At 46.4% G+C, this 65,612-nt stretch overlaps 4 protein-coding genes, 1 long non-coding RNA gene and 3 pseudogenes across 6 annotated transcripts in view; all 8 read right to left on the minus strand.

Annotated features, from left to right (window-relative positions):
• The window catches only part of Znf606 (zinc finger protein 606), an 18,081-nt gene extending 11,757 nt beyond the window's left edge, over window positions 1–6,324 (minus strand). The window contains exons 1-4 of one of the 2 annotated variants that reach the window (XM_048368732.1): window positions 5,970–6,324; window positions 4,768–4,836; window positions 3,463–3,519; window positions 2,893–2,981 (exon numbers count right to left, since the gene is read on the minus strand). In XM_048368732.1, coding sequence (XP_048224689.1) covers window positions 2,893–2,981; window positions 3,463–3,519; window positions 4,768–4,798 — 177 coding nt within the window. In that variant the 5' untranslated portion in view covers window positions 4,799–4,836; window positions 5,970–6,324. Of the gene's footprint in view, window positions 1–2,892; window positions 2,982–3,462; window positions 3,520–4,767; window positions 4,837–5,884 lie in introns of both variants that reach the window. The other variant, XM_048368733.1, reaches the window with a different exon arrangement.
• On the minus strand, window positions 548–2,535 carry LOC125367984. The gene is made up of 2 exons (XR_007214201.1): window positions 1,363–2,535; window positions 548–831 (listed from the first exon to the last, which is right to left on the minus strand). It is a non-coding gene; the product is annotated as an uncharacterized LOC125367984 (long non-coding RNA).
• Window positions 6,325–8,948: 2,624 nt separating the features above from the next.
• LOC125367976 lies at window positions 8,949–17,303 on the minus strand (annotated as a pseudogene).
• Window positions 17,304–21,597: 4,294 nt separating this feature from the next.
• Window positions 21,598–31,083, minus strand: LOC125367964 (vomeronasal type-2 receptor 26-like). The gene is made up of 6 exons (XM_048368730.1): window positions 30,881–31,083; window positions 30,316–30,607; window positions 27,542–28,339; window positions 25,483–25,722; window positions 24,154–24,277; window positions 21,598–22,496 (listed from the first exon to the last, which is right to left on the minus strand). Exons 1-6 carry the CDS (start codon window positions 31,081–31,083, stop codon window positions 21,598–21,600), a joined length of 2,556 nt encoding a protein of 851 aa, XP_048224687.1.
• A 2,431-nt stretch (window positions 31,084–33,514) lies between these two features.
• On the minus strand, window positions 33,515–39,079 carry LOC125368176 (annotated as a pseudogene).
• A 5,780-nt stretch (window positions 39,080–44,859) lies between these two features.
• Window positions 44,860–56,822, minus strand: LOC125367965 (extracellular calcium-sensing receptor-like). Its single transcript, XM_048368731.1, has 6 exons — window positions 56,614–56,822; window positions 54,098–54,389; window positions 50,202–50,999; window positions 48,817–49,038; window positions 47,210–47,333; window positions 44,860–45,758 (listed from the first exon to the last, which is right to left on the minus strand). Exons 1-6 carry the CDS (start codon window positions 56,820–56,822, stop codon window positions 44,860–44,862), a joined length of 2,544 nt encoding a protein of 847 aa, XP_048224688.1.
• LOC125367982 lies at window positions 52,563–53,037 on the minus strand (annotated as a pseudogene).
• A 1,754-nt stretch (window positions 56,823–58,576) lies between the features above and the next one.
• On the minus strand, window positions 58,577–64,268 carry LOC125368177 (vomeronasal type-2 receptor 26-like). The gene is given in 9 exon segments (XM_048369031.1): window positions 58,577–58,662; window positions 58,665–59,201; window positions 59,204–59,413; window positions 60,139–60,262; window positions 61,508–61,717; window positions 63,308–63,751; window positions 63,754–63,917; window positions 63,920–64,103; window positions 64,209–64,268. Coding segments are annotated over 9 exon segments (2,019 nt in total).
• Between the last annotated feature and the right edge of the window lie 1,344 nt (window positions 64,269–65,612).

The following is a 65,612-nucleotide window of genomic DNA, read 5'->3' on the forward strand; positions in this document are numbered from 1 at the left end:
TTTTGTCAGGCATGTTTGTAATGCAGAAATTCTTGGTGGGTATTTACAGGGATTTGAGAGCATTTCCGTATTTGGGGGCTGGGGTTGGGTGGGTTTTTTTTTTTTAATAGGAAGAAACTGATGACTACTATTATCCCATTTCCTGAAATAATAGAATCGAAGCTCCGTCTACCTGACACTTCACTGTCCTACATGCTTCTAAAAGTAGACTGTTCAGACAAGGGATGATAGCATTTGGTGTTTTTATTTACAGGATGGATGTTTTATTTCAACACATTTAATTTGGAGGGAACCATAAAGGATCACAGGTTCTTTTGTGTTCCAGAAGACCTCATTTAATTAAAAACTCAATTCAAGTCCAAGTTACCAAAGGGAAAATTCCAAAGTGAGTGCGGGGTGGGGCCATGTGTGTGTTCTCAGAAATCACAACTCTTCAGACATTACAGGGTGTTGTTAGTTTAATTCTGTTTTATTTTCTCAGCAGTCATTCTAGTGATTCTCAGAAACCCTCACATGAATTAACAGCAGAGTGCAGCACAGTGATTACTTAGGCTTCTTCATAACATTTTATTGTATCAAACTCCTATTCCCAGGAGACTGATTCCAAGGGCCCCTCTTTGAGGATAGCCCAGCTTCACTGCTGGTGAATCTGTGACAAAATCTAAATTTGATGCACACATCGTAACAGCAGTGAACCTCAGTCGCCCACGTTCTGATGCCACATAATCACCATCCTGCATACGCCGTTCAGGCCCTTCTGCTTCCCAGGGATAACAGGCCTGCCATGCGGGACAGCACACTTTCGATGCACTTCACCTGTCAGCTTTGAAACTGTAGGAGGCTTTATGAAAGGAGGCTTTATTCATTCCTTATTAAGTAGGAGGTAGGCATACAATTCAGATTTTTTTAAATGTTTATCACAAAAAAATGCTATAACACTGTCTCACATTGGCTTGCTTTGTTATTTTAACCTACAGGTAAAAGTAATGAAACTACTATCTTTTTGACCTTCCAGAGCAGGAAGCACATTTATTCAATAGAGTAAATGTAAATTCCATGTGTTAGAAAAAAATGGATTTAAAGTCAACCTGGAGGTATGACTCAAGCAGTACAGTGCCTGTCTAGCAAGTGTAATATCCTGAGTTTAAATCCCATACCACCAAAAATAAATAGACTTAAAATCTCCCATGTATAAATATGAAGGCAACTTTCAGAAACTGTAAGCAAGAAGTTAAAATGTAGGTGCCTATCATGAAAAGAAATGTCAATGCAACCTATGACATGAAGACACTGAAACCTTGAAAACATTACGCTAAATGAAAGAAGCAAAAACTAAAGACCATATGCTATGATTCCACTTACACAAAATGTCCAGGACAGGCATATCCATACATAGAATGGCTAGTGGTTGCCAGGAGCTGGGAGTAGAGGAAAAGGAGACTGACCATGAAATGGATCCAGGATTTCTTTTGGGGTAGTAAAAATATTCTACAATTAGGTATCTGTGAGGGATGCATCATTCTAATATGTTAAAAACCAATGAATTGTACAAGTTAAGAGAATAACTATAATTTTTGGATCATATTTCAATAAGGCTACTATTTTAAAAAAAAAAAAAACAATTTTTAATTGGCTATCTTAAAATCTCTCCATTCCATCTCTATTGCCCTACTTCTCCCAGGAGCCACCACTGTGCTCAGTCCCGAAGCCCCTGCTCCGACTACCTTATATCTCTCTAACCTTGGTTTCCACGCTGGTCAGACTTAAGCCTGAAAGGCTAGCCAGCACCACAGACTGCTCTCTCCATCATTATGACAGGTACCTTTCTAGCTATATTCTGAAGTACAATACCTTCTGCTTCCATCACTTCTAAGGCTCCTTAGCACTGCGATGGAGGCCCAGCTCTGGAACAGGCATTCAGGGACCAGCTGGGTTCCTACTGGCCTCTCCAACCTATGAGCTCAGTCTTCACATCTGGACACTAATCACAGAGTGCACTCTCTCCCCCCAAAACATACCCATGGAGCTACAGGAGTCAGACCCCTGATTACCTGTTGGCTTATCTGGCTGATGCCTTCTTCTACCTCTTAATGTTCTAGGCAGCCTCCCCTCCACAGCACCTCTGTGCCTCCACTGATCTCCATACAGACTTGATCTCACCTCCCAAAACATCACTTAGACTGAGCTCCAACATAGCAGAGGCCTCCCCTCGAAGTCTCAGGCGTCTAGTGTCTTGCAGAGCATGTGCAGCCCAAGGACAGCTGTGAGCTGTCATTAGCTGAGTGAACAGCCCTGGAAAGGTGTCTAGGAGATTGTCATACCCGGCCTTTTTTCTCACAACCAACATGGAGGTTGCTCGAATAAGATCGGCCTGAATAAAATATTTAATAAAAAAGTAAAAGTGGAAGGAAGAGAAAAGGGGGCTGTCAGCGAAGATGGCTGTCCTTTTTGTATGTGTGATAGTCCTAGTGCTTGAACTGAATTTTTTCACTTAAGACTGGTGCTTTACTACTTGAGCCATAGCTCCACTTCCAGCTTTTTGCTAACTAGAGATAAGGGTCTCAAGGACTTTCCTGCGTGGGCTAGCTTTTAACCTCGATCCTCAGATCTCAGCCTCCTGAGGAGCTATGATGGTCATCCTTCATCCCCTAAACAACACAGGGCCCAGTGGACTGCTGACAGGCTTGTAGACAATGAGGTTCTACATCGTGGGACACGGACTGTATTCTCTCTAATTGCATTCACTTCTAGCTCACTTACTCTCGACCTAGACTCTTTCTGCTCTAATCTGAGAAACCACACTAATTGGATGGCTAGGAAAAACCTAGGTACCCACTCTGGGCACACAGTGACCATTCATGAAAAAAAAAAAAAAAAGAAGCCCCACCTCACCTGGATCTGGGGTGCTGGGAGCCCAGCTGACCTCTTCCTATCCTCTGGGCTTTCCTCCAAGTGCCAGGCAGGATCCTGAGGACACAAAGCTGGGAAAGAAAAAAAGCAGTTATGGAGACAGCTCTTCCTGTCAGAAGCCCATCCATCCGAGGGCCAGAGGGCCAGTCCCTGCCCCAACTCCTCCCCTCATGGGTGAGAGAAGAGGCCCAATCCTCATTCTATAGATGGAGAAAATGGAGCTCAGGGCAGGTAAGGAATATACCTAAAACCTGAGTTCCCATGGACCCCTATGTACCATCTCTGAGAAGCAGGGTCTGTTCATAGCCTTCTAAGCCTGAGCCCTAAATGGCCACACTAATTTTCTATGCATTCTGTCCTAGCAATGTCCAACTTTATTCCCTAGAATTTTCGGATTCCTCCTTATTCCAACTCTGCACAGAAACAGAACTGGACTGCAAGTCCCCTGCTCTAAAGAGCCACCTGGTCTTCAGTTCTGATCACCAGCTCACTACAGAGAGAGGCCAGAATAAGGCAGCCAACATTACTGAAGAGTTGGGCCTGCTGACTCACCCCAGGAGGCCCACCGGTCAGCAGCTGCCATCCCCCAAGACTGGTCCAAAAGGGCACCTGCACAGAAGAATCAGGTTTCAACTGTGACACAATCCCAGTGACTAGAGGTCCCAAAATGGAAAGGAAGCATTCCCACCAAGAGGCCTGACAAAAGTTCCATACACAGAGCCCAAGGACATGTGAAAATTCCAACATAAACTGGACCTTTACAGGAAACACACAAGTGAATCCATGTTAAAAGATTTATTGATGTGATATAACCATGGGAAAACCCTTTAAATGGCTGAAGAAGTATCTGACAAAAAATGTTATCTACTTTTTAAAAAAAGTACATAGTTGGAGCTGGGTGCTGGTGGCTCAGGCTTGTAATCCTAGCTACTCAAGAGGATGAGATCTGAGGATCTCAGTTTGAAGCCAGCCTGGGCAGGAAAGTCTATTGAGACTCTTATGTCTAATTAACCGTCAAAAAGCTGGAAGTAGAGGTATGGTTCAAGTGGTAGAATGCTAGCCTTCAGGGAAAAAAACAAAAACAAAAGCTCAAGGACAAAGCTCGGGCCCTTAGTTCAAGTCCCAAGACCAGTACCGGAAAAAAAAAAATAAGGACTACTACCTGATGTCTTTGATGAATGAAACCTTAAAGATGAAATGTATCACTGACATCATAATTAGGCTTTTTTTTTGGGGGGGGGTGTGGTGTGGTTATGGGGCTTGAACTCAGGGTCTGGGTGATGTCCCTGAGCTCTTTTTGCTCAAGGTTAGAGCTCTACCTCTTTGAGGCAAAAGCACTACTTTCAGGTCTTTGGGTTTTTGTTTTTTGTTTTTTTTGAGTAGTTAATTGATTCTCAAGGGGACTTTTCTGCCCAGGCTGGCTTCGAATCCAGATCCTGAGATGTCAGACTTGAATGGCTAGGATTACAAGCATGAGCCACCAACACCCAGTTTAAGCATTTTTTTAAAGATAACAAATTGCACATGAGTGGTATGTAAGTGAAACAACAATAGTAAAGGTGGAAAAATATGAAAGGAGTAAAGGCAAGGCTTTGATTTTATGTACTGTGTAACTGTCTTCAAGAAACCCCACAAACAGCCATAATATGTCTTGAGTACTTTTCAGGAGAACACACACACACACACACACACACGCACAAAACCCACTACATAGTATTGTATGCCAATAACTTCCCCCCTTAATCACTACTAGTTCTCAGTGCCAAGAAGACAGACCCTATTTCATACCTCAGCCCCTCCTCAGCCCTTATCCATGGCCATAGCCAGTCCCTAGAAAAAAAGAGGATTTGAACTTACCCCAGGAAAGCCATGGGTTGATTGCAGCCATCCCTGAAGTTTGATCAACCAGGCACCTAGACTGCTAACCTACAGACAAAGTGGAAAAAGACAAAACTGGTCCTTTCTCACAGAAGATCTAGTGGGAACAAAAAGAGACCTTATCCACACAAGCAACAAAAGACTTCTAAGAAGCATAAGAAAACTGCATATTGGGCTGGGAATGTGGCTTAGTGGTAGAGCACTTGCCTAACATGCATGAAGTCCTGGGTTCAATTCCTCAGTACCACATAAAGAGAAAAAGCTGGAAGTGGCCCTGTGGCTCATGTTGGTACAGTGTTAGCCTTGAGCAAAAGAAGCTCAGGGACAGTGCCCAGGCCCTGAATTCAAGCCCCAGATCAAGCAAAAAAAAAAAAAAAACAAACAAAACCCCTGCATATATAATTTATGGCACAACAGAACTCTGTGAGAAATAAAGAATAACATCAATAACCTGAAAGGGGGTGTATGTGAATCGCCCAATCTACATGATAGTTAAAAGATTACCAAGGGAATGCCAGTCACCTGACAAAAAAATCATTGTAAAACTCTATCTGCAATCCACATGCAAGACTGGCATAGCGCTTGAGGAAGGGGTTATGGGGAGTACCTGCTGAATGGGTGCAAGGCTTTCTTTTGATGAAAATACTGTGGAAGTAGATTGTGGCACACACTTTATGAATATACAACAAACCCCACTGATTTGTATACACACTTTCAAAGGTATTTTGTTATACTTGTGTTCCTAAAATAATCCACCTTCAGGGCCTACCAGGCTCAACTCTTTAGTCCCCTCAGTGTGGCAGTCGGAGAGAGGAGTCTGGAGATCAGAGCCCCAGCTGCCCAGGTTCAAAGTCTTTCTGCGAGACCTGAGAGTTCTCTGAGGAAGAGTAGGCGTGTCAGCCACACAAATACAACGGTGCTCGGAGGGAGATGCACGCACTTCAGACACACAAGCACGGACCCTAGAGAAACAAATGAGCAGCGGGAAGAGGTGGTGCCATAAAACACCGAACCTCACAGCAGGCAAACTGTTCTTGACACCACTGCTCGTAATGTGACAGCGTCAGATCACATACACACACACTCACGTTCACACACACACGAGCGCGCGCGCGTACTTCAGGTTGAAAGGAAACTGAGGCGGCGCTCGGCTCCCAAAACGGAGCTGGGGATCTTCTCACCGACGGCCTCACCGCGGGGCTCCCGGGCACCTGGGCTTCCTCCGCAAGCCGCCTCGGAGGCACGCTGCCCAGCCGGTCCAGGCTGGGGCCCAGGCCGGGCGTTCGAGTCCGGCTTCGCCGCGCGCCGAGACGTTCCCGGCCGTGAGGAGGAACAAAGCCGAGCCAGAGGTGCAGGACTCACCCGGGAACGAGGAAGTCGAGGGCGACTGGGGCCGCGAACCAGGAACAGGCACAGCACCTGCCCCGGCGCCGCCTCTCCGCGCAAGTTCTCCAGAGCCGTGGGCTTCGCGGCAGCCACAGCCTAAGAGCCGGGCTCACCTCGACCGCGGACAATGGCGGCAGCTCCCCGGTTGTCGACAAGGACGCGACGCGGAGGCTTCTGGGAGTTGTGGTTCCGAAGGGTGCGCTTCCTGTTTGTGTCGGAAACGCCGCCATGGCCGACCCCCTATCTGCGCGGCCCTACGTCTGCCCTCCGCAGCGCGAGAGCTTCTGGGAGTAGTAGTTCCAGAGGCCGCACTTCCTGTTCCCGCTGGAAGCGCCGCCGCGGTCGAGCCCCTCCATCTGCGCTACCGCACACCCACTCTCTGCGGCGCCCGTCGGGGCTTCTGGTGTCAGAGCCGCAGCGAGGTAGGAAGTTATAATCGCTGCCCTCCATCTTCCGCCATCGCCGCTCACCGGAGCGGGCGGGGGGCAGGGTGGGCGGCCCGGAGCCTCAGTTTGCCAGTCTGCAAAATGGCGACTCACTGTAGCCGCTTTCGCTGTGGGAACTCCTGAAAGCGGACTCGATTCAACTCTCGCGCTGTACGGAGAGAGTTCACACACACACACACACACCTTTACTCGCTGTACGGAGAGAGTTGACACACACACACACACACCCCTTTACTCTCAGCTATAATATGTTCTCAGCTATATCAGTGACTGTCCCCCATCTCTTTTCTAGATGACAAAACTTCATGAAAACCTAAATTATTGACCTATTTTGCCATATTTCCCTGAATCGGCATTTATTGAGTGGCGATAGAACAAGGAACCAGGGCTAAAGTAACCTCTGCCTTGGTGGCTGTTATTGAAATCCACAGTTCAAGAGAACTAAGGGGAAATGAGAACGCTCCTCATACAGAGACACACACCCACCAACTCTATCCCACCCCACCCCTCAGCATCTAGCCCTAGTAGAAGGATCCTCTTGAAGGGTCCTCTAAAGCAGAACCTGTGGGTGGCCCAGGGTCCTAGGGAACTGGTCTGTGCTAGTCATGCACTGCCCAGCTTACTTCTTGAGCACTGGCTAAGCACCTACCAGTTGAGCCAAGAAGGTATCCAAGGCATGACAGACTGTGGCCTGTAAGGACCCACAGTATATAGAGTTCAGGACAACAGACAAGGAAAGAATGTAGTGAAAGTGGTATGTGGGCAAGAGTTGCAGAGGACCTTAAAACCAGCTCTGTCTGCAAAGGGAGAAGTGGCCCCACAAAATACCTTGACCAATGGAAGACAAAGGCAGAGGACAGTATGTATGCAAAGGCTGAGGAGCATGTCAGGAAATAAATGACTTAAAAGTTGTGGGAGTGTAGAGACTCATAAACTGACAGGAGAAATACAAAGTGAGAAGACAAACCCCTTACAATCTCAGTCATAGGGAACTATTGAAAGGCTTTTAGGTGGGAAAGTTACCTGAGTTTTAAAAGAATTATGGAGGTGGCTAATATAGAGAAGACAGTGTAAAGGACAAGAACAAAAGCAACATGGTCACTTAGTGAGCAGCTGGGCAAGAAAAATCCTGAAGATGATTTCCACTAGAGATGTAAGGTCCTTTAAAGAAACAGGCTTGTGGGTTGGGCTTATGGCTAGTGCTGAGGTGGCATTCCTAGTGGGCAGGCAGAGGGCAATGACCCTTAGAAGGTGTGTGATGAAGTTAAGTAGGACAGACTAAATTTGAGTCGGAAACCGACTAGTTAGGTAAGGTTTTAAGAGCAAGGTGCTGAGGGGGCCCACAAATGGTAGGGTGGTGAGCTTGGACAGAGTGGACATTGAGAAGGAAAGCAATCTGTGAATGGAATACCCACAATTCCACCTCTGAGGATCAAGTGAAGAAAGATGCTACAAAAGGAGCAGTAACTGAGGAAAGAAGAGGCTGTTTCTAAAACTTGTTCTCCATGGGGACCTCCCCAAAGCAATGTATAGGGTTTGAAATGATACATGGTTCCCCCTCTAAAACTGTCCCATCTCAAAAGTGCTCTGGAGCTCAGCCTAGGTCAATAACTTAGGTTTTCATGAAGTTTTGTCATCTAGAAAAAAGATGGGGGGACAGTCACTGACACTCTTGGCATTGGAACTGAAATGAGATGTGCCCCCTACATAAGTCCTACCAAGTTCCTGACTAGCAGATCCTCTGCCCTGTGTGTTTTTATGAGTTTTTGTTTGTTTGTTTGTTTGTTTTTTGCAATTCATTACAAAATTTCCAGAAAACATTTTTATTATGGTGAGTTTGGGACATACAACAAAAGATGAGAACAGAGAAAAGTGAGTCTCTATGCTAATCAATTAGTCTCATGACTAATCAACTAAAAAATGAGCCCAAACTTTATATAATTCTATCATTATTCTGTAAGAATGTTTGTTTTTGTTTTTTTTTTAACATAACCACAGTGTACTTTTTTGTTGCTGGTGGTGGTTGTTGGGATTGAACTCAGGGACTGGGTGCTACCCTGAGCTTTTTGGCTCAAGGCTAGTGCTGTTATTTTGAGCCATAGCTCCACTTTTGGTTTTCTGGTAATTAATTAGAGATAAGAGTCTCTGACTTTCCTGCAGGGCTGGCTTTGAACTGACATCCCCAGATCTCAACCTTCTGAGTAGCTAGGTTTACAGATGTGATCCACCAGCACCTGGCCATAATATAATTATTAAAAGAAGAAAAATCTATCAGTATATTTGTATATCATTGGCTGATATTTCAACCTTTAACCGTTCACTTTTTAATACTTTCATAGCCATATATAAAAGTCAAAATGCATTGAAGGTTTATGATCATCCATGTGTCTACCATCTTGATCTAGTAGTAGTGTCCTGAACCACTTGCATCAGCTCTTGATCAGTTGATTAATTCCTTTTAACCCACCCAGAAGTAATGAGCAAAAATCACATGGTCCCTATGCCTTCCACAAGGCCTGACTCATGAAGCTTTGTAGGTAAAAGATACCTGCTCCAGAGCGCCTTCCTCTGCCTTCTCACTGAGCCCCTGTCTTGGATGCAAATGGACTGAAGTGTAGCGCTCAGGCTTCAGTAAGATGATGTAGCACTTGGGGAGGAAGATGCCACCCAGAAGCCCCCCAGTGGAGGCCAGGATGGAGAAGATCTCCACAGCCACCATGGACTTGCCCCGAGCACTATGGTACAGGGGTAGGAAGGCTGTCCAGACATTGCAGAACAGCAGCATGCTGAAGGTGATGAACTAGGTCTCATTGAAGGCATCTGGCAGGCCCCGGGCCAGGAAGGCCACACAGAAGGTCCCCATGGCCAGGAAGCCCAGGTAACCCAGCACACAGTAGAAGGCCACTTCAGAGTCCTCCTGGCACTGGATGACAATGTGCCTGGGCTCAGAGGCCATGTCCCTGCCTGGGAATGGTGGGGATGTGCCCAGCCAGACTGCACAGAGAATCACCTGGACCAAGGAGGACATCAGGACAACACATGGAGACGCGCTGGGGCCCAGGCACACCTGAAACATGTCCCTTGGCCTGGTAACTCTGAAAGCCAGCACCACAGTCAGAGTCTTGGCCAGGATGGAGGAGACCGCCACAGTGAACACCACAGAAAAGGTAGTCTGGCACAGGAGGCAGGTGGCAGCCGTGGGTTGGCCCAGGAACAGCAAGGCACACAGGCCACACAGGCTCAGGGAAACAAGGAGCAAGTAGCTGAGAGGCCGGTTGTTGGCCTTGACCACAGGGCTGTCCTGGTGCTTCCAGAATATCTTAGGACCAGCAGAGCCAGGCCAGCCAGCAAGAGTGACACCACAGCCAGGCTGAACCTCAGGGAGCCATCGAAGGCCAGGAAGGACTCAGTCTTGGATAGGCAGCTGTCTCGAGTAGGGTTTGAGTACTGATCCTCAGCGCACAGGAGACATCGCTTCATGTCTGTGGGAGACATAGAGACCCCATATCTGTAACTGACAGTGCTGACACCAGTTCTGTAGAGAGAGATTTCCCATGAACACATGGGAAGCATTTCATGCTCATTAATGGAGTTATGATTTATTATGAATCAAAAGAAGCAGAATGGGTGATATTAGGGACAGAGGCACAGGAAAAAGGCATACCCTATAGCCATGCTTTATATGATGTTTTGGGGGGAGGGGTCAGGCATGGGGATTAAACTCAGGCCTAGAATTGTGTTCCTGAGCTTTTTCACTCAAGGGTAGCACTCTACCACTTTGAACCACAGCAGCACTTCCATTGTTCTGGTAGTTAAATGGAGATAAGAGTCTCGTGGGCTTACTTGTTTGGGCTGGATTTGAATGTGATCTTCAGATCTCAGCCTCCTGAGTAGCTACAGGCATCAGCCCAGTATATATAATCTCTTTAATGGTTAATTTCCTCCCAAATAGTTGCAATAACTGTTCTACTTTTCAAATGTTATGGACTGAGTTGAGTTGAAAGTTTTTAAGAACATTACTATGGTGAAGTCCTGACCTCTGAGTGTAACTGTATTAGGAGGTAGGAAACGGGAAGCTAAAATAATAAAGGTCCAATGAAGACATTCAGGTGGTCCCCAATCCAATGTGACTGCTTCCTTATTAGGGAAAATCAAGACATGGACACACAGATGCCAGAGAACACAGGAAGAGGGTGACTCTCTGCAGGCCCAGAACACAGGCCTCAGAAGAAACCAATCTTGCTGATACCTGGATCTCAGCCTTCCAGCCTCCAGAACTTGGGGGTGGGGAGGGGCATGGAGAGCGGAATGAATCACTGTTGCTTAACACCACAGCACATGTTCTCACTCCACCACTAGGAGGCATCTCATAAATCCTTCGAAGAAGAGAATTCAAGATACAAAAGAATCCTCATTGTGTAATTCCACTTACAAAAGTTAAAAACTTGACAAGGGGCTGGGATATATGGCCTAGTGGTACAGTGCTTGTCTTGCATACATGAAGCCCTGGGTTCGATTCCTCAGCATCACACATATAGAAAAAAAGGGGGGCTGGGGATATAGCCTAATGGCAAGAGTGCCTGCCTCGGATACACGAGGCCCTAGGTTCAATTCCCCAGCACCACATATACAGAAAACGGCCAGAAGCGGCGCTGTGGCTCAAGTGGCAGAGTGCTAGCCTTGAGAGGGAAGAAGCCAGGGACAGTGCTCAGGGCCTGAGTCCAAGGCCCAGGACTGGCCAAAAAAAAAAGAAAAAAAGGGAAGTGGCATTGTGCCTCAAGTGGTTGAGCAAAAAGAAGCCAGGGATAGTGTTCACGCCCTGTGTCCAAGCCCCAGGACTAGCACACACACACACACACACACACACACACACACACACACACACACACAAACACAAAAAACTTGGCAAAACCTATGTACTTGGTAGAAGTAGGGCAGTGGTTACTAGGGGTCGGGAACCAGTGGGGTCCACTCATACTTTGCTTCATAATCATAAAGGATGTCACCAGGCTCAGCTACTACAATCCATGCATTTATACATTCGATACAGTTCATTTGCCTAAAAAGTAAGAGTGCTATGCTGGGCAAAATTCCTATGCAACGTCCACAGCTAAACAGAGAATATGCAGTGGCTTGGTGGATGGAAATGAAATCTGGAGGCTCTGTGCCTCACATCCTCACCTGTTTCATTTGCAAACTGTCCCTCAGGGCAGGGGCTACAATGGAAACAGCAGTGAGGGGCTCCCTGCTTGGGGGTCTGGCTGAACCCTGGAAGACAGCTCCCATTGCAGACAGAGCCAAGCACCTGGGGATGAAGAACAGGGCCATCAGGCCTGTCCAGGAACACAGAAGCAGGGGCAGGCCTTTGTCTGCACCAAAAGGAAGATGAGACTCCTTCCCAACCATAAGACAAGGTGCTCTCCAGAAAGTATCATTGGTGTCACACCAAACACAGATGTGAGAGGAACACAAAATGTAGGGGATGAATAAAACCAGTGTGTGTAGGAGGGGGAGATCTGGCTGACCATGGCAAAGCTGAACAGGGAGCCTTGATTGTTCTACAGAGAATTTCAGGTACTCAATGGTCACTTCAGGAACACATAATGAAAGTAATATAATACAGAGGTTAATATGACCCCTGGGACAAGGAAGACATGCATATTTGTGAAGCTTTTCATAGTTAAAAAAGTAAGTGCTGTCTTCATACACTTGAACACACACACACACACACACACACACACAAACATTAATCTACACCCTCAAAAACATGGCCTTCTCCAGCCATTGGCTCCCCCACTTCTATCCACAGACAAACAGTAAGTAGATAGCCCCATGTCCCTTGGAAAAGCTCTCAAGAGGTGTATAGGAAGGGAGAAGAGGTAAGACAGTTTGGTTTTGGGTTTTTTTTGGTTGGTCATGGGGCTTAAACTCTGGACATGAGCGCTATAGGGACAGCTCAAGGTGAGCACTCTACCACTCAAGAGACCGCACCACTTCAACTTTTAATTGGAGATAAGATTCTCGTGGACTTCCTTGCCCACAGTGGCTCTGAACTGAGATCCTCAGGTCACAGCCTCCTGAGTACTAGCTAGGATTACAGGTGTGGGCCACCATTGCCCAATGAAAAAGTCTTCTAACAGAAGAGTGCACTGCTGTTTTCCTTGTTAACTCAGAAAACCAGAACACTCTCCATGGCTGCTGTACATGGAAAAGTATTTTCAGCATGTCTGACAACAGACAGCCCATGTCCCTTGGGTTGGGGGAGTTCACCAGTGGGAACCTGGCTCTTTTTGCTAACACCAACTAACATTGACACACTGCCAGGCACCAAATTTGGCAAGGTTGCGCGAGGGCACACACACCCACTAAGAGAGCTGGAAGTTTGTTCTGGACAAGGGAAGACAGCAAGATACACCGGACCCTACACACAATACAAAATTTCATCAAAGCAGAAGGCCTGTTCAGCCTGTCTCCCACATGAAACCTGAGGATGTGCTTGAAGAAATATATGGCTTTCTTCTCAGGTACGCTGTGTGCATCTTCACAGAACTGATCCTAAATATAGACACAGTGAAATAATCTAAACAAAGCTCAAGATGCAGGTTGTAATTCAAATTTCTTGCCTCTGGTGTTTCAATTTATGATGCTGAATAAAAGACTGTCCTCCAAGTATGGCTAAATATCAGCATTGAGTTATGCTGAGCCCATCTTAGAGCTATATCAACTTGATGCAACAGATAGGGACAAGCGCCACTGGCCTCTGATTTCTCTCCTAACCCAGCAGGACAGGACCACCCATACACCAGCCCTCTCACCTGGACATCTTCCTGCAAGTGGATGGATATTCTGTTCCCCGAAGACACTCGTGGGTCAATCTTGCCTATGTGAGTGGGGCAGAATGTGCCTTCAGAGGTCTTCTGCCACCACACAATGTCAAATTGTATAACCAGATCACCGTCAGCATAAAACAGAATCTCGCTGCCATCAGGAGTCTTGAAGTGCACCTTCCTGAGGGAATAGAGAAGCTGGGGAAGGAAGGTGCTATTGTAGACAATGGTGATGACCACTGGCCACTGTGAGGAGCTGGCGTGGCTGCAGACAAGGCCAGCTCTCCACCAGGCATACAGGATAATAGATAGCCTGTGGCATTTGCAGAGACTCACAAAAGGATTTTTGCTAACTCATGAAATTAGGAATTTTCATGAATAATAATTTAGGTTATGCTTACCTTTCTCATAAAGCAGAACTCAAATATTTTTCTGAGTCAGGCACTGGTGGCTCATGCCTGTAATCTTAGTTGCTCAGGAGCCTGAGATCTGAGGCTTGAGGTTCAAAGCCAGCTCAGGCAGAAAAGTCCATAAGACTTCTCTCTAGTTAACCACCAGAAAAACCAGAGGTGGCACTGGGGCTGAAAGTGGAAGAGTGCTAGCCTTGAGCAAAAGCACTTGGGGACAGAGCTCAGGTCCTGAAGGACAAAGAAAAACAAAAGAAGAGGAGAGAGGAGAAGGAGGAAAGGAGGGAGAGACCTAGCCAATCCCTTGGAGTTCTCCTGTAACAGTGCAATTGAACAAAATTATTAACTTGACTTCTGGAATCAAAACTACTTTTCACAACTAAATAAAAACAAACATAAATAAAAAAATATAAAGGGCTAGGAATGTGGCTTAGAGTAGAGTGCTTACCCAACATGCATGAAGCCCTGGGTTCAATGCCTCAGCACCACAAAAACAGAAAAAGCTGGAAGTGGTGCTGTGGCTCAAGAGGCAGAGTGCTAGCCTTGAGCAAAAAGAAGCCAGGGACAGTGCTCAGGCCCTGAGTTCAAGCGCCAGTACTAGCAAAAAAGAAAGAAAGAAATATAAAGTCAATTTGAAAGATGCATTTTACTCAACATGCATCTGACACATTCAATTGAAACCCAATTTTACAGCATAAACATCCTTGCTGAAGAGCCCAGTCTCTGATTGAGGGTCCTGTTGTCCATCCTCCCCAAATCACCAACTCCACACATTGCTCTCTCACCTGCCAGGGCTGGAAGTGCCCAGAATCTGCACACGTCCCATCCCGGTCCTCCTAGGCTAGTCGGGTGTGCAGGGCACGGGCAATGCTGTAGACAGCCATGTAGACGAAATCACTTTGACTCACTTCCTGGAAAGTAAGCTCCTGGCCTCTCATACTCTCAGTACCTGAGCAGAACTGGTCACCCTTTGCCAGTGTGGTGTTCCTGTGTGGCCATGTACATTGAAAGGTGGCCTCCCAGAACCCCTCCATGGACATGTCCACTGGAGTAAAGGCCAGCAAGGAACTCCTGGAACCGTGTACTGGGTTGCTGTGATGCAGAAGGCCAAATGCGCCATATAATAAATTGGAGACACCTGGCACAGTCAGTGCATTAGCCATGTGCTGTGTATGTGGGCTTACCTAGACACAGCCCTTGATACCAAGTTTCAGCAAGCCCAGCATGATGAGCTGAAAATTGGAGTTGTTCACAATGAACACAATAACAGTGGTGGTGCATCTCTGAATATTCTGTACAACTGATGGAGTCTTCTGCAGAGATGTCTGGGAAGGGACTTGGAAGTTGAACTCAACACAGGCACCAGCCTGGCTGAGCTCCTGGGTGGCCAGAGAGCTGGCCTGCTGCCCAAAGTCATCATCTTGGGCCAGGATGCCCACCCAGTGCCATGGAAAATGGATCACCAGCTGATTCACTGCTGGGGTAAACATGATATCACTGGGTATGGTCCGGAGGAAGGAAGGGAATTGATTCTTGTCACTGAGGAATGGCAGTGTAGATGAGTAACTGATCTGTCAGGGAAGGCCCAAGCAATAGGGAGAGGAGATGAGAACCAGGGTGCAGGTATTGGCTGATTGTAAGATTTAAACAGGGGCAGGAACAGAGCAAGAGTGGAGGACTTGCCTGCAATGCATGGCTGCCCAGGGATTCCAAGCTTTGTTGCTATGAGTTCTACAGCCTCCTAGGAACCATGAACTGGAACATGGTTAGCTCCCATGAACCATGGACTAGAACACAATCACCTCTTAGGAATCACAGGGCTGCCATCAGATGTCTCCACCCAGTACCTGAGGCTCACCAAGGCCTTGTGAAAGCATGGGACTTGCTAGGAAGGAAGTCTTGACACCTGCATCTCTAACCATCTCCGGCTAATGACAATCCTTGCCATGCATTTCTGAATTGCAAAGTCCTGTCTCACCAAAGACTTAGTTAATACTTTTGAAAATACTGACCTTTTGAAAACACTGACCTTTAACCAGCACCATCAACCTCCATGTCCCTCACTCACTATTCAGATTAATCTTTGCTGTGTTCTTCCTCATTCTAAGAGGGCTTTCATGAGTTCTTCTCTTTCTTTCTTTCTTTTTTTGTCAGTCCCGGGCCTTGGACTCAGGGCCTGAGCTCTGTCCCTGGCTTCCTTTTGCTCAAGGCTAGCACTCTGCCACTTGAGCCATAGTTCCACCTCTGGCCGTTTTCTATAAATGTGGTGCTGAGAAATGAACCCAGGGCTTCATGTATACGAGGCAAATACTCTTGCCACTAGGCCATATTCCCAGCCCTTTCATGAGTTCTTGGAGGTGATGCTCTGAATGATTTAGAACCAGGCCTTGACATCTAGCCTTATGGGATCTACGAGGTATGAGAGATATCAGGATCTCTGGTTACCTAAGTTTCAAATGTTTCATTGATTTTTCAGGAAAAGACCATGTAATGTGCCAAACAGATTAGGCCCTTGGAGCTGTGCCCAGCAGGGATTCTTTTTTCTCTCATGCCATGGCCAGGGGTCAGAGGAACTGCTTAGACTGCAACTGGGGTGACTGTCTAACTCTCTTTGTCTGATCGCCCGCTTCTGCCACCAGAGGCCAGGTGAAGGCCCCTGTCAGGGACCTTAGATGGCAGCTGTCAGGCTTTGGGGAAGGTTTGGACTCTCAGGGCTCTGGAGAAATCAATGGAATAATTCTTTGATGATTTCAAATATGGCATTTGGCGTGGTGGATAGTAGGGGCCGGGCCTAGTCAGGGAGAGCAGGCCACAGGCTGCAGCTTGCAAGTTGAATCTTGCTCTCAGTTGCTCCTTTTGCTTCTGCCTCTCTGCTTCCCAGTCAGTGTGAAGTGAGCTTCCTGTTCCAACACCCCCTGCACCTGAGGCTCTGCATCACCGTAGACATAGAAACATCTGAGCCAGCAACGGGCAATAAACCAGACAAATCAAAAGCAGGGTTAATCTCTCCTTTAAGTTGCCTCTCCCAGGGATCTTGTCACAGTAGTGAAGACCTCGCTAGCACAGGGGCCATGGGAATTGGGGCAAAAGGGTAAACAAGAGTTGATATTGGATCTACCATTCTACCCACACACCCCCTCGAATGAGGCTCTGCCAGGGAGAACTTTGCTTGGCAGGAAGTGCAATCACAGTCACCTGGTGCCACAGAAAATCTCTCAGTTTCCTCCCCACCTTCATCACACAGCTCCCTGTCACAATCCTACTGGGGGGAGACCATGAGGAGGGCTCCCCTGGGGAAACTTGTACAACCCAAGAAGTCTGGCCATGGACACAGACAGGGCAGACCTTATGTCCCCCACCACGGCAACTTTGGGGGAACCAGACCCACAGAAGTAGTTGGGGACTGGCTCCTCCTGCCCCGTGAGGAAGCCCATGGTCTCATGGAGAGCTCCGTGTACTGAGTCCCCAGAGTTGCAGATGGAGAAGCCCAAGGTCAGATTGGGCAACAGGTGGATGTTCCTGTTGATCTCCTCAATGGCAAAGACGAAACTTTGGGCCACCCAGTAGCCCCAATTGGAAATGCTGGGGGAAAGAAATGCTCACATTTACCATGAAGACAAGGGCAGGCTGCATACCAGTGCCTCACCTGTAAACCAAATTACTCAGCAGGGTGAGATCTAAGGATCATGGTTCAAAGCCAGCCTGGGCAAGAAAGTCCATGACACACCTCCAATTAACTATCCAAAAAAGCTAGAATTGGTGCTGTTGCTCAAGTGGTAGAGAGCTCACCTTGAGCAAAAGAAGCTAAGGGACAGCACCCAGGTCCTGAGTTCCAGCCCCAGGATCCACACAAAAAGAACAGCACAGATGGAGAAAGGGCATTTACAGTCAGCGTACCATCGGGATTTGAGCACATGCATAAAAGGCATGAAGCCACATCCCCACGAGGATGTGTGTGGAGGTGCAGAGCAGCAGCATTCAGAACAACAAGAAGGAGAAGAGGTGTGAGAGACATACCCAAGTGGGCCAGGTCTCCTGAGGCAGGAGCACACGCTTCCGTCCCCTTGCACAGCGTGGTGATCAATTACTACGCACCCATGTTCATTTCAGAGTTTCTGAGCGACAGAGTCAAATGTTCCCATTACAGAAGGACACTAGTGTGTGGGGTGATAATGGAAGAAAATGAGGGAGGGGTTAACACTGTTCAAAAAACAAATGCACTCAAGACCTTACTTATGTACCTGCAACCCCTCTGTACATCACCTTTGCATTCAAAAAGTAGTAAAAAGCACACAAAAAATGAGACAGTAGTATGTAAAGTGACCAATATGTGACAAATAGATTTCATCATTCCATAATGTACATATATATGCATATATACAACTTTATGCTTTATTATTTATATTGCCAATCCTGGGGCTTGGACTCATGGCCTGAGCACTATCCCTGGCTTCTTTTTTTTTTTTTTTTCTCAAGGCTAGCACTCTTCCACTTGAGCCACAGAGCCACTTCTGGTCATTTTTCTGTATATGCACTGCTGGGGAATCGAACCCAGGGCTTCACGTATATGATACAAGCACTCATGCCACTAGGTCATAACCCCAACACATGTATTATTATTAATCCCATGAATGATAACTTATTGATCTGGGAGAGCATTGCCTAGCATTGTCTGTGGGCCCATTAATCCTTGCTGCTGTCAAAAATAAAATAAAAAAACAAGTAGTGAGAGTGTGGAACTGGCACTCTCAGGTGCACTGGTGCTAATACGAAGCAGGTCTAGATGTTTTGGGTAATACTTCATGCATTTTTATATTTTGGGGTTTTTTTAGTTTCGTTCACTGAATACTCCCTGCGATCTTCGACTTTCTGATGCCAGCTCCTCAGCCTCCCACAAGCCAGGAGGAATTACTTGTTTGATACATATCCAGACATGCTGGAAATTTCTTTCTCTTTATTTCTTTTTTATATCAGTGGTGGAGCTTGAACTCAGGAAGTGGGTGCAACCCGTGAGCCCCCTTGTACTCAAGGCTAGCTCTCTACAACTTGAGCCACAGCACTACTTCCAACTCTGGCAAATTCTGAATCAAGTTCAGCCTACATTTCAAAATAGGCCAAAAGGGCTGTCCTGCAATCTCTGGCTGTCTAGAAAAGTTGGAAAACCCAGGGGGGAAATTGGCAAAAGAATTGCAGGTAGGGGGGAAACCAAGGGTTGAGGATCTATGCAGAGATGGAGACATCCCACATGGGTTCACTCAACAAACACATCCACCTAAACCTTGTGCTAAACATCCAGGGTAGGCCACGAGACACAAGTATTTCTACCTAACCTGAACTCCAGGCAGCACAGCCAGCCACATGAAAGGAGCACACATTTCAGAGTCTTGTACAAACAAGAAAGCAAAGACAGAAGCCAGGCAATGGTGGTCATGCCTGGAATATTAATTGGTCCAGGGGCTGAGATCTGTAGATCACAGTTCAAACCCAGTCCAGGAAACAAAGTCAGTGGCAGTCTTATCTCCAATTAACCAACAGAAAAGTAGAGGTGGCACTCTGGCTCAAAGTGGCAGAGCGCTAGCCTTGAGCAAAAAGGCACAGGGACAGTGCTCAGGGCCTGACAGAATGATGCCGAGGACAGGAGGGAGACAGTGGGGGCAGCACTTGCCATCCCTCTGGGTTCCAGGACCACTCCTCCCAGTCTCCAGGCATTCCGGTGCCCTCAGCACTCAGAACCCCCAGCACAGCCAGCACTGACCTTGAGTAGGGCCGCCCAGCTGGCGGAGCCGTGAAATCCAATGAGGTGACATCATAGAAATGAAAGATGCTGAAGCTCCCAGCCACCTCCACATCCCCAAGGCGGTCAAAACGAGGGCTCCTCCCTGGCGAACACCACCCTGTGTGTCCAAATAACTCAGCATCAGACAGAGACCCCAGGAAGGCCAGAAGCAAGATACATAGCCGCAAGCCTGATAGTGGCCTGGACAGCCATGGATGTGGCAGCTCCTCTGAGGGCCCAGGTCCATGGTGACCAAGGCTCTTATTTAGGATTACATCTTCCACCTGGACATTGGAGTGGGCGCCACACTGGGAACTTGGCAGACTGTGGGGAGAATGGAGGTGCTGAGTGATCCTGAGTGGCCATGAAATCCCACGTCCATTAAAAAGTTTTGGCTCCACCTGTGTCTCCATCCCCACATTGTGGCCTGGATAATAACTCTGGGCATCATCTATAGACTTTAGGGAGAGAGGTTCCTCACTACACCCTAAGAGGCCTGCACCCTGGAGCCACAGTACTCAGTCTGCACAGCAAATTGAATTTTTAACTGCCCAACACTTGACTGCTAAGGGCCAGCATCTGACTGGAATCCTGACTGATGACATCAGCCACGAGTCACCACCTGTTTGACAGGTGCATGTCATCCCTGTATTGAAACGTTCTTGAGGGTCACCTTAGACAATGGCTCTGCTGCACAATGTACAGGAGAAACACTAGCTCAGGACTGATAATGGGCCCTGGCCCATTTACGCAATTCAGCTATGACTTCATCAAGCTGGCATTGCTATACTAGTTTGGAATCTTCACTTTGAACGGAGTATTACTATTGCATTTCTTTTGTATGGAGAATTAACACTCCACTGAAGGACAGGCCACATTTCATGTAATCATTTATCAGTGCTAAATACAGGTTATTTTCATAGTTGAGCTTGCAAACTATTCTTTTGTGAACACTCACTGACACTTCCTGGTAACATGTTTTCCATTTTATTATGTGTTTATATAACTGGAAATTATAACAGACAGGATGAGTCTGTGTTTCTCCTTTCAGGAACTGCAACGCTGTTCTCCACTTGACACCTTCCCAGCTGCAATTCTCCTGGACCAAGCTGGTCCTGAATGGTACCATTCTCTTGGTCATCACAACCATGGCCTCCTTATCCATTTTTAATTGTGTTTGTTTTGGAGAGCCTCTAGATAGCCAGGCTGCAGTGCATTGTCCTCCTGCCTCAGACTCCCAGCTTGTAGAGTTCACAAAAGTACCTCATAAACAAGTGAACCCATACACAAGGCTTCTGAATTGTGAAATAGTTCAGCAATAACTACAAAGAGAATAGCTAATGACCATGTGTCCACCATCAGGACCCAATAGACATAGTGTCTGTTTTTCCTATAGGGAAAGTAAGTCATGAGGTTGTCAGAATAAGGAAAGGCAGAAAGCAAACTTGATAGATCAACAGGCTTTATTTGGGAGTGAAACCTGGAAAGGGCAACCAAGTCTCCTTCCACATGGCTGAAGGGGAAATGGCACACACCCCCTTTCAACAAGGGATCTTTAACTATTATGCAGGAAGAGTGAAGTTGGGGAGGGGGCAGATATAAGTGGGGTGAGATGTGTGTGGGGCAGATGAGCAATTTTATTTTGACTGAGGAGTTCCAGGACTCAACAGACTGTGTTAGTCAGGGACATGTTCATCACATGTGGCTTTAGTCTCAGGCTCTCTTCTCCAAAACTTCTCAGGGGCAAGGGAAGGGGAGATGAGTCAGCGGGATCTGCATCATGGACAGGAGTTAGATATCGCTGTTGGAAATAGTGAGTGCTTTACATGAAATCACTTTCCATCATTTCCCATCTCTCATTGAAGTCCTTTCACATCCATATAGAACAGTGAGCCCCATTCAGAACTATGAGTGAGGGCCTTGGGAGGCAGCTGCCATGCCGAGCCTCTCTGCCTTCCTGCTCAGCTTCAGTGTCCTTGCCTTAACCAGGTCAGGGTGTTGCGCTCAGGCTTCAGCAAGATGATGTAGCACTTGGGGAGGAAGATGCCACCAAGCAGTCCCGTAGTAGAGGCCAGAATGGAGAAGATCTCCACAGCCACCATGGACTTGCCCCGAGCACTGTGGTACAGGGGCAGGAAGGCTGTCCAGACACTGCAGAACAGCAGCATGCTGAAGGTGATGAACTGGGTCTCATTGAAGGCATCTGGCAGGCCCCGGGCCAGGAAGGCCACACAGAAGGTCCCCATGGCCAGGACGCCCAGGTAACCCAGCACGCAGTAGAAGGCCACTCCAGAGCCCTCCTGGCACTGGATAACAATGTGCCTGGGCTCAGAGGCCATGTCCCTGCCTGGGAATGGTGGGGACGTGCCCAGCCAGACTGCACAGAGAATCACCTGGACCAAGGACGACATCAGGACAACACATGGAGACGCGCTGGGGCCCAGGCACACCTGAAACCTGGCCCTTGGCTTGGTAATTCTGAAAGCCAGCACCACCGTGAGGGTCTTGGCCAGGATGGATGACACCGCCACAGTGAACACCACAGCAAAGGTGGTCTGGCGCAGGAGGCAGGTGGCAGCCGTGGGTTGGCCCAGGAACAGCAAGGCACACAGGGCACACAGGCTCAGGGAAACCAGGAGTAAGTAGCTGAGAGGCCGGTTGTTGGCCTTGACCACAGGACTGTCCTGGTGCTTCCAGAATATCCCCAGGACCAGCACAGCCAGGCCAGCCAACATGAGTGACAGCACAGCCAGGCTGAACCCCAGGGCCTCATCGAAGGCCAGGAAGGACTCAGTCTTGGGTAGGCATCCGTCTCGAGTAGGGCTTGAGTAGTGATCCTCAAGGCACAGGAGACATCTCTTCATGTCTGTTGAAGACACAGAGACACCATTTCTTCAGTGTGATTAAAAAAAATTAGTTCTGTGAATGTCTGGTCCATATACTCCAAACCCTCATATCCACTAATGTACTTAAGAATTATTTCTCTGTTTTTACTGTTGATTGTACCCAGTGCTTTGCCCAAGCACATAAGCTATGCCCTCAATCCAGTCTCTTCTTAGTAAAAAATGTTGGCATTTATGATAGTGCACCCAATGGGACAGGAAAATGTACACTCCATTACAGTAGTTCATGAGGGCCTCTTTTCATGTTTGTTTGTTTGTTTCTGAAAGTAAGGGTTATAACTCTCCTCATTGGCAGATGGGTTTAGCTCAGCTCTATCAAAAAAGAAAAGATATATTTGTTCTAGTCCTATCCAGGTTTATTTGAAAATGGGACTCTAATAAAATACATTGGAGTGGAAGTAATTACAGTTAAATGAAGTCATTAGGGTGAGCTCTGGTTCCAGGTGACTAGTGTCTTCAGAAGAGCAGAGGATTTGTCCTTTAAAACAAAGGGAAAACCCAAGATGAGCTGAGAGGTAACTATCTACCAGCTCAGGAGACAGGCCTTAGAAGAGACCAGCTGCAATGTGGGCTCAGACTTCAGCCTCCAGAATGGTATAAGAATAAATTCCTATTGCTTAACACCACACCATTGTGTTACCACCCAGACATTAAGATGAGTTTCACAACCATAATATACAAGAAAGGGTAAATCAGAAAGAAGACATTTTTGCTTCTAGGAGATTAAAAGAACCTACTGAATGTTGACCCATACTGTAATCCTAGCTACTTAGGTGGTTAAGATGTTGGCATCATGATGCTAAGCCAGCCAAGTCAGGCAAGTTCATAAGACACTTATCTCCAATTCAAAACCAAAAAAACCAAAAAAACAAACAAACAAAAAAAACAAACTGCTGTCCCTCAAGCAGTACAGTGGGCTAAAGAAACTCAGAGATGGTGTCAGGATCCCAGTTCATGCCCCAGGACCCACACACACCATAATAAACAACAAAAAATTCCAAAAAGAACAGCGGACCACTAGAGGCAGTAGAGCAGTGGACACAGTGCATGCTCTGCTTGCATGGAGCAGTACTGGAGTTGCAACTCATGTCCTCACTCTTATAAGCCGTGCCTCCACCTTTGTATTATGCTTAATAGTTTTGAGATACGTCTCCCTTTCGTCCAAGCATGGCTGGCTCTGGGGTGTCTGCCCCAACCTGCCTGAGCACCCATCTCTCTATTTTGGGTTCAGATCATTGCTAAGATAGCAAATGTCACTATTTCCAGAGGCCCCTATACACAGATGGAATCAAATGGACTTTCACGGTAGGATGTACTTCCACCATCATCCTTGTGATCTCAGCCTCTCCTGTAGCTCAGAATGACAGGACTGTGCTCAGCTACAGGTGAAGACAGGTATAGGAAACATTTCTACTTGGGGAGAAAAGCCCATGAGATTTCATCTTTCTGGTCTTGCACTTTGATTTTCAGAGTCTCAGCCTCCCACCTGCTTTGCTCTTGATCAACATTTCCATGCAAGGTGCACAATGAAGTGGAAGCTTCACAGTGGTTCACTGTAGGCAAATGAAGGTTTTCACGGAGCCTGATGGCTCTTTGGATAACAGTTCCACTTGTACTCACCTGTTTGATTTGAGAACTGTCCTTCAGGGCAGGGTCTGCAATCAAAACAGCAGTGGGGGGCCCCCTTCCTTGTGGCCTGGCTGAACCCTGGAGGACAGCTCCTGCTGCACACCGAGATGGGGATCTGATGATGGCGAGCAGGGTATTAGTGACTGCCAGGGGAACGGACACAGGGATGATCAGAATCTGACTAAGAAATACACTGGGGGCCTTCCCATCTCTGTCACAACAGAAACCAGACTGCAGATGTAGCTCAAAGGAAGAGAATCCATGCATCTCCCAGACAGGTGACCACAGGGTCAACTGGATAACCAGGGCAAAGCTAGCCACACAATGGGGCTTGGTAACTTTCAGTATCTCTTCCAGACAGGCAGAACTGCACATGTGCAACACACACACACACACACACACACACACACACACACACACACATACACACTTCCCAGCCAACATATCCTACTTACAGGGACCTGCAGGGCATGCCTTTTCTCCTCTGGCACAATGGCACAGCACTTGCAAACAAGGAAGGATTTTGAGGATGGAAGTAAGCTTGGGAAAGGCTTGGAGCCAAGTGTGGGATGCTACTTTTGTTCTTCACTTGAAAAGGGAAGAGAATAAGGATTGGGAATTTAGTTCAGTGGAAAACACTTGCCTAGCAAGGGAAAGTCCTCAGCTTTTTTTTTTTTTTTTTAAGGCACAGGGCTTGGGATTTAGCTCAGTGGAAGAGCACCTGCCTGGCTAGCTCAAGGCCCTGAGTTCTGTCCTCCGCTCTGGAAAAAAGGCACAGAAGAACGTTCCAAGCTCAAGCCCACTCACAGGAACTATTCAGAACCCCATGAATGCTTGGCCCAAACTTCAGGAGACTACAAAGGGAACTTGACTTGTGCATGGAAAACCTTCTGCAGAGCTGACTGCAGATGCCACTGAAACCACAATTAGTCAATGTTGCAGAGCTGGGGGCTGCACACCTACTGCCAAAAGCCAGAGAGCTGCAGCACTGCCCTGGGCCATGAGGCACCTACACACATCTGTCCCCACATGGAAACCAAATGGTTGCTAAATGAATTCTGTAAGCATGGCTAGCTCTCTTCCAGAGGCTCTTCACAGATCTTGGATACATCTCAAAACATGGATTCTAATTCTAATGTTCTGCCTATGTTATTTCAATTTGGATGTGAGTGGATGTCTCTCTTCTTTAAAGGTTTCATTTTGCTAAACTACCAATCTGAAGTATGCTTAACCCAAAGTCTAGCTCTGCCCACTTTGTGTTCCTAATACTAAAACAACAACTCACCCCTGAGTTCCTATCTTACTCTAACATTCTAAGACAGGTATAGAACTCACACCCAGCCACCTCACCTGAACATTTTCCTTGACGTGGATGGACAGTCTCTTCCCCGAAGAAACTCCAAGGTCAATTTTGCCTATGTGAGCCAACTGGAAAACACCCCCAGGGGTCTTCTGCCCCTGCACAATGCCAAATTGTGGAACCAGATCCCCATTGGCATCAAAAACAATTTCACTGCCATCAGGAGTCTTGAAGTGCACCTTCCTGAGGGAATGGAGAAGCTGGGGAAGGAAGGTGCCATTGTACACAATGATGAGAGGCCACTGGGCACTGTGAGGAGCTGGTGTGGTGCAGGCAAGACCGGCTAGCCACCAGGCACCTGAAAGCATAGGTAGCTTGTGGCACTTCTAAAGACTAACAAATATATCCTTGCTAACTTCTTGTGAAATAAGAAAGAAATTGTAATAAATGATGAACCCCTATTCTGATTATCTTTATTTTGAGGCAGTCATAATATGAACATTCCAATGATTTTTCAGGGGAGGGAAGACCACAATGGCCACAAAGTGCTCTTCCCACCACACTCCAGGGGGAGTCCACACCCCAGCAAGATGGCCAGCAGCTCTCCCCATCTACAAGATCCCCACAGCCATGTGGTCTGGTTCCCTTGGCAATAGCAGTTAGTGACATGGGTCACCTGATTCTGAAAGGAGGAAGAAAGAACCAGTAGGTCTAGGATGGACAGCTAACACCCAAAGATGCTCACACCTATGGAACACTTTCGTCTTTCTGAAGATTCCCAACCGTCCTAAAATTTCATTTTTCTTGTGTTGGTTTGGGATGAGTTTGTTGAGATAAATCCATAGAATGTGAATTATCAAGTGAAACTCAGGAGGGCCTGTCAAACAGGGTTTTTAAATAGAAGTATGACTCTTTCCCAGCATGGTAGCCAGTGCCTATGACCACACTTCCCAGGAGGGGGAAACAGGACTGTGAGTTCAAGGCTAATCTAGGCTATTTAGCACCACACTATCTCAAAGAAATGCCAGTAATTATTCCTTTTTAGGATTAGCACATCCCATCTATAGGATACACATATATGTAAAGGTATGATCTATTTGCCTAAGATATACTTTAGCACATCTACTAAAATATCCTTTTTTTTTTTTTGCCAGTCCTGGGGCTTGAACTCAGGGCCTGGGTGCTGTCTCTGAGCATCTTTTGCTCAAGGGTACTGCTCTACCACGTGAGCCACTGTATTACTTGCAGCTTTTTCTGTGTATGTGGTACTGATGAATCAAACCCAGCGCTTCATGCCTGATAGGCAAGCACTCTACCACTAAGCCACAATTCCCAGCCCCTAAAACACATTCAGTTTTGTTAACAAAAATTCAACAGTGAGACACAGTTTTTTTTTGGTTTTGTTTTGTTTTGGCCAGTCCTGGGCCTTGGACTCAGGGCCTGAGCACTGTCCCTGGCTTCTTCCCGCTCAAGGCTAGCACTCTGCCTCTTGAGCCACAGCGCCGCTTCTGGCCGTTTTCTGTATATGTGGTGCTGGGGAATAGAACCTAGGGCCTCGTGTATCCGAGGCAGGCACTCTTGCCACTAGGCTATATCCCCAGCCCCGAGACACAGTTTTTTAAAATCATTTTTTTTTTATATATCTCATACTTTGTTTCAGAAAAGCCGCTTGTATTTGCAAAATCCCACAACCCACTACACTTGGAATCCTGAGTTCATACGGATAGATCTAGACTCTATCAAAAAGCTCCTAAGCCGTGCACCAATGGATCAAGACTGCTATCCTAGCTACACAGGAAGCTGAGATTTGAGGATCACAGTTTGAAGACTGGAAGGGCCTCTGTGGCTCAAAGTGGCAGAGTGCTAGCTATGAACAAAAGAGTTCAGGGACAATGACCAGGCCTTGAGTTCAAACATGATGACCAACAAAACGGCAAGGAAAATCTGCTGCTAAGATGTTCCCAGGCAATAAGCATTGGTCATCCTCACTGTCTTTGCCCTACCACAGTAGCTCTGACAGATTGAGGTTCCTGTTGTCCAGTCTCCCTGAATTCCAGACCCCACATACTTCTCTCTTACCTGCCAGGGCTGGAAGTGCCCAGGATCTACACACATCCCATCCTGGTCCTCACAGTCTACCATGTTGTGCAGGGCATGGGCAATGTTGTAGACAGCTGTGTAAGTAATATCAAATTTAATCACTTCTTGGAAAGGAAGCTTCTTGCCTGCCAAACTCTCATTACCTGAGCAGAAACGGACACCCTCTGCCAGGGTGGTGTTCCCATGGGGCCATAAACATCGAAAGGTGGCCTCCCAGAACCCCTCTATGAACATGTCCTCTGGGGTCCTGCTGGGGTGAAGGCCAGCAAGGAACTCAGGTAAATCAGGCATCTGGTTTCTGTGATACGAAAGACCAAATGAACTCTGTAGGACCTGCCCAATACCAGGCAAGGACAAGGCAATAGTCATGTGCAGCGTATCCGGGCTTACCCAGACCCGGCCTTTGATACCAAGGCGCAGCAAGCCCTGCAGGATGAGCTCAAAATTGGAGTTGTTCACAAAGACCACAACAACAGTGGCTGTGCATCTCTGCATCTTCTGCGCAATTAATTGAGTCTTCTCCAGAGATCTCTGGGAAGGGACTTGGAAGTTGAACTCAATGCAGACACCAGGCTGGCTGAGCTCCTGGGTGACCAGAGAGCTGGCCTGCTGCCCAAAGTCATCATCCTGGGCCAGGATGCCCACCCAGGACCATCTGAAATGGATCACCAGCTCAATCACTGCTCGGAAGGACGTTAGGTCACTGGCCACGGTCCGGAAGAAGGAAGGGAACTGAGTCTTGTCACTGAGGACTGGCAATGTGGATGCATAGCTGATCTATTAGGGAAGGGCCAGGCAACAGGAGAAGGATAGAAACAGAACACAAGTATGGATAAGATATATACACGGCAAGGAAGGTAACAAGGACAACAGGGGAACCAGCTTACCCAGACTTCACAAGTGGGATGCCTGAAGTCTGTGCCACAAGGCCCGAGTCACAAGAATATATGGGCTCCTCTGCAGTGGGGCCACAGCTCACCCTCATAGAGTAGAGCTCAAGCTCCACCATCTCCCAGAACCTGAGGCCTTGCTGTCACCTGAACCAGCTCAACCTATCTCTATAGCTTGTCAATGTATGGGCTGGTTTGCAAAGATGTTCCAGTTCAGTACTTCTAGTTATCTTCCTGCCTATAACAACTCTCATTTTGAAATGTTGAGGAGCAAGGCCCAGCTCTACCATACACTCCTCCAGTTGATGCTTTTGAAAATGTTGAATTTTCAACAAGCACCTCAACTGGCACTTCACTCACTGCTCACACGTGGTGAAAATCTTTGTGACAACCTACTGTCTATCCATTTTGTAATCTACCTGGCATGAGAGATGCCAAGGACTCTGGTTTGCCAGTTCCCACTTGTATGTCAGTTTGTCAAGTAAGAGACTACACCATGTACCTAGAAGGAGAAAGAGAATTTTGATTTATAACAGGCATGTTCAGTGTATCTGCTTTCTCCTGACCAATATCAAAGATGCACAATGGAGATACACAGACTCCACACATTTGGAATGGATGTGTATTTATTTTCTGAGTGAATAATGTTTTACTCTCAGAAAAGGAAAGAGGCTACGTCCTAGGTACCAGTGGCTCGTGCCTGTAATCCTAACTTCATAGGAAACCTGAGGATTGTGGTTCAAAGCCAGCCGGTAAAAGAAAGTCCATGAGGCTTGTCTTCAATTAACCAGCAAAAGGACAGAAACAGAGGCTACATGGTAGAGTGCCACCCTTGAGAAAAAGCCAAATGAGTACATGAGAACAGTAGGTCCCGAGTTCAAGTTTTAGTTCTACCACAAAATACATAAGATATAGCGTGCATACATGATCTATATCACATATACAAATCATATATATATATATATAAACATATATACACCAAGCTGCATGTGGTGGAACCTCCCTATATTCTCTGATATGCTATGTGCTACAGGGAGAGAAAGGAGGGTTGTGGGTGAATTCCACTGAAGGCAAAAAGATATAAACACCCTGTCTAAAAAATAAGCTAGGTCTAAAGGGACATGCCTAAAATCTTAGCCACTGAGGAGTCTGATGTAGGAAAAGTACAGGGCTCTATTACAAAAACAAAAGAAAGCCTGGCCATGGTGCCTCACACCTTTACTCCTAGCTACCCAGGAATCTGAAATCCAAAGATGGAAGTTTGGGGCTTGAGACTCTTATCGCCAACAAACTTCCCAAAAGTTATTAGTGGATCTATGGCTTAAGTGGTAGAGCAATAGCCTTGATCAACAAAACTCACGGACAATACCTAGACCTGACTTCAAGCCCCAAGATCAGCATAAGCCCACAAGCAAAAAAAGAAAAAAAAAAAACTAGGTAGGGTTTAGTAGTACAGCATTTTCTTAGCAAGTGCAAGGTCCAAGTTCAGCACCCAGTAATACAAGCCATATGATAATAAGAGCTTAAGTGGGAGTATGATGCAAAAGCTACTGTGGATTTGAAAGCAAGGGCCTGAGCCAGAAAAATCAGTGAGGTACAGAGAAAGCTGAGGGCATAAGACTGGGTTCTGGACTCAAACCACAGCTCCAGCATCACGCCACCAGAGCACCTAGACCTCTCCCTGTTCTACTCTTAACCTGTTTTCACATAAACGCAATAGGATTACAGTTCTCTCAAAATGAGGTTCTTCCGAGGAGAATCTTGCCCTGTAGGGACTGAGATGACAGGGAGCCTGGTCCCCATCTCTCTCACACCACTCACCATCATCATCTCTACTGGGGAGAGACTTTCAGGAGGACTCACCTGGGGAAACTTGTACAGACCGAGAAGCCTGGCCATGGACACAGACAGGGTGGACCGTGTTTCTCCCACCATAGCAGCTTTGGGGGGACCAGATCCACAGGAGTAGTTGGGGACCGGCTCCTCCTGCCCTGTGAGAAAGCCCATGGTCTCATGGAGGCTTCTATGCACCAAGTCCCCAGAGTTGCGGATGGAGAAGCCCAAGGTCAGATTGGGCAACAGCTGGACGCTCCTGTTAATCTCCTCAATGGCAAAAACAAAACCTTGAGCCACCAAGTATCCCCACAGGGAAACCCTGTGAGAAAAAGGAAGGAAGAAAAGGAGGGGGGAGGGAAGGAGGAAAGAGGGTAGAGAGAAAGGGACAGTGGGAGGAAGGGAGGGGAGAAAAAAGCAGAGAAAGAAAGTACAGAAAAGCTAAGGAAGGAAGGGGACTCACAGACCCATAGAATTCAGAGGCAGATGACCCTGGCCACCAGGCTGAGATTCTGAGGATCAGCCACCCCAAGTCTCCATGGCCCCCTGTGCAGGTTCCCTCAGCCTTCATCACTCCACCTCACAAAGCACTTACTGTGAATGCACCAGGCCAGCTGGTGGGGACGTGAAATCCAACAAGGTGATATTATGGAAGCGAATTATAGGGAAACTGGCTCCCACCACCACATCCCCTGGACGGTCAAAGCGGGGACTCTTCCCTGGCAAGCCTGTTGGTGCACAAAGTGCAGACTCAGAGAGCAAGCCCAGCAAAGTGGGGAGCAGGATGCACAGCCACATGCCTGAAGGGAAGCAAGATAGTCCCCATCTAGGGCCAGGCCCAGCGGTGACAGAGGCTTTTATCAGGGTCTTTGCTCTCCACTGACAAGGGGCTTGGGCCATGCTAAAAACTGCAGACCATGGGGAGAGCAGGATCCTCAGCTGGGGCTGAATGGCCACCAAATCCCAAGATCATTAAAAGTTTGACTTCCTTCACCTGTGGTTTTATTACCGCATTGCCCTGGGCATCAACTTCAGATGTCAAAAACAGAGATCATGGGGCCTGACTATACTCCAGTGTGGCCAACCACAAGCCTCCCATCAACCATGCTAAGATTTCTTCGGACAGGTCCCAGGAGAGTACTAGGGGTACTGTCCCTAACGTCGGTGTCTCCCCTGACAGCACTTTCTGGAGACATGGATTTTGCCCAAGCTGGAGATGGCCTGAAGCCACCATGAAGTTCTCAGCTAGGAGAAGTCAAGTTCAGCCCAAGCAGGTCGTTCAAGCTGAGTGGATGCATCGCTATGGCCAAAGGGGCCAAAGTCAGACAGGGCAAAGAAACCTGGCTAAGAGTAACTGCCCAGCACAGTGATGGGCTCCCAGCCTTGGTTCTCAGAAGGTCTGGGACACACAGGCACACAAGAAACCCTGCCCAGTGGACATGCCAGCCCTGAACTGGCCCACATCCCCTTCCATAGTTCACACCTCCTGCTGCCATTTCCAGCCATTCTGCTCTCAGTCTCAGCCAGAGCCACACAGCTTTCTCCAATCATCTGCTATGTTCCCATCTATATTACATGATCAGATGAATGATTTGCAGTAAATATCCCAAGTGGACCATTAGAATGTACTTATACTATAAAATGCTACTAGTAAGAGAAGTTTTGGTGTTGTAATTCTGTGTTTGATCCATATATACACCAAGAGACGATTATAAGAACACTACTAATACTTAATAGTTTCCTATGGTAAAATTAGTTGTAATTTACTATGTATACTTAGCAACATAAATATTCCACTGGGACATTGTTGTTCTAAATTTTTTTTTATTCAATTACCTAAAATTCAAATTTAACTAAGCCTAATTCTGCTTTCTTGGTAGTTTTTTTTGCTGGTAGTATGATTTGGGGTTTTATGTTTGGGGATTGTTTGCTATTTCTTGGGGTGGACTGGAACTCACAAACTCAAGTAATCCTATCACCACAACCTCCACAATAGCTGGCCCATTTCAGGCAGTTCAGGAAAGACCTCCCCAAGCTGGCATTGCTACACTAGTTTTGGAGTCTACATTTTGAACCCTGTATTACCATTGCATTTCTTTTGTATTGAGAATTAACTCTCCACTGAAGGACAGGCCATGTTTGATGTATTCATTCATCAGTGTTAAACACAGGTATTTCTGTAGTTCAGCTTGTAAACAATTCTTCTTTGAAGTCTCACTGACAGTTCATGGTAACACATTTTCCATTTTATTTCTGTCTACATAACAGTGGAAATTCTAGCAGACAGGATAAGTCTTTGTTTCTCCTTTGAAGAATTGCAAAGCTGTTCTCCACTTGACACCTTCCCAGCTGCAATTCTCCTGGACCAGGCTGGTCCTGAAGGGAACCGTTCTCATGGTCAGTATTATCATGGCCTCCTTACTCCTTTATACTTGTTTTTGTTTTGGAGAGTCTCCAGATAGACAGGCTCCAATGCATTGTCCTCCTGCCTCAGACTCCCAGCTTGTAGAGATCACAACAGCACCCCATAAACAAGTGTCCCCTTATACAAGGCTTCTGAATTGTGAAATAGTTCAGCAATAACTACAAAGAGAATAGCTAATGACCATGTGTCAAACATCAGGGACCAATAGACATAATGTCTGTTTTTCCTATATGGAAACTAAGCAATGAGGTTATCAGAATAAGGAAAGTGCAGAAAGCAAACTCGATAGATCAACAGGCTTTATTTGGGAGTGAAGCATGGGAAGGGCAACCAAGTCTCCTTCCACATGGCTGAAGGGGAAATGGCACACACACCCTTTCAACTAGGGCTCTTAAAATATTATGCAGAAAGAGTAAAGTTGGAGAGGGGGCAGATATAAGTGGGGTGAGATGTGTGTGGGGCAGATGAGCAGTGTTATTTTGACTGAGGAGTTCCAGGACTCGGCCAACTGTGTTAGTCAGGGACGTGTGCATCACATGTGGCTTTAGTCTCAGGCTCTCTTCTCCAAAAGTTCTCAGGGACAAGGGAAGGGGAGATGAATCAGCGGGGTCTGCAGCATGGACAGGAGTAAGATATGGCTGTTGGGAACAGTGAGTGCTTTACATGAAATCACTTTCCATCATTTCCCATCTCTCGTTGAAGTCCTTGTCCATCCACATAGAACAGTGAGCCCCATTCAGAACTATGAGTGAGGGCCTTGGGAGGTAGCTGCTGTGCACAGCTTCTCTGCCTTTCTGCTCAGCTTCAGTGTCCTTGCCTTAACCACGTCAGGGTGTTGCACTCAGGCTTCAGCAAGATGATGTAGCACTTGGGGAGGAAGATGCCACCCAGCAGCCCCCCAGTGGAGGCCAGGATGGAGAAGATCTCCACAGCTACCATGGACTTGCCCCGAGCATTGTGGTACAGGGGCAGGAAGGCTGTCCAGACATTGCAGAACAGCAGCATGCTGAAGGTGATGAACTGGGTCTCATTGAAGGCATCTGGCAGGCCCCGGGCCAGGAAGGCCACACAGAAGGTCCCCATGGCCAGGAAGCCCAGGTAACCCAGCACACAGTAGAAGGCCACTCCAGAGCCCTCCTGGAACTGGATGACAATGTGCCTGGGCTCAGAGGCCATGTCCCTGCCTGGGAATGGTGGGGACATGCCCAGCCAGACTGCACAGAGCATCACCTGGACCATGGAAGACATCAGGACAACACATGGAGATGCGCTGGGGCCCAGGCACACATGAAACCTGGCCCTTGGCCTGGTAACTCTGAAAGCCAGCATCACAGTGAGGGTCTTGGCCAGAATGGATGACACCGCCACAGTGAACACCACAGCAAAGGTGGTCTGGTGCAGGAGGAGACAGGTGGCAGCCTGAGGGTTGGCCCAGGAACAGCAAGGCACACAGGGCACACAGGCTCAGGGAGACCAGGAGCAAGTAGCTGAGAGGCCGGTTGTTGGCCTAGACCACAGGGCTGTCCTGGTGTTTCCAGAATATCCCCAGGACCAGCACATCCTGGCCAGCCAACATGAGTGACACCACAGCCAGACTGAACCCCAGGAGCTCATCGAAGGCCAAGAAGGACTCAGTCTTGGGTAGGCAGCTGTCTCGCGTAGGGCTTGAGTACTGATCCTCAGGGCACAGGAGACATCACTTCATGTCTGTGGGAGACACAGAGACTCCACATCTCTATCTGAGAGTGCTGAGACCAGCTCTGTAGAGAGAGACTTCTCATGAACACATGGGAAGCATTTCATGCTCATTAATGGAATTATGATTTATTATTAATCACAAGAAACAGAATGGGTGATATCTGGGAAAGAGGCAGAGGGAAAAGGCATACCCTATAGCCATGCTTTATGTGATGTTTTTTGGGGGAGGAGTCAGGCTTGGGGCTTAAACTCAGGGCTAGTATAGTGTCCCTGGGCTTTTTCACTCAAGGGTAGCACTCTACCACTTTGAACCACAGCACCACTTCCATTGTTCTGGTAGTAAATTGGAGATAAAGAGTCTCATGGGCTTACTTGTTTGGGCTGCGTTTGATCTGTGATCTTCAGATCTCAGCCTCCTGAGTAGCTACAGCCATTTGCCCAGCACATATGATCTCTTTAATGGTTAATTTCCTCCCAAATAGTTGTAATATCTGGTCTAGTTTTCAAATGGTATGGACTGATTTGAGTAGAAATTTTTCAGCAACATTAATATGTGGAAGTCCTGACCTCTGAGTGCAACTGTATTAGGAGGTAGTAAAAGGGAAGATAAAATAATAAAGGCCCAATGAAGACATTCAGGTGGGCCCCAATAAAATGTGACTGGTTCCTTATTAGAGAAAATCAAGGCATGAACACACAGATGCCAGAGAACACAGGAAGAGGGTGACTCTCTGCAGGCCCAGAAGACAGGTCTCAGAAGAAACCAATCCTGTTCATACCTTGATCTCAGCCTTCCAGCCTCCAGAACTTGAGGGGGCAGAGGGAGTGAAATGAATCACTGTTGCTTAACACCACAGCATATATTCCCACTCCACTACTAGGAGGGATCTCATAAACTCTTGGAAGAAGAGAATGAAAGATACAAATGAACCTTCATTCTGTAATTGCACTTGACAAGGGGACGTGGTATATAGCCTACTGGTAGAGGGCTTGCCTTGCATACATGAAGCCCTGAGTTCGATTCCTTAGCATCACATATATAGAAAAAAATGGAAGTGGCATTGTGGCTCTAGTGGTAGAGCAAAAAGAAGCCAGTCATAGTGTTCATGCCCTGATTACAAGCCCTAGGTCTGGCACAAAAAAAAATCACAAAAACTTGGCAAAACCTATGGACTTGGTAGAGGTAGGGCAGTGGTTACTGGGGTTCAGGAACCAGTGGGGTCCACTCATACTTTGCTTCATAATCATAAAGGACTGCACCAGGCTCAGCTACTACAATCCATGCATTTGTACATTTGATACAGTTCATTTGTCTAAAAATAATGGTAAGAGTGGTATACTGACCAGAATTCCTATGTAAAGTCCACAGTTAAACAGAGAATATGCAGTGGCTTGGTGAATGGAAATGAAATCTGGAGGCTTTGTGCCTCACATCCTCACCTATTTGGTCTGCAATCTGTCCCTTGGGGCAGGGGCTACAATGGAAACAGCAGTGAGCGGCTCCCTGACTGGGGGTCTGGTTGAACCCTGGAAGACAACTCCCACTGCAGACAGAGCCAGGCACCTGGGGATGAAGAACAGGGCCATCAGGCCTGTCCAGGGACACAGAAGCAGGGGCAGGCCTTTGTCTGCACCAAGAGGAAGATGAGACTCCTTCCCAACCACAAGACAAGGTGCTTTCCAGAAAGTATCATGGGTGTGACACCAAACACAGATGGGAAAGTGTTGGACCCGTGTAACTGCAACTGTAATCAGGACACAGGGGATGCAGAGACGAGTGGACCAATGCACATTTTATTTCAGGAGGTCCACAGTTTATATAGGTTTAGAAATTAAGTCACAACTTCAAGGGTAAAAATTAATACAGCATGATATCCATTTCAATACAAAAGGTGCAGATGTTGCCACTGTGAGTGATGAATCTATTACAAAGGTTTTTGCTACTACAAAGAGTGGCTACTACAAAGGGCTGAGCTATTACCAAGAGCTGAGCTACTACAAAGATTGTTGATATCAAAACAGAGGATTAAACCAGTCAAGGAAGAACTCTATCACCTAGCTACTATTTCCTTGAGACTAATTATCTTTGACCATGACTTCTCTATTTACTGTGAATAGGCTTCCCTATATACTGTGAAGAGACTTCACTATTTTCAGTGAAAACTGTCACTAAAGGCAGTTGGTCAAGCAAGTCTCCCCAGGGAGGCTCTGTATGAGGAAAAGTCTCATGACAAAGGTGGCTTCCTTTGGCCATCAAACACAGGAGACTTCTTTAATGGAGATTTTTTCCCCATAGGCCTATTAGTTTGCTAATAAGGCATCAGAACTTCTGTGCCAAGGCTAAGTTTCCCACTGGTCAGAGAAGTTATTCTCCCACAATTCCCCCTTTATTTATTATTTTTCTACAGCTGCTTCTCTAGTAAGTGTAAGGGCAGTGAGTAAAATATCAGAAGATCTATTCTTAGCAAAACGCATCATTACTGCTATGAGAGAACAGTATCCTAAGGTAAAAACACACAACATAAGTATTTAAGGCAATAGAAGAACTTCCAGGGCTGGGGATATGGCCTAGTGGCAAGAGTGCTTGCCTAGTATACATGAAGCCCTGGGTTCGATTCCCCAGCACCACATATATAGAAAATGGCCAGAAGTGGCGCTGTGGCTCAAGTGGCAGAGTGCAAGCCTTGAGCAAAAAGAAGCCAGGGACAGTGCTCAGACCCTGAGTCCAAGGCCCAGGACTGGAGAAAAAAAAAGCAGAAAAAAGAACTTCCAACACTATGTATAATACTTTGACACCACCCCTGAGGTCTAATCCTTCTAAGGTCTGGGCTAGTCCCTGGGCAATCTCATCAATAGAAGAGGCATTTGGTAATTCCTTTTGAACAGCTTTAAAAACCTCCCGGTGTAAACTTTGCTCACTTAAAGAATTATTTACTATGGCTCCATCTATAAGCATTTGTATATTATTCCATTCACATTCAGAGGCATTATATTTGTAAGGTGTTACACAGACATGACTAGAATTCCAATCACAGGTCAAAAACAATCATTGCTGCAAAGCCAGATATTTCTGTCCAAGCCAGAACACCCCTCCTTTGATGGCTTCTATCTCATCTTCAAGGTGGGCGTTTGCTTCCAGCTGATGTTGCCACAAATTGTGGGAGTCCTGGTGCCAATGCACCATAAAGTCATGAGTTTGTACAGAATGTCCCGATGCGGCTCCAGATATCGCTGCAGTAGTAGCGATGGCAATCAGTCCAACGAGTCCTGCGATAATCAGTCCAATTGCACGACAACTACTCTTCAAAAGCTGCTTGAAAAATCGCATTACTAGTCTTTGTGCAGGTCCTCCAGTCCAGGGATGATGCATGCGAACAGGCACCCAAAGTGAGTGGCGCTGGGTCAAAATCACGATCCTATCTTGACATAGTAGGGGTGCACAGGGTGAAGGTGTAGATTCTTCCAGATGACTGTCAAGCCATCCTCCATCTTAACCCAAATAGGATGAGCAGGGGCCCTGGTGGCAGCAGGCAGCAGTGTCTCCCAGTGGCTCCAATAGAATGTCACACCTCCTGCTGGGCTGCCTGCAACTTTCTGCATAGACTGGTTAAAGAAGCTAGGTCATAAAGCCTGACTTGAGCAAAATCTACTATTTTCCTGGTTGCTTATTAAGTACACTGGCTTTTGCAAGCTGGTGTCCCAGTGAATTTCTCAAAACACCTTTAGGCAATCAATGGCTCTTGGGTAATTTTGCCAAGGCAGTAAGTTTTAGTAATCAGACATTTTTAATGAGGCTAGGATTTTCTAGGCCAACAATACAGGGGCCAGAGAGGCAGCTAATTTCCACAAATGACGCTGGGGAGGAAATAGCCTGTTTTCACCAGCAAGTGCAGGCCAGGGGTCACTAAAGCCTGCTCCAAATCACCCTAAAAGCTGTTTAGCAGACATGGAGTTGGACATGTTCATAGATACGGTAGGGTCACAAGATGGGTTATATTTGGTGCAGTTTTGTAACCAACCACACACCAAAAGGTCCCCAATCATACCAAACATGTTGGGATGTATTCCATATAGTTGGAAAAATTCCTCGACAAGTTTTCCAACTGCTTTCAGTAAAATTCAAGTTCAGAAAAGTAAAAATGTCACATTTAGGCAGGCTAACAGTAGGATAATTGTCTAACATAGGTATGAGATCCCACAGAGCAAGAAGACAGTCTAACCAGCTGAGTTTTACTCGAATTATATGAACCTCCATGTTGAATCCGATATTCTAAAAGGATAACATGGGAACGGCCTAGACAGATAGCTTTAGCGAACTGAGAGTAAGAGAAGTTAAAAGATCGTCCTTCTTCCATAGGAAAGACTGGGATGCCAGACCCATAAGGGGGAGAGAGTAAGTCAGGAATAGATGTAGAAACAGGGACAGGGGCTTCTGTCTATAAATATGGATGTAATAAAGAAGGGTTAAAAATATAGGCCCAATACATTACCTTTGATGTAGCCCCTACATCAGAGGTGTACACCTGTCAGTGCACACCTGTCCATTAGAATGACTTTATCACTTGGATGAAGATGTCTCACCCTGGTCTTGATGCACAGGGGGTGTTTGTTGCTGGATTCACTGGAGAAGGTGCTAGAAAGATGGGCTATCTTCTGTAGAATCATAAGCATACCCTCGCCCCTGGGGTATTGGCTCCCCTGGAACACAATCTAGCTCCATATCCAATCATGTCCAGACAGCCTGTGGCTTGTTTAACAAAGGCGGGGCTAAGAGGTGGTGCTCTGCTCTGGCCAATATATCTCCTAGAGGCAAATTTTAAAAATTAAGAACAAATATTGCTTCATCAATAATGGCTCGGGCTATTTCATAAAGACCTTTCATAGAAGTCTCATACCTCTCGGTACTATCCATATTCCCCTTTTTATTTTTATGTTTTGAGCTTGTTCTACTATACCTTGACCTTGAGGATTATATTTAATTCATGTAAGATATTATGAAATTTTCAACATAGCATGTTCTTCTTTTGCGGGAGCAAAAGAGACTAAAGCATCTACTTGAGAATTACCATATGCTATAGGATCTGGAAAATTAGAATGACCATGAATGTGAATTTCATACAGGGAGTGCTGTCTTTGGCGTAATAGGCTTTGTAACTGTTTAAATAGTGAATCTAGTGGGGGTTTTATTTGGGAAATATTAGCAGAATATATATTGCATAATATATTGCATAATATATGTGCTGCATAGTCAGAGCTAGTGATTAAATTAAAAGGTATTAAGAAATTCTGTAAAGCATATATTACAGCCTGTAACTCTTTTGTTATGCCAATTGCTAGGGAGTGAGAAAACCTTGATATTTATCTTTTATCCAAAATGTACATTTGTTATATTTAGCACTATTCTACAAAGACATTTGGAGCATTTAGAATGGGCTCAGAAAGTAAAATATTATTAATAATATAAATTTGTTTTTGAAAGAATTGCCACAAAGGGCTAGACGGTAAATAGTATAAAATTTCTCCAGGAAAGCCATTTAATGCCAAAGGGAGGATATCAGAGATCTGTAATGAAAATTTGAATTGTTGTCTAGGTATAGGGATGATAATGAAGTAGGTGTCTTGCCCAGTGATTTGTAGGCACCTTTCATGACCTAGTATAATAATAAAACCAATCATTTTCAGATGTGTGGTTAGCATTTTAGAGAATGTGGGCCTGGTATATATCCATTCCAAAGGTTTGTTGTAATGTGCTAGCACACCTGTGGGGTGGATTTTTGGTAAGTAAAGTTAATAACCCAATAGGGGCAGATAAATCTACCCAAGACAAGGAATTTTTAGTCAGGGCTTTTTCTACTAAAAGTAATTCCTGACGTGCCTCACTATTTAATTTACGAGGGCTATTTAAAGCCAAATCTCCTAAAAGAATGGAGAATAGATTATGTAAAGCATAGGTAGGGATCAGTTATTGTTTCCCAGTAACTTTTGAAAATCATTGTTTAATTCTTCAGTCTGAATCTTTATTAATTGGGGGGTAACTGCTTCTCTTTTAACTAAATATCCTAGACACATAAATGGATCTTCTGTTTAAATGAATTTTATCAGGGGCAATTATTAAATCATACTGTTGCAAATACAAAGGCAAAATTTGCAACAACTCTGATACAATATTTTTACCAGGTGCAGCAAATAATAAATCACTTTATTGAAAACCTGCAAGACAAACTGGAGTCGCAATTAAACAATCATCTTGGTAGCCATAATTTTCCTATATCTACCTTAAAACAACCATTTAGGACAGGTCTGTTTTTCAAATCTCATATCTAGAGATTCATTTTTGATTTCTCAAGTCTTTTAACAAGCCTGGATGTGTTTGAAGAAATCTGGAGCCTAGGTGCTACCCATTGCTTTAGGCTGCTTGTTTTCACTTTCAAATTTCTTATCTAGAAAGGCATTCTAAAGTCTTTTAAAGTAGAGGCTTTCACATCTTCACCTCTGCCTTTATTTGCATGGAAAAAAACTGAAGCCCAGGGGGCACGTTGCCTCCTGGCTGCCTGTTTTAAAAGAGCATATATATATACAGAAAGTTAATGAGAGTTGTGTACTTCTATCCCATTAGTTTATATATTTTAAAATATTTACCTGATTATATGTAACTTACAATAGCCTTACTATTACATCACAGTTTACACATAAAATTTAGTTTACACATAAAATTTGAATCCTTAAACTGATACCCAAAACAATTGTAACAAGAGTACACTTAGCACTGTGCCCCAGAATTATAAATACGAGATTCCAGTCTTAGCATCTTTGCCTTTTTAATACATCCAAATTGTAAAACTGTACAGAAATCAAATTATATCAGGTAAATAAAATTTTAACTCTCCCTTAAGATATTCCAATTTTAATCCATCCTAAGGGGCAGTTTTAGAAGTATCAGTCAAGTCATTTATTTTTACCACCAGGTTTCCAATGTTTACCTGAAAACAAAAGAAAGGCCTCCATTGGCCTGTCCTATAGAATGGTCCTATCTCCATCCTACTCCTGAAAGTTTGATGAACTGCTGATGCCAGCTTGCCTTTTTCCACCCTGAATGGACGCCCCCTATGGCTGTCCCACCACGTGAAGTGGCTAAGCTGCACCTTTGTCAGTTTACCCCTCACTCCTGAGGATAGGCTCACCGGCCCATGCTAAGTTCTTCTTTTTTTTTGGGGGGGGGGGGCAGTCCTGGGGCTTGGACTCAGGGCCTGAGCACTGTCCCTGGCTTCTTCTTGCTCAAGGCTAGCACTCTGCCACTTGAGCCACAGCGCCACTTCTGGCCGTTTTCTGTATATGTGGTGCTGGGGAATCGAACCCAGGGCCTCATGTATATGAGGCAAGCACTCTTGCCACTAGGCCATATCCCCAGCCCCTCTTCTTTTTTTTTTAACCATGAATTAAAGAGATTTTTAACTACACTTCCTTTTTAAAATAAAGTAATCCTTTAAAACTTTTGATAATGCCCAAACTTGATAACCTTTTGAAGCTTAAAGTTAAACTAACCCATTTTTACATCATACAGTTTCAATCTTTAACACATTCACACCCACATACGCATGTGTGCGCACACACATACATACATTCACATATACAAGTATTTATGTAAAAGAACTTTTGAGCTTTTTTTTTTTTTTTTGGCCAGTCCTGGGCCTTGGACTCAGGGCCTGAGCACTGTCCCTGGCTTCTTCCCGCTCAAGGCTAGCACTCTGCCACTTGAGCCACAGCGCCGCTTCTGGCCGTTTTCTGTATATGTGGTGCTGGGGAATCGAACCTAGGGCCTCGTGTATCCGAGGCAGGCACTCTTGCCACTAGGCTATATCCCCAGCCCCTATGTAAAAGAACTTAAAAGCGCTCAAAACAACTACCAACCATACATTTTTTAGTGGCAAGAGGTATTTTTCCCAATCTTACTCTTGCAATGACCAAAACTTAAGATAAAACCTTTAATTAATGAGTTTAGCATGTTTTAGTCTCATTCACCAGGGCCTGTTAGTTTTAGCAAAATATTTTAGCATACTAAATACTTTTTAGCTGAAGATAACTGGGTTGGGGTCCCCTGGAATATAACTGAGCCCACCCAGCACTTGACTCCAGTGTTTAACCCAGTTTTAGCTAGGGGCATTTTACAGTTTTGAATTACTCTCAGGGTAAGATTAGCCAGCTCTTTGAACCCAGCTCTTAGCAGCCTGCAGCTTTTCACCTGCCTTCTTGCAGAAGGGGACACAGTAAATTGTAGACTCTGATGTTTTCCCCATAGACATGTAAATGGACAACAGAAATATGGGAAACAAAGGTTTATATTTAAAACTGGTACCAACCTCAAAGACAAAAGTAGTCAAGACAAGACAGAACATTGAAATAGACACTTTATGCCTTGGATGGCATGTCCAGCGTCCACAAGCTGCCAGCCAGAGTGATGGAAAGTCCATAGGGCCCTGAAAATTCTCAGGGGGATCCTCCCCAGTAGAGATTTCCATCCCCAGAGGCCTTTTTTCCCAATATAGCAGTCCACACAAAACACAACTAATCAAACATGTAGCGCCGGCGCAAATTAAAAGTGCAATTGCAGTAAAATTTCTCTTGAGAGGTAAGAGAAAAATCACTAGTCCTTCCCAATTCCAAGCTGATGGATGGAGACGGAGTGGCGGCTCCCCTGCTAGTGCCTGGTTGTGAGGAAAAGATGACGGGGAAGCCTCGTTCACTGGAATGGAGCCACGAGTCGGCCCCTATTACAGCAGTCCTAAGTTAAGTTAATCAGGTCAATATCTTCATAATGAGGGGGCTGAGCTACACTTCCAATTGGACAGGGTTGAATGACAGGAAAAGTTTGATACCAAGGGAGAGAAACACAACCATAAGAATTAGAATAAGCAAAGTAAAAGAGGGCCCTGCAGCGGCAATCTTTTGTTTTTTACTTTCACCTTCCAGATGGCGCCTGGCAGATCACAAGAGTGTCTGTAGTTCTCCGACTGCACTGCTGAGCTGCCTAAATTAGCGTCATTCTCTGAAGGAGAATATGTAGAGGCCGAAGGCTTATTTGATGTTAATTTTTCTTTAACAGAACTGACAGGAGATTGCTCAGGTGTAGCCATCTCTTTTAGCTCCTGTCCAACTTGATTTTCTGCCTCTTCTGACAGGTTATAGGCCTTCATGGCTTTCTCCATGTCAGCCTCTAGCTCAGGAGCTGATGTTATGATAGCATCGGGAGACATCATACTCAGAGCTGCATGCGTTAATGCCCAAAAAGACCAAAATGTAACTGGAACCTTGTCACCACACCGATATTCCTTTTCCACGTTATTCTTTACTCATTCCCAGACTTCTAAGTCTAAAGTACCTCCCTCCAGGAACCAAGGATTATACTCCACTACCACCTGCATGCACTCATCTATTTGTGAACACAAGACCATAGCTCCATTACGTTTCTGTACATGGTGGATAAGATTAGGAAAAGGAGTAGATTTAGCTTGTCCCATAAGCCCATAATATTTTATTAGGAGCTCACCGCACAGTTCCCTTATCTCCTGTGAATCAAAATATCTCTCACCTCCACTCGAGAGCTCGAACGCAGTTCCACAATCACCTATGGATCAAATATCAGGTCCCTGTTCGGGATCCAGTGGTTGGATCCGGGTAACTGCAACCGTAGTCAGGACACGGGGGATGCAGAGGCCAGTGGACCAATGCACGCTTTATGTCAGGAGGCCCAGCGTTTATATAGGGTTAGAAATCAATTCACAACTTCAAGAGTAAAATTAATACAGAATGATATCTATATCAATACAAAAGTTGCGGATGTCACTACTGCAAGGCTACTACAAAGGGTGACTACTACAAAGGGCTTCCCTATTACAAAGATCTTGATACTAAAACAAAGGATTAAACCAGTCAAGGCAGAAATCTAACTATCACCTAAGGACTATTTCCTGAAGACTAATTATCTTTGACCATGACTTCTCTACTGACTGTGAAAAGACTTCCCTGGAGCAGCTGGGCAAACAAATCTCCCCAGAGAGGCTCTATACAGGGGGGAAAAACCTCATGACAAGTAGCTTCCTTTAGCCAACAAACACAGGAGACTCTTAATGGAGATTTTTCCCCGTAGGCCTATTAGTTTGCTAATAAGGCATCAGAACTTCTGTGCCAAGGCTAAGTTTTCCACCAGTCAGAGGAGTTATTCTCCAACAAGCAAGAGAAGGGGAGATGAGTCAGCAGGGTCTGTAGCCTGGACAGGAGTAAGATATGGCTGTTGGAAATAGTCAGCGCTTTACAAGAAATCACCTTCTGTCATTCCCCATCTCTCTTTGAAGTCCTCTCACATCCACATAGAACAGTGAGCCCCATTCAGAACTATGAGTGAGGGCCTTGGGAGGTAGCTGCTGTGCACAGCTTCTCGGCCTTTCTGCTCAGCTTCAGTGTCCTTGCCTTAACCAGGTCAGGGTGTTGCGCTCAGGCTTCAGCAAGATGATGTAGCACTTGGGGAGGAAGATGCCACCAAGCAGCCCCCCAGTGGAGGCCAAGATGGAGAAGATCTCCACGGCCACCATGGACTTACCCCGAGCACTGTGGTACAGAGGCAGGAAAGCTATCCAGACACTGCAGAACAGCAGCATGCTGAAGGTGATGAACTGGGTCTCATTGAAGGCATCTGGCAGGCCCCGGGCCAGGAAGGCCACACAGAAGGTCCCCATGGCCAGGAAGCCCAGGTAACCCAGCACGCAGTAGAAGGCCACTCCGGAGCCCTCCTGGCACTGGATGACAATGTGCCTGGGCTCAGAGGCCATGTCCCTGCCTAGGAATGGTGGGGATGTGCCCAGCCAGACTGCACAGAGCATCACCTGGACCATGGAGGACATCAGGACAACACATGGAGACACGCTGGGGCCCAGGCACACATGAAACATGTCCCTTGGCCTGGTAACTCTGAAAGCCAGCATCACAGTAAGGGTCTTGGCCAGGATGGAGGACACTGCCACAGTGAACACCACAGCAAAGGTGGTCTGGCGCAGAAGGCAGGTGGCAGCCGTGGGTTGGCCCAGGAACAGCAAGGCACACAGGGCACAAAGGCTCAGGGAGACCAGGAGCAAGTAGCTGAGAGGCCGGTTGTTGGCCTTGACCACAGGACTGTCCTGGTGTTTCCAGAATATCCCCAGGACCAGCACAGCCAGGCCAGCCAGCATGAGTGACAGCACAGCCAGGCTGAACCCCAGGGGCTCATCAAAGGTCAGGAAGGCCTCAGTCTTGGGTAGGCAGCTGTCTCCAGTAGGGCTTGAGTACTGATCCTCAGGGCACAGGAGACATTGCTTCATGTCTGTGGGAGACACAGAGACCCCACATCGTGAGAGTACTGAGCCCAGTTCTGTAGAGAGCGACTTCCCATGAACACATGGGAAGCATTTCATGCTCATTAATGGAGTTGTGAGTTATTATTAATCACAAGAAACAGAATCGACGATATTAGGGACAGATGCCCAGGAAAAAAGGCATACCCTATAGCCATGCTTTATGTGATGTTTTTTGGGGGAGGGGGTCAGGAGTAGGGCCTAAACTCACGGCTAGGATAGTGTCCCTGAGCTTTTTCACTCAAGTGTACCACTCTACCACTTTGAACCACAGCACCACTTCCATTGTTCTGGTTGTTAATTAGAGATAAGTGTATTGTGGGCTTACTTGTTTGGGCTGGCTCTGAACTGTGATCTTCAGATCTCAGCTTCCTGAGTAGCTAGAATTACAGGCATCAGCCCAGCATATATTATGTCTTTAATGGTTAATTTCCTCACAAATAGTTGCAATAACTGTTCCAGTTTTCAAATGTTATGGACTGAGTTGAGATGAAGGTTTTCAAGAACATTACTATGTGGAAGTCCTGACCTCTGAGTGCAACTGTATTAGGAGGTAGGAAACAGGAAGCTAAAATAATAAAGGTCCAATGAAGACACTCAGGTGGGCCCCAACCCACTGTGACTGGTTGCTTATTAGAGAAAATCAAGACACGGACACACAGATGCCAGAGAACACAGGAATAGGGTGACTCTCTGCAGGCTCAGAACACAGGCCTCAGAAGAAACCAATCCTGCTGATACCTGGATCTCAGCCTTCCAGCCTCCAGAACTTGGGTGGGATGGGGAGGGGAATGAATCACTGTTGCTTAACACCACAGCACATGTTCCCACTCCACCACTAGGAGGGATCTCATAAACTCTTGGAAGAAGAGAATTAAAGATACAAATGAACCTTCATTCTGTAATTCCACTTACAAAAGTTAAAAACTTGACAAGGGGCTGGGATATATGGCCTAGTGGTAGAGTGCTTGCCTTGCATACATGAAGCCCTGGGTTCCATTCCTTAGCATCACATATATAGAAAAAAAGGGAAGTGGCGCTGTGGCTCTAGTGGTAGAGCAAAAAGAAGCCAGGGATAGTGCCCATGCCCTGAGTACAAGCCCTAGGACTGGCACACACACAAAACACCACAAAATACTTGGTGAAACCGATGGACTTGGTAGAGGTAGGCTTGTGGTTACTGGGCGTAAGGAAACAGTGGGTTCCACTCATACTTTGCTTCATAATCTTAAAGGACTGCACCAGGCTCAGCTACTACAATCCATGCATTTATACATTTGACAGTTCATTTGCCTAAAAATGATGGAAAGAGTGTTATGCTGGCCAGAATTCCAATGCAAACTCCACAGCTAAACAGAGAAGAAGCAGTGGCTTGGTGGATGAAAATAAAATCTGGAGGCTTTGTGCCTCACATCCTCACCTGTTTGGTATGTAAACTGTCCCTCGGGGCAGGGGCTACAATGGAAACAGCAGTGAGGGGCCCCCTGCTTGGGGGTCTGGATGAACCCTGGAAGACAACTCCCACTGCAGACAGAGCCAGGCACCTGGGGATGAAGAACAGGGCCATCAGGCCTGTCCAGGGACACAGAAGCAGGGGCAGGCCTTTTTCTGCACCAAGAGGAAGATGAGACTCCTTCCCAACCATAAGATAAGGTGCTTTCCAGAAAGTATCATCGGTGTCACACCAAACACAGATGGGAGAGGAACACAAAATATAGGGGATGAATAAAACCAGTGTTGGGGAAGGGGGTCCTGGATGACCAATTCAAAGATGAACAAGGAGCCTTGATGCTTCTACACAGAATTGCAGGTATTAAATGGTCATTTCAGGAACACGTATTGAAAGTAAGACATTGAAGAGGTCCCTAGGTCAAGGATGACATACATATTTGTGAAGCTTCTTATAGTTAAAAAAATGTAAGTGCTGACTTCATACACTGAAACACACATACACACAAACAGATATCTATACCCTCACACACAATGGCCTTTTCCAGCCATTGGCTCCCCCACTTCAACCCACAGACAAACAGTAAGTAGATGGCCGCATGTCCCTTGGAACAGATCTTAAAAGGTCTGTAGGAAGGGGGAAGTGGTTAGACAGTTTGGTTTTGGGTTTTTTTTTTGTTGTTGGTCATGGGGCTTAAACCCTGGATGTGAGCGCTGTAGGGACAGCCCAAGGCGAGCGGGCTACCACTCGAGACACCGTGCCACGTCCAGTTTTAATTGGAGATAAGAGTCTTGTGGACTTCCTTGTCCAGGGTGGCTTTGAACTGAGACCCTCAGATCTCACCCTCCTGAGTACTAGCTAGGATTACAGGCATGAGCCACCAGTGCACAATGAGAAAGACTTTTGACAGAAGTGGGCTCTGCTGATTTCCTCCTTAACTCAGAAAAAAAAAAAAAACCAGAACACTCTCCATGGCCCTTGCACATTGAAAAGTATTTTCAGTATGTCTGACAACAGCCCTTGTCCCTTGGGTGTGGGGAGTGCACCAGTGGGAACCTGGCTCGTTTTGCTAACATTGACTAACATTGACACACTGCCAGGCACCAAGTTTGGCAAGGTTGCGCAAGGGCTCACAGACCCACTAAGAGAGCTGGAAGATTGTTCTGGACCAGGAAAGACAGCAAGATACACCGGTCCCTACACAAAGTACAAAATTTTGTCAAAGCAGAAGGCCTGTTCAGCCTGTCTCCCACATGACACATGAAGATGAGCTTGGAGAAATGTATGGATTTCTTCTCAGGTACACTGTTTGCCTCTTCACAGAACTGATCCTAAATAGACACAGTTAAATAATCTAAACGAAGCTCCAGATGCAGGTTGTAATTCAAATTTCATGCCTCTGGTGTTTCAATTTATGATGCTGAATAAAAGACTGTCCTCCCAGTATGGCTAAATGTCAGCACTGAGTTATGCTGAGCCCATTTTAGAGCTACATCAACTTCATGCAACAGATAGGGACAAGCGCCACTGGCCTCTGATTTCTCTCCTAACCCAGCAGGACAGGACCATCCATACACCAGCCCTCTCACCTGGACATCTTCCGGCAAGTGGATGGACATTCTGTTCCCTGAAGACACTCGTGGGTCAATCTTGCCTATGTGCATAGGGTAGAATGTGCCTTCAGAGGTCTTCTGCCACCACACAATGTCAAATTGTGTAACCAGATCACCGTCAGCATCAAACAGAATCTCGCTGCCATCAGGAGTCTTGAAGTGCACCTTCCTGAGGGAATGGAGAAGCTGGGGAAGGAAGGTGCTATTGTAGACAATGGTGATGGCCACTGGCCACTGTGAGGAGCTGGCGTTGCTGCAGACAATGCCAGCTCTCCACCAGGCATACGGGATCATAGATAGCCTGTGGCATTTGCAGAGACTCACAAATTATTTTTGTTAACTTATCAAATTAAGAATTTTCATGAATAATAATTTAGGTTATGCTTACCATTGTCATAAAGCAGAACTCAAATATTTTTTCTGAGTCAGGCACTGGTGGCTCATGCCCATAATCTTAGTTGCTCAGGAGCCTGAGATCTGAGGTTTCAGGTTCAAAGCCAGCTCAGGCAGAAAAGTCCATGAGACTTTTCTCTAGTAAACCACCAGAAAACCGGAGGTGGCACTGGGACTGAAAGTGGAAGAGTGCTAGCCTTAAGAAAAAGCACAAACAGTACAAGAAATGTATCCAATGCCCAACGTATGACACTGTAACCTCTCTGTACGTCAGTTTGATAATAAAAATTTGAGAAAAAAAAAATAAAGAAAGAGAGAAGAAAACAAAAACAAAAACAAAAAAAAAAAAAAAAAAAAAAAAAGAAAAAGCACTTGGGAACAGAGCTCAAGTCCCGAAGGGAAAAAAAAAAAAAAGAAGAAAAAAAAAAGTAAAGGAGAGAGGAGAAGGAGGAAAGTAGGGAGAGACCTAGCCAATCCCTTAGAGTTTTCCTGTAAGGATGCCATTGAACAAAATTAATAACTTGAGTTCTGGAAATGAACCTCCTTTACAAAACTAAGTAAAAACAAACATAAATAAGAAAAAATAAAGGGCTAGGAATGTGGCTTAGGGTAGAGTGGTTACCTACCATGCATGAAGCCCTGAATTCAATGCCTCAGCACCACAAAAGCAGAAAAAGCTGGAAGTGGTGCTGTGGCTCAAGTGGCAGAGTGCTAGCCTTGAGCAAAAAGAAGCCAGGGACAGTGTTCAGGCCCTGAGTTCAAGCCCCAGGAGTGGTAAAAAAAAGAAGAAAAGAAATATAAAGTCAATTAAAAGATGCATTGTACTCACAAACTGACATGTTCAATTGAAACCCATTTTTACAGCATAGACATCCTTGCTGAAGAGCCCAGTCTCTGATTGAGGGTCCTGTTGTCCATCCTCCCCAAATCACCAACTCCACACATTGCTCTCTCACCTGCCAGGGCTGGAAGCGCCCAGGATCTGCACACGTCCCATCCCGGTCCTCACAGGCTAGCAGGTTGTGCAGGGCATGGGCAATGCTATAGACAGCCATGTAGGCGACATCACTTTGACTCACTTCCTGGAAAGGAAGCTCCTGGCCTCTCATACTCTCAGTACCTGAGCAGAACTGGTCACCCTCTGCCAGTGTGGTATTCCTGTGTGGCCATGTACATTGAAACGTGGCCTTCCAGAACCCATCTTTGAACATGTCCTCTGGGGTCCTGCAGGGGTGAAGGCCAGCAAGGAACTCCTGAAACCCGGGTACTGGGTTGCTGTAATGCAGAAGGCCAAATGCGCCATATAATAAATTGGAGACACCTGGCACCGTCAGTACATTAGCCATGTGCCGTGTATTTGGGCTAACCAAGACCCAGCCCTTGATACCTCGGTTCAGCAAGCCCAGCATGATGAGCTGAAAATTGGAGTTGTTCACAAAGACCAGAACAACAGTGGCGGTGCATCTCAGCATATTCTGCACAACTAATCGAGTCTTCTCCTGAGATGTCTGGGAGGAGACTTGGAAGTTGAACTCAACACAGGCACCAGCCTGGCTGAGCTCCTGGGTGGCCAGAGAGCTGGCCTGCTGCCCAAAGTCATCATCCTGGGCCAGGATGCCCACCCAGGACCATGCAAAATGCAACACCAGCTGAGTCACTGCTTGGGTAAACATGATGTCACTGGGTATGGTCCGGAGGAAGGAAGGAAATTGAGTCTTGTCACTGAGGAATGGCAGTGTAGATGAGTAACTGATCTGTCAGGGAAGGCCCAAGCAATAGGGAGAGGAGATGAGAACCAGGGTGCAGGTATTGGCTGATTGTACGATTTAAACAGGGGCAGGAACAGAGCAAGAGTCGATGACTTGCCTGCAATGCATGGTTGCCCAGGATTGCAAACTTTGTTGCTGTGAGTTCTACAGCCTCCTAGGTGCCATGAACTGGAACATGGTTAGCTCCCATGAACCATGGACTAGAACACAATCACCTCTTAAGAATCACGGGGCTGCCATATGATGCCTCCACCCAGTATCTGAGGCTCACCAAGGCCTTGTGAAAGCGTGGGGCTTGCTAGGAAAGAAGTCTTGACACCTGCATATCTAACCATCTCCAGCTGATGACAATCCTTGCCATGCATTTCTGAATTGCAAAGTCCTTTCTCACCAAAGACTTAGTTAACACTTTGAAAACACTGACCTTTAACCAGCACCATAAGCTCCATATCCCTCACACATATGCAGATTAATCTTTGCTGTGTTCTTCCTCATTCTAAGAGGGCTTTCATGAGTTCTTTATTTTTTTAATTTAATTTTTTTTTTTTTTTTGGCAGTCCTGGGCCTTGGACTCAGGGCCTGAGCACTGTCACTGGCTTCTTCTTCTTCTTCTTTTTTTTTTTTAAATCAGGAAGAGCTACTTTATTTTCTATTAAATATTCTTCCAAAGTCATTATTTTTATTGCATGGCTGTCTCAGTGATAAGAAATAACTTTAGAATTAGGAAGATTACAAATAAAGGCAAATGTGGATAATTACTTTAGCATAGGAAAAAGAAAAATTATAGTAAAAAGCTGAGAACCTCATAAACTTAATGCATTTATATTTTGAAAATTGTGCATCCAAAAACCAAATTTATTTTTTCAGTTACTTTTAGCAACATTATATGACTTTAATACCTTGATTTTTCAAGAAATAAACCCATTTAAAAATATTTTTATTTTAAAAATAGGCCTGTGTTTAGCTACAAAATTTCCCCCAAGCTTTGATCATCATTACTTTTTTTGGAGGGGGGAAGATGGTTTCTGATGGTATGATATGCAAAACTGTTTTTTTTTCCTGGTTAATCCCAATGCAGTATGTTAAGAACTATTAATGAGAAATCTATGACAGTTATCAAATGTACAACACTAACTACCGCTCAGCTATTAGTATTTCTGTTTTTACCCTAGTTCTCCCAAAGAAAAGTCTTAAATTGAATCTTCAGCAGAATGAACCCTATATATAGTTCTAAGCAAAACAATTGCTTTTGTTTGCATAATCCTTAAGATTTTACTGTTTCTAATTTTATTCGGAAACTCAAACTCACCCCAAACCATAATTACCATATTACCTTTGTCATGCATAATCATATGCAATTCTGCCAAGCAGTAGTATACCACAAGATCCTGTTTACCCAGAGTTTAGGAAAAACATGATCCACCCCCCAATTTAACGACAGATCTAACTTATGCTAGTTGTCCACGTATGGTTATTGTGACAATACAGGAGGATGGAGGTATAGCTAGGTATCTCATCTTGGTTTTCCCACGTTGTCAGAGATGTTCTTCACAGCTTAACTTTGCCTGGCTGAAGTTGGAGATTCTGTAACTTCATTATCAGGCCATGTTGCCAGTGATTTTCAATTTACCTTGGAAGAAGGCTGAATACAGGTTCATTTTCCCAGTCATCAAAGCCAGCAAGTCAGACATGGCCATAGTGATTGTGCAGTCAGCCTTCTTATCTGAGTTCAGAAGCACTGATCCTTTGCCTTTCTTTACATCCACTACCCAAGTGGCTTCTTTACCCCCAAGGCCATCCTTTACCTTGAAGGCAAAAACATCACCAATTTCTTCACCAATTGTTCACCTTCCTCTTCAAGCTTCTTCTCAATCTACTTGAAGATAAGGTCTGCCTTGAACCCACTCCCTGCAGCGCTGGTAGGTGCAGCCTCAATCTGATATGTTCTGGCAGCCTCCTGGAAGCCAATCCTGTAGAGCATGACGACCATGGCGCCACCTAGAGACCCAGGTTGTGCTGCAGGGCCACCTTCACTCCCAAAACCTGCCTCTGTCCCCTGGCTTCTTTTTACTCAAGGCTAGCACTCTGCCACTTGAGCAATAGTGACACCTCTGGCCGTTTTCTATATATGTAGTGCTGGGAATTGAACCCAGGGCTTCATCTATATGAGGCAAACACTCTTGCCACTAGGCCATATTCCCAGCCCTTTCATGAGTTCTTGGAGATGCTGCTCTGAATGATTTAGAACCAGGCCTTGACATCTAGCCTTTTGTGATCTACGTAGTATGAGAGATAATAAGGACTCTGATTTACCAAGTTTCAAATGTTTCATTGATTTTTCAGGCCAGGGTGCAGAGGAACAGCTTAGACTACAACTGGGGTGAATGTCTAACTCTCCTTGTCTGATTGCAGAACCTGCTTCTGCCACCAGAGGCCAGGTGAAGGCTCCTGTCATGAACCTCACATGCCAGCTGACAGACTTTGGGGAAGGTTTGGACACTCAGGGTTCTGAACTAGTCAGTGGACTAACTCTTTGATGGAGTCAAATATGATGGCATTTGGGGTAGTGGATAGTAGGGGCTGGGCCTAGTCAGGGACAGCAGGCCACAGGCTGCAGCCTGCGAAGTTGAATCTTGCTCTCAGGTGCTCCGTCTGCTTCTGCCTGTCTGCTTCCCAACCAGTGTGAAGTGAGCTTTCTGTTCCAACACCCCCTGCACCTGAGGCTCTGCATCACTGTGGACATAGAAACATCTGAGCCAGCAACAGGCACTAAACCAGAGAAATCACAAGCCAGAATTAATCTCTCCTTTAAGTTGCCTCTCCCAGGGATTTTATCACAGTAGTGAATGCCTCGCTAGTACAGGGGCCATGGGATTTGGGGCAAAAGGGTAAACAAGAGATGCCATTGGATCCACCATTCTACCAAAACTGCAGCTCGAAATGAGGCTCTGCCAGGGAGAACCATGCTGGGCAGGGAAAGCAATCACCTGGTGCCACAGAAAGCCCATCAGTTTCCTCCCCACCTCCATCACACAGTCCCCTGTCACAATCACTACTGGGGGGAGACTTTGAGGAGGACTCACCTGGGGAAACTTGTACAGCCCGAGAAGCCTGGCCATGGACACAGACAGGGCAGACCTTGTGTCCCCCACCACAGCAACTTTGGGGGGGCCAGACCCACAGAAGTAGTTGGGGACCGGCTCCTCCTGCCCGGTGAGGAAGCCGATGGTCTCATGGAGAGCTCCGTGTACTGAGTCCCCAGAGTTGCGGATGGAGAAGCCCAAGGTCAGATTGGGCAACAGGTGGACACTCCTGTTGATTTCCTCAATGGCAAAGACGAAACTTTGGGCCACCCGGTAGCCCCAATTGGAAACACTGGGGGAAAGAAATGCCTACATTTACCATGAAGACAAGGGCAGGCTGCATACCGGTGCCTCACCTGTAAACCAAGCTACTCAGGAGGCTGAAAATCTAAGGATCATGGTTCAAAGCCAGCCTGGGCAAGAAAGTCCATGAGACTCTTACCATGAGACTCTTACCTTCAATTAACTGTCCAAAACTGCTAGAATAGGTGCTGTGGCTTAAGTGGTAGAGTGGTCACCTTGACCAAAAGAAGCTAAGGGACAGCACCCAGGCCCTGAGTTCAAGCCCCAGGATCAGCAGAGAAGAAGAACAGAGTACAGATGGAGAAGGGGCATTTACTGTCAGCATACCATAGAGATTGGAGCCCATGCATAAAAGGCATGATGCCACATTCCCATGAGGAAGTGTGTGGAGGTGCAGAGCAGCAGGATTCAGAACAACCAGAAGGAGAAGAGGTGTGAGAGACACTGCGAAGGGGGCCAGGTCTCCTGAGGCAGGAGCACAAGCTTCCGTCCCCTTGCACAGCGTGGTGATCAGTTCCTACTCACCCATGTTCATTTCATACTTTCTAAGCGGCAGAGTCAAATGTTCCCATTACAGAAGGACACTAGTGTGGGGGGTGACCATGGGAGAAAATGAGGGAGAGGGTAACAATGTTCAAAGAAGAAATGCACTCAGGAATTTACTTATGTCACTGCAACCCCTCAGTATATCACCTTTGCAATCAAAAAGTAGTAAAAAGCACACAAAAAATAAGACCCTAGAATGTAAAGTGACCAATATGTTACCAATACATTTAATCATTCTACAATGTACATAAATATATATGCATATATACAACTTTATGCATTATTATTTATATTGCCAGTCCTAGGGGTTAGACTCATGGCATGAGCACTGTCCCTGGATTCTATTTTTTTTCTTTTTTTCTTTTTTTTTTTTTTTTGCTCACGGATAGCACTCTTCCACTTGAGCCACAGAACCACTTCTGGTCATTTTTCTGTATTTGTACTGCTGGGGATTTGAACCCAGGGCTTCATGTATATGAGAGGAGCACACTTCCCACTAGGCCATATGCCCAACCCATGCATTATTATTATTAATCCCATGAATGATACTTATTGAGCTGGGAGGTCATTGCCTAGCATTGTCTGGGGGCCCATTAATCCCTGCTGCTGCCCAAAGTAAAATAAATAGAAAAGTAGCAAGAGTGTGGAACTGGCACTCTCAGGGTCCTGAGTGCTAAAACAAAGCAGGGCTAGATGTTTGGGGTAATAGTTCATGCATTTTTGTTTTGTTTTGGGTTTTGTTTTTTTTAGTTTACTGAATACTTCCTGCAACCTGCAGCCTCCTGATGGCAGCTGCTCAGCCTCCCACATGCCAGGAGGAATTACTTGCTTAATACATATCCAGACATGCTGGAAATTTCTATCTCTTTATTTCTTTTTTATGTCAGTTGTGGAGCTTGAACTAAGAAAGTGGGTGCAGCCAGTGAGCCCCCTTGCACTCAAGCCTAGAACTCTACACCTTGAGCCACAGCACTACTTCCAACTCTGGCAAATTCTAAATCAAGTTCATCCTACATTTCAAAATAGGCCCAAAGGGCTGTCCTGCAATCTCTGGCTGTCTAGAAAAAGTGGAAAATCCAGGGGGGAAATTGGCAAAAGAATTGCAGGTAGGGGGGAAACCAAGGGTGAGGATCTATGCAGAGATGGAGACATCCCACATGGGTTCACTCAACAAACACATCTACCCAGAACTTGTGCTAAACATCCAGGGTAGGAGAAGAGTCACAAGTATTTCTGCCTAACCTGAACTCCAGGCAGCACAGCCAAGAACATGCAAGGAGCACACATTTCAGAGTCTGGTACAAACAAGAAAGCAAAGACAGAAGCCAGGTAATGGTGGTCATGCCTGGGATATTAATTGTTCCAGTGGCTGAGATCTGAAGATCACAGTTCAAACCCAGCCCAGGCAACAAAGTCAGTGGCACTCTTATCTCCAATTAACCAACAGAAAAGTCGAGGTAGCACTGTGGCTCAAAGTGGCAGAGCGCTAGCCTTGAGCAAAAGGGCTTGGGGACAGAGCTCAGGGCCTGACAGAGTGATGTTCAGGACAGGAGGGACACAGGCGGGGCAGCACTTAGCATCCCTCTGGGTTCCAGAACCACTCCTCCCAGTCTCCAGACATTCCGCTGCCCTCAGCACTCAGGACCCCCAGCACACCCGGCACTGACCTTGAGTAGGGCCGCCCAGCTGGCGGAGCCGTGAAATCCAATGAGGTGACATCATAGAAATGAAAGATGCTGAAGCTCCCAGCCACCTCCACATCCCCAAGGCGGTCAAAACGAGGACTCCTCCCTGGGAAATGCCAGCCTGTGGGTCCAGAGAACGCAGCATCAGACAGAGACCCCAGGAAGGCCAGAAGCAAGATACATAGCCTCATGCCTGCCAGTAGCCTGGACAGCCATAGATGTGGCAGCTCCTTTGAGGGCCCAGGCCCAGAGTGACTGAGGCTCTTATGTAGGATTACATCTTCCACCTGGGCATTGGAGTGGGTGCCACACTGGGAACTTGGAAGACTGTGGGGAGAATGGAGGTGGTAAGTGATCCTGAGTGGCCAGGAAATCCCACATCCATTAAAAGTTTTGGCTCCTCCAACTGTGTCTCCATCCCCTCATTGTGGCCTGGATAATAGCTCTGGGCATCATCTACAGACTTAAGGGAGAGAGGTTCCTCACTACTCCCTAGGAGGCCTGCACCCTGGAGCCGCAGTACTCAGTCTGCACAGCAAATTGAATTTTTAACTGCCCAACACTTGACTGCTAAGGACCAGCATCTGACTGGAGGCCTGACTGATGACATCAGCCACGAGTCACCACCTGTTTGACAGGTGCATGTCATCCCTGTAGTGTAAAGTTCTTGACGGCCACTTGAGACACTTGGGCTCTGCTACACAATGTACAGGGGAAACACTAGCTCAGGCAGTTAAGCTATGACCTCACCAAGCTGGCAGTGCTACACTAGGTTTGGAGTCTACATTTTGAACTGTGTATTACTATTGCATTTGCTATGCATTGACAATTAACACTTCACTGAAGGACAGGCCACGTTTGATGTATTCATTCATCAGTGTTAAACACAGATATTTCTATAGGTGAGCTTGTAAACAATTCTTCTGTGAACTTTCACTGACATTTCATGGTAACACATTTTCCATTTTATTGTCTGTCTACATAACCGTGGAATACTCCCAGACAAAATGAGTCTTTGTTTCCCCTTTTAGGAACTGCAGGCCGTTCTCTACTTGAAACATTCCCAGCTGAAATTCTCCTGGACCAGGCTAGTCCTGAAGGAAACCATTCTCTTAGTCATCAGCACCATGGCCTCCTTACTTCTTTTCATTTGTTTTTGTTTTGGAGAGTCTCCAGATAGCCATGTTCAAGTGCATTGTCCTCCTGCCTCAGACGCCCAGCTTATAGAGATCACAATAGCACCCCATAAACAAGTGAACCCATATACAAGGCATCTAAATTGTTAAATAGTTCAGCAATAACTACAAAGAGAATATCTAATGACCATGTGTCCACCACCAGGACCCAGTTGACAAGGGTCTGTTTTTCCTATAGGGAAGCTCAGTCATGAGGTTACCAGAATAAGGAAAGGGCAGAAAGCAAACTCGATAGCTCAACAGGCTTTATTTGGGAGTGAGGCGTGGGAAGGGAAACCAAGTCTCCTTCCACAGGGCTGAAGGGGGAGTGGCACAGACACCCTTACAACTAGGACTATTTAAATATTATACAGAAAGAGTGAAGTTGGGCAGGGGGCAGATATAAGTGGGGTGAGATGGGTATGGGGAAGATGAGCAATTTTATTTTGACTGAGAAGTTCCAGGACTCAGCATGCTGTATTAGTAAGAAACATGTGCATCAGATGTGGCTTTGGTCTCAGGCTCTCTTCTCCAAAACTTCTCAGGGCAAAGGAAGGGGAGATGTATCAGTGGGTTCTGCAGCATGGACAGGAGTAAGATATGGCTGTTGGGAATAGTCAGTGCTTTTTATGAAATCACTTTCCATCATTTCCCATCACTTGTTGAAGTCCTTGTACATCCAAATAGAACAGTGAGCCCCATTCAGAGCTATGAGTGAGGGCCATGGGAGGTAGCTGCTGTGCAAAGCTTCTCTGCCTTTCTGCTCAGCTTCAGTGTACTTGCCTTAAGCAGGTCAGGGTATTGTGCTCAGGCTTCAGCAAGATGATGTCGCACTTGGGGAAGAAGATGCCACCAGCAGCCCCCCAGTGGAAGACAGGATGGAGAAGATCACTACAGCTACCATGGACTTGCCCCGAGCACTGTGGTACAGGGGTAGGAAGGCTGTCCAGACACTGCAAAACAGCAGCATGCTGAAGGTGATGAACTGGGTCTCATTGAAGGCATCTGGCAGGCCCCGGGACAGAAAAGCCACAGAGAAGGTCCGCATGGCCAGGAAGCCCAGGTAACCCAGCACGAAGTAGAAGGCCACTCCAGAGCCCTCCTGGAACTGGATGACAATGTGCCTGGGCTCAGAGGCCATGTCCCTGCCTGGGAATGGGGGGGACATGCCCAGCCAGACTGCACAGCGAATCACTTGGACCATGGAGGACATCAGGACAACACATGGAGACACGCTGGGGCCCAGGCACACCTGAAACCTGGCCCTTGGTTTGGTGATTCTGAAAGCCAGCATCACAGTAAGGGTCTTGGCCAGGATGGAGGACACCGCCACAGTGAACACCACAGGAAAGGTGGTCTGCCGCAGGAAACAGGTGGCAGACATGGGTTGGCCAGGAACAGCAAGGCACACAGGCCACACAGGCTCAGGGAGACCAGGAGCAAGTAGCTGAGATGCCAGTTGTTGGCCTTGACCACAGGACTGTCCTGGTGCTTCCAGAATATCCCCAGGACCAGCACAGCCAGGCCAGCCATCATGAGTGACAGCTCAGCCAGGCTGAACCCCAGGGCCACATCAAGGGCCAGGAAGGCCTCAGTCTTGGGTAGAGCTGTCCCTCAGCAGTACAGTGGGCTAAAGAAACTCAGAGATGGTAGCAGGATCCCAGTTCATGCCGCAGGATCCACACACACAAAAATAAACAACAAAAAATACCAAAAAGAATAGCAGACCGCTAGAGGCAGTAGAGCAGTGGAGACAGCGCATGCTCTGCTTTCTTGGAGCAGTACTGGAGTTGGAACTCAGATTCTCACTCTTATAAGCCACGCCTCCACCTTTGTTTTATGCTTAATATTTTTGAGATGCATCTCCCTTCCTTCCCAGCATAGCTGGCTCTGGGGTGTCTGCCCCAACCTGCCCAAGCAACCATCTATCTATTTTGAGTTCAGATCATTCCTCAGATAGGAAATGCCACTATTTCCAGAGGCCCCTCCACACAGATGGAATCAAATGGACTTTCACGGCAGGATGGACTTCCACCACCATCCTTGTGATCTCAGCCTCTCCTGTAGCTCAGAATGACTGGACTATGCTCAGCTACAGGTGAAGACGGGTGTAGGAAACATTTCTACTTGGGCAGAAAAGCCCACGAGATTTCATCTTTCTGGTATTGCATTTTGATTATCCCAGTCTCAGCCTCCCACCTGCTTCGCTTCTTGATCAACATTCCATCCAAGGTGCACGATGAAGTGGAAGCTTCGCAGTGGTTCACTGTAGACAAATAAAGGTTTTCATGAGCCTAATGGCTCTTTCAATAACAGTTCCACTTGTCCTCACCTGTTTGATCTGAAAACTGTCCTTCATGGCAGGGTCTGCAATTAAAACAGCAGTGGGGGGGGGCCTTCCTTGTGGCCTGGCTGAACCCTGGAGGACAGCTCCTGCTGCACACCGAGATGGGGATCTGATGATGGCGAGCAGGGTATTAGTGACTGCCTGAGGGGAAGACACAGGGATGATCACAACCTGACTCAGAAATACATTGGGAGCCTTCCCATCTCTGTCACAACACAAACAAGACTGCAAATGTAGCTCAAAGGAAGAGAATCCATGAGCCTCCCAGACAGGGGACTGCAGGGTCACCTAGCTGACTAGGGCTAAGCTAGCCACACAATCGGGCTGGTAACTTTCAGTCTCTCTTCCAGATAGCCACAACTGCACACACACACACAATCACATACACACACACTCACACACACACACACAGACACACACTTCCCAGCCAACATATCCTAGTTACAGGAACCTGCAGGGCATGCCTTTTCTCCTCTGGCACAATGGCCCAGCACTTGCCACCAAGGAAGGATTTTGAGGATGGAAGTAAGCTTGGAAAGGCTTGGAGCCAACTGTGGGATGCTATGTTTGTCATTCACGTGAGAAAGGAAGAGAATAAGGATTGGGAATTTAGTTCAGTGGAAAACACTTGCTTATCAAGGGAAAGGCCATATCTTCAGTCCTCAGCTGTTTTTAAAAAAAAGACACGGGGCTGGGGATTTAGATCAGTGGAAGAGCGCCTGCCAGGCAGTGCAAGGCCCCAAGTGCCGTCCACAGCTCTGGGAAAAAAAAAAAGGCACAGAAGAACATTCCAAGCTCAAGGCCACTCACGGAAACTATTGACAACCCCCTGAATGCTTGGCCCAAACTTCAGGAGACTACAAAGGGAACTTGACTTGTGCATGGAAAACCTTCTGCAGAGCTGACTGCAGATGCCACTGAAACCACAATTAGTCAATGTTGCAGAGCTGGGGGCTGCACACCCACTGCCAAAAGCCAGAGAGCTGCAGCACTGCCCTGGGCCATGAAGCACCTACAGACATCTGTCCCCACATGGAAACCAAATGGTTGCTAAATGAATTCTGTAAGCTTGGCTAGCTCTCTTCCAGAGGGTCTTCACAGATCTTGGATACACCTCCAGACATGGATTCTAATTCTAATGCTCAGATCATGTTATTTCAATTTGGACGTTCGTGGATGTCTCTCCTATTTAAAGGTCTCATTTTGCTAAACTACCAATCTGAAGTATGCTGAACCCAAAGTGTAGCTCTGTTCACTTTGTGCATCTAAAACTGACAAGAACAAATCACCCCCGAGTTTCTCTCTTACTCTAACATTCTAAGACAGGTGTAGAACTCACACCCAGCCACCTCACCTGAACATCTTCCTTGACGTGGATGGACAGTCTGTTCCCCGAAAAAACTCCAAGGTCAATGGTGCCTCTGTGAGCCAAGTGGAAAACACCCCCAGGGGTCTTCTGCCCCTGCACAATGCCAAATTGTGGAACCAGATCCCCATTGGCATCAAAAACAATTTCACTGCCATCAGGAGTCTTGAAGTGCACCTTCCTGAGGGAATGGAGAAGCTGGGGAAGGAAGGTGCCATTGTACACAATGGTGAGAGGTCACTGGGCACTGTGAGGCGCTGGTGTGGTGCAGGCAAGGCCAGCTAGCCACCAGGCACCTGAAAGCATAGGTAGCTTGTGGCACTTCCAAAGACTAACAAATATATCCTTGCTAACTTCTTGTGAAATAAGAAAGAAATTGTAATAAATGCTGAGCCCCTATTCTGATTATCTTTATTTTGAGGCAGTCATAATATGAACATTCCAATGGTTTTTCAGGGGAGGGAAGACCACAATGGCCACAAAGTGCTCTTCCCACCACACTCTAGGGGGAGTCCACACCCCAGTGAGATGAGCACAGAATGGCCAGCAGCTCTCCCCATCTACAAGATCCCCACAGCCATGTGGTCTGGTTCCCTTGGCAATAGCAGTTAGTGACATAGGTCACCTGATTCTGGAAGGAGGAAGAAAGAACCAGTAGGTCTAGGATGGACAGCCAAAGATGCTCACACCTACGGACCACACTTGTCCTACTTAAGATTCCCAACTGTCCTGAAATTTCATTTTTCTTGTGTTGGTTTGGGATGAGTTTGTTGAGATTCATCCATAGAATGTGAATTATCAAGTGAAACTCAGGAGGGCCTGTCAAACAGGGTTTTTAAATAGAAGTATGACTCTTGCCCAGCATGGTAGCCAATGCCTTTGCCCACACTGCCCAGGAGGCAGAAACAGGTCTGTGAGCTCAAGGCTAGACTAGGCTATTTATCACCACACTATCTCAAAGAAATGCCAGTAATTATTCCTTTTTATGATTAGCACATCCTGTGCATAGGACACACACATATATAAAGGTATGTTCTACTTGCCTAAGATATACTTTTGTACATCTACAAAAATATCCTTTTTTTTTTTGCCAGTCCCTGGGCTTGAACTCAGGGCCTGGGTGCTGTTCCTGAGCATCTTTTCCTCAAGGCTAGTGCTCTATCACTTTAGACACCGCACTACATGCAGCTTTTTCTGTGTATGTGGTTCTGATGAATCAAACCCATGGCTGCATGCGTGCTAGGCAAGCACTCTACCACTACGCCACACATTCCCAGATCCTAAAACACATTCATTTTTGTAAGCGAAAATTCATCAGTGAGACACAGTTTTCTTAAATCATTTTTTATATATGTCACATTTTGGTTCAGATAAGCCACTTGTATTTGCGAAATCCCACAACTCATTACACTGGGAAACCTGAGTTCACATGGATAGATCTAGACCTTGTTAAAAAGGTCCTAGGCCAAGCACTAGTGGATCATGCCTGGTATCCTAGCTATTTAGGAAGGTAAGATTTGAGCATCACAGTTTGAAGACTGGAAGGGCATCTGTGGGTCAAATTGGCAGAGTGTTAGCTTTGAACAAAAAAATTCAGGGACATTGCCCAGGCGTTGAGTTCAAACACTATGACCAACAAAAGGGCAAGGAAAATCTGCTGCTAAGATGTGCCCAGGCAACAAGCAGTGGCATCCTCACTGTCTCTGCTCTACCACAGTAGCTCTGACAGATTGAGGTTCCTGTTGTCCAGTCTCCCTGAATCCCAGATCCCACACACTTCTCTCTCACCTGCCAGGGCTGGAAATGCCCAGGATCTACACACATCCCACCCTGGTCCTCACAGTCTACCATGTTGTGCCGGGCATGGGCAATATTGTGGACAGCTGTGTAAGTAATATCAAATTTAATCACTTCTTGGAAAGGAAGCTTCTTGCCTGCCAAACTCTCATTACCTGAGCAGAAACGGATACCCTCTGCCAGTGTGGCGTTCTGATGGGGCCATGTATATCCAAAGGTGGCCTCCCAGGACCCCTCTATGAACATGTCCTCTGGGGTCCTGCTGGGGTGAAGGCCAGCAAGGAACTCAGGTAAACCAAGCATCTGGTTTCTGTGATTCGAAAGACCGAATGAACTCTGCAGGACCTGAGCAATACCAGGCAAGGACAAGGCAATAGTCAGGTGCAGTGTATCCGGGCTTACCCAGACCCGGCCTTTGATACCAAGGCGCAGAAGGCCTGCAGAATGAGCTTCAAACTGGAATTATTCAGAAAGACCAGAACAACAGTGGTGGTGCATTTCTGTATCTTCTGTGTAACTGATTGAGTCTTCTCCAGAGATCTCAGGGAAGGGACTTGGAAGTTGAACTCAATGCAAACACCAGCCTGGCTGAGCTGCTGTTGGCCAGAGAGCTGGCCTGCTGCCCAAAGTCATCATCCTGGGCCAGGATGCCCACCCAGGACCATCTGAAATGGATCACCAGCTGAATCACTGCTCGGAAGGACGTTAGGTCACTGGCCACGGTCTGGAAGAAGGAAGGGAACTGAGTCTTGTCACTGAGGACTGGCAATGTGGAGGCATAGCTGATCTATCAGGGAAGGGCCAGGCAACAGGAGGATAACAAAGAACACAAGTATGGATAAGCTATATACACAGCAAGGAAGGAACAAGGACAACAGGGGAACCAACTTACCCAGACTGCACAGGTGGGATGCCTGAAGTCTGTGCCACAAGGTCCAAGTCCCCAGAACATACGGGCTCCTCTGCAGTGGGGCTATAGCTTAACCTCGTGGGGTAGAGCTCAAGCACCACCATCTCCCAGAACCTGAGGCCTTGCTGTCACCTGAACCAGCTCAACCTATCTTAGAAGCTTTACATTGTCTTGGGCTGGTTTGCAATTATGCTCCCAATTCTGTACTTCTAGCCATCTCCCTGCCCATAACAACTCTCAGTTTGAACTGTTGAGGTCAAGGCACATCTCCACCATACACTTCTCCAGATGATGCTTTTGAAAATGTTGAATTTTCAACAAGCACCACCCCATCACTTCACTCACTGCTCACACGTGGTGACAATCTTTGTGACAACCTACTGTCTATCCATTTTGTAATCTACCTGGCATGAGAGATGCCAAGGACTCTGGTTTGCCAGATCTCATTTGTATGTCAGTTGGTCAAGGAAGAGACTATGTGGTGTACCTAGAAGAAATGGCTTTTTGATTTGTAACAGGCATGTTCAGTGCATCTGCTCTCTCCTAACCAATATCCAAGATGCACAATGGAGATACTCAGACTCCACACATTTGGAATGGATGTGTCTTTATTTTCTGAGTGAAAAATGTTTTACTCTCAGAAAAGAAAGAGGCTACATGCTCGGTACCAGTGGCTCGTGCCTGTAATCCTAACTTCATAGGAAACCTGAGGATTGAGGTTCAAAACCAGCCACTAAACGAAAGTCCATGAGGCTCTTGTCTTCAATTAACCAGCAAAAGGACAGAAATGGAGGCTAAATGGTAAAGTGCCACCCTTGAGAAAAAGCCAAATGAGTACATGAGAACAGTAGATCCTGAGTTCAAGTTTTAGTTCTGGCACAAAATACATAACCTAGAACGTGCATATATGATCTATATCACATATATAAATCATATACATATATATACACATATATACACCAAGCTGCATGTGGTGGAACCTCCCCATATTCTGTGATATGCTATGTGCTAAAGGCAGAGAAAGGAGGGTTGTGGTTCAATTCCACTGTAGGCAAAAAGATTATAAACACCATGTCTAAAAATTAACCTAGGTCTGAAGGGACATGCCTAAAATCTTAGCCACTGAGGAGTCTGATGTAGGAAAAGTACAGGGCTCTATTACAAAAACCAAATCAAGCCTGGCCATGGTGCGTCACACACCTTTAATCCTAGCTACCCAGGTATCAGCTTGGGCCATGCTAAGAACTGCAGAACTGCAGACCATAGGGAGAGCAGGGTCTTCACCTGGGGCTGAATGGCCACTAAATCCCAAGATCATTAAAAGTTTGATTTCCTTCACCTGTGGTTTTATTACCGCATTGCCCTGGGCATCATCTTCAAATGTCA

Source organism: Perognathus longimembris, chromosome 20 (genome assembly GCF_023159225.1).
Source record: "Perognathus longimembris pacificus isolate PPM17 chromosome 20, ASM2315922v1, whole genome shotgun sequence".
In the NCBI taxonomy this organism is placed as follows: domain Eukaryota; kingdom Metazoa; phylum Chordata; class Mammalia; order Rodentia; family Heteromyidae; genus Perognathus; species Perognathus longimembris.

Bases quoted from the DNA above. Each gene is read 5' to 3' on its own strand.
- LOC125367964 (XM_048368730.1), bottom strand. From the start codon at position 31,083: ATGTGGCTGTGCATCCTGCTCCCCACTTTGCTGGGCTTGCTCTCTGAG. The intron at 30,608-30,880 runs GTAAGTGCTTTG...TTTTTCTCACAG, and splicing joins GCTGGCCTGGTGCATTCACA to GGTTTCCCTGTGGGGATACT. The intron at 28,340-30,315 runs GTGAGTCCTCCT...CTTCCCTAATAG, and splicing joins GTCTGTACAAGTTTCCCCAG to ATCAGCTATGCATCCACATT.
- LOC125367965 (XM_048368731.1), bottom strand. From the start codon at position 56,822: ATGAGGCTATGTATCTTGCTTCTGGCCTTCCTGGGGTCTCTGTCTGAT. The intron at 51,000-54,097 runs GTGAGTCCTCCT...CTTCCCTGACAG, and splicing joins GGCTGTACAAGTTTCCCCAG to ATCAGTTACTCATCTACACT. The intron at 49,039-50,201 runs GTGAGAGAGCAA...TTCCTTCCCCAG, and splicing joins GGCGCTTCCAGCCCTGGCAG to CTTCTCCATTCCCTCAGGAA.